The following is a 62,622-nucleotide window of genomic DNA, read 5'->3' on the forward strand; positions in this document are numbered from 1 at the left end:
GTTCAGGGAGGACACTAATAAGTCGAGGACGACTGCGGGAATTTCCATCAGAGCAAGACCATCGACGGACTCCCGAGCTACTTCGGTAGCTAGTGTGGGCAATAATCGTCTAGAGAAACCTGAATGTCCCCAATGTGGAAGACGACACATAGGTGAATGTTGGGGTAAGACTATTAACAGGGCCTGTTACGGATGCGGTTCGAAGGACCACTTCATTAGAGATTGCACGGAGCTTGATGAGAAGAATAAGATTCAAGGTGCAATACCTAGTGGAGTGACAACTAGAGGTAGACCACCGAGAATTTTAGGAGGTAGGGGTGGTAGTCAGAGAGGGACCTCTGATACGGCTGTTCGAGCCGAGAACCGTACTCCTGCTAGAGCATATGCCATTCGCGCACGAGAGGAGGCATCCTCCCCTGACGTCATCACTGGTACCTTTACTCTCTTTGACACTAATGTGATTGCATTGATTGACCCTGGCTCTACTCATTCATATGTATGTGAAACCTTAGCATCCAGTAAGACTCTACCTGTTGAGTCTACTGAGTTCGTAATTCGGGTGTCAAATCCCTTGGGTCGTTACGTGCTTGTCGACAAAGTGTGTAAGAGATGTCCCCTAGTAATTCGAGGTTCTTGTTTTCCGGCGGACTTGATGCTTTTGCCGTTTGATGAATTTGATGTTATTCTTGGTTTGGATTGGTTGACCGCGCATGATGCGGTTGTGAATTGCAAAAGTAAGACTATCGATTTGAGGTGCGCAAATAACGAGATAATCCGAGTTGAGTCTGCGGACTTAAGGGGGTTGCCAGCTGTAATATCAGCAATGTTGGCCCAGAAATATGTAAGAAAAGGGTGCGAAGCATACCTTGCGTATGTACTTGATGACAAAGAGTTAGAAAAGAAACCCGAATCTGTGCCGGTGGTTTGTGAATACCCGGATGTGTTTCCTGAAGAGTTACCGGGTTTGCCACCTGTTCGGGAGATAGAGTTTGGTATTGAGCTTGTACCCGGAACTACGCCAATTTCGATAGCTCCGTATCGTATAGCACTAACCGAGTTAAAAGAATTGAAAGCTCAATTGCAAGAGTTGACGGATAGAGGTTTCGCTCGACCGAGTTTCTCACCTTGGGGTGCACCAGTATTGTTCGTGAAAAAGAAGGACGGAACCATGAGGTTGTGCATTGACTATCGTCAACTGAATAAAGTGACGATAAAGAATAAGTATTCGTTACCGCGTATCGATGATTTGTTCGACCAACTGAAGGGAGCCTCAATGTTCTCAAAAATAGATCTGAGATCGGGCTATTATCAGTTGCGAATTCGAGAATCGGACATACCCAAAACTGCCTTCAGGACGAGATATGGTCACTACGAGTTCTTAGTGATGCCGTTTGGGCTCACTAATGCCCCTGCGGTATTTATGGATTTGATGAATCGGATCTTCAGACCATATTTGGATCGGTTCGTAGTTGTGTTCATTGATGACATCTTGGTCTATTCAAGAGATGAGATCGAACATGCTGAACACTTGAGATTAGTGTTGCAAGTTTTGCGGGATAAGAAGTTATATGCTAAGTTCAGTAAGTGTGAGTTCTGGTTAAGAGAGGTTAGCTTCTTGGGTCATGTGGTATCCGCATCGGGTATTCGAGTTGACCCGAACAAAATCTCAGCCATACTTAACTGGAAACCTCCGAGAAGTATTACTGAGGTTCGGAGCTTTTTGGGACTCGCCGGTTATTACCGACGATTTGTCAAAGGTTTCTCGATGATAGCCACACCAATGACGAAGCTACTTCAAAAGGATGCTAAGTTTGAATGGACGGAGAAATGTCAGAAAGGCTTCGATCTACTGAAAACTCATTTGACTGAAGCTCCAATTTTAGTGCAACCCGAATCAGGCAAAGAGTTTGTCATTTATAGTGACGCATCCCTACTCGGGTTGGGTTGCGTATTGATGCAAGAAGGTCGAGTTGTGGCCTATGCGTCGAGACAATTGAAGCCACACGAGAGAAATTATCCAACCCATGATCTCGAGCTAGCCGCCATCGTATTTGCTTTGAAAATATGGCGACATTAATTGTTTGGCGAAAAGTGCCATGTATTTTCGGATCACAAAAGTCTCAAATATTTGATGACTCAAAGAGACTTAAATCTGCGACAAAGACGTTGGCTTGAGTTGTTGAAAGATTACGAGCTTGTTATTGATTACCACCCGGGAAAGGCTAATGTGGTTGCGGACGCCTTAAGCCGAAAATCGCTGTTTGCTTTACGAGCGATGAATGTGCACTTGTCTGTTCTACCCGACAATGTGTTAGTAGCTGAATTAAAGGCCAAACCATCATTGATTCATCAAATTAGTGAAGCTCAGAAAGTCGACGATGAATTGGTTGCAAAACGGGCTGAATGTATTCCGAATATGGAATCCGAATTTCAAATTGATGATGACGATTGTTTGAGGTTCAGAAGTCGGTTGTGTGTTCCAAGAAATTCAGAACTCATTTCGATGATTCTGAACGAAGCTCATTGTAGCCGAATGTCAATTCACCCGGGGAGTACGAAAATGTACAACGATTTGAAACGACGGTTTTGGTGGCATGGTATGAAACGAGACATCTCCGACTTTGTTTCGAGATGTTTAATATGTCAACAAGTGAAAGCGGAACATCAAGTGCCTTCAGGATTACTTCAGCCGATCATGATACCCGAGTGGAAATGGGATCGAGTCACAATGGACTTTGTGTCCGGACTACCATTGTCAACAAGTAAAAAGGATGCGATTTGGGTTGTTGTTGATAGACTGACTAAGTCGGCTCACTTTACCCCTGTGCGTACGGATTTTTCATTGGATAAACTAGCCGAATTGTATGTTTCTCAGATTGTGAGATTACATGGAGTACCTATTTCTATCGTGTCGGATAGAGATCCGAGATTCACCTCGCGATTTTGGAAGAAATTGCAAGAAGCGTTGGGTACCAAGCTGCATTTTAGCACCGCTTTTCATCCACAAACCGATGGTCAATCCGAGCGGATGATTCAGATACTTGAGGATATGTTGAGATGTTGCATCCTCGAGTTTAGTGGTTCATGGGAACGGTAAATTCGCTTACAACAATAGTTTTCAATCAAGTATTAAGATGGCACCTTACGAGGCTTTGTACGGTCGTAAATACCGTACACCATTGTTTTGGACCGAGCTCGGTGAAAGTAAAATTTTCGGAGTTGATTTGATTAAAGATGCCGAGCAGAAAGTAAAGGTAATCCGTGAAAGTCTGAAGGCAGCCACAGATCGTCAGAAATCGTATGCGGACTTGAAACGAAAGGACATTGAATATCAGGTGGGAGATAAAGTGTTCCTTAAGGTTCGCCTTGGAAAAAGGTACTCAGGTTTGGCCGTAAGGGCAAGTTGAGCCCGAGATTCATTGGGCCGTACGAAATCTCCGAACGAGTTGGTCCGGTTGCATATAGATTGATTTTGCCCCCTGAACTTGAAAGGATACACGATGTCTTTCATGTTTCGATGCTTCGACGCTATAGATCTGATCCTTCGCACATAATTAGTCTGTCGAAGGTTGAAATTCAAGCCGATATGAGTTATGAAGAAGAGCCGATGTGTATCCTAGCTCGTGAAGTGAAGGAGTGGCGGAACAAAAGGGTTCCGTTAGTAAAGGTGTTATGGCCCAAACACGGGATCGAGGAAGCTACTTGGGAAACCGAGAGTTTGATGAAAGAACGATACCCAAACCTATTTACTGGTAAGCTTTTCGAGGACGAAAATTTCTTAAGTGGGGGAGAGTTGTGACAGCCCTAATGTGACCCTAGTCGGAAAGTGGTTTCGGGACCACAAGACCGAGTCGTAAAATAATTAATTGCTATATTCTATGCTTATTATGTGTGAACATGAGTATGTGGAAGTTTCATTCCCTAATTTTACCAATTGCATGAGAAATTGTTAATAGGGATCGATTTGAGACATGGTGAAAATATGATAGTCCAATTTAAAATGGTCTATTAGTGCATGTACCAAAAAGAGTGGACTTGCATGTCAAATAGACCATTTTTGAATGTGAATGGCCGGCCAACATACGCATGCATTATGGTGTTCCCTTGTCTTCATTTTTTTATATTTGGTGGGAATTATGTATAATAAATTTATATTAGTAAGTGGTGATAAAAACAAAGTTCCATCATCTTTTCTATCATCTTGCCGAAACCATAAGGAAAAGAAAAGAAAAATGGAAGCTAGGACATTCGGCCAAGTGAGTTTATAGATTAAGGTATGATATCATGTGGTTCTTTTGGCATTTTTTTTGTGAAGTTGAGTTGTTTTGATGCTCATAACATGACCCATGTGTTGATTTTTGAGTTGTGTTGCAAGAAACCTTTGGTTATGTTCTTATATGCCAAATTGATGATGTTTTGTAGTATGTGATTTGAAATGGTTATAGATGAATATGAACTAAGAAACATGTATTATTGAGTAAGTAGAAGATAGAATGGGGTTTAAATGGGAGGTTCATTTGATTTATTTTTGTCCTTGTATGAAAAGTGGTTCTTTGTTAAGGCCGAATGAGTCATGCTAGATTAGTTGAAAAGAATGTTCATGTTATGAGGTAATTTGAATAATTGACCGAAACATGGAAGGAAGGGCAAGATTTATAAATTATGTTTGAGGGTGAAAGGAATAATGAAAGTTGTATTAAGTTTAATGTGAATACTTTAGTCTAAGTGTTGAGGAGTATTCGGCTAAGATAGTTGAAATGTGGGTGTTGCCGATTTTTAAATTTAGATAATGGGAGTGGCTATAATGGGCATTAAGATGTTGAACTTAAGAAATTAGAAGTAAATGAACTTGATAGTATTTAAGAGATAGAGGTGATAGATTAATGTTGCACATTCGGCTATGGTTAGGCATGTTGATGATCTTATCTTGATTTAGATAATTAGGCATAAAAGGGTGGTAAAGGGGATGAAATTGTCGAATGATTAGTTGGGTAACAAAAGAAGCATTCGGCCATCACTTGAGAGCTTGTGTGATGTTGGGTTTAAAATTAGCAAAGGTAACTTACCTAATGCATGTGCATGTGTGATTAGATTTTTGATGATATGGTAGTTGCATGAGGTTATTAGCCGAATATACTAACATACATATACATGTGAAATTGGATTGTAAATATTTAGCAAGGTGGTTAAACTAGTTAAATTATTGATTAAGCTCAAGGAGTTGAAGGAGGTGAATCGAGCAAAGGCAAAGAAAAGGTCATCGAGTAGCCGAGTTGGAACCGTCTTACCCAACACGAGGTAAGTCATTAAGCATATAGTTGGTATTAATTCAAATGGTCATAACGTTTATGTAATGATGCTGAATGGAATGAATAAATATATATATGCATGTACGTATGTGATGATGAAAGTGTTGAATGAAAAGAAAAGAGGTGAGATGTATTGAGTTGTTGATCTCGGCACTAAATGTGCGAGTATAAACATTTATGACCACGAGATTGGCGCTACGTGTGCGGGTTTAAATTGTGCAGCACTAAGTGTGCGAATTGACTATGTAGCACTAAGTGTGCGAGTTTGACTATGTAGCACTAAGTGTGCGAATTGACTATGTAGCACTAAGTGTGCGAGTTTGACTATGTAGCACTAAGTGTGCGAGTTGACTATGTAGCACTAAGTGTGCGAGTTTGATTATGTAGCACTAAGTGTGCGAGTTGATTATATAGCACTGAGTGTGCGGACTTAATATATATTCTTGAATCATTATGGACACTAAGTGTGCGACGCTATTGAGTCGATCACGGACAGCGGATCGGGTAAGTGTCTTGAGTTCATGGCTAATAGGTGCTATGTCTATACTTGGTGTTGAGCTTGGTAAGTTTGAACCTATGTGACAAATATACTTGAAGTCACGTACATGAAATTTATCGTAGAATGGGTGAAAGGCCGTTTAGTTGTATGTTTGTAACGAAAATAAAATGATTTATGAAAATGCCTCGAATATCCTATTGATGAGTATGTGGATTGTGAATGCATAAATTGGTATGAAATTAAACCGATAGGTCGGAGGAACTATGGTATGGTTCGGAATGGATGGAGTAATTAGCCTCGTTCCATTTTGTTTTCTCTTGTGATAATGTTATTGATGGATGGTAGTGCATAGCTTATGACTTACTGAGTTATAAACTCACTCGGTGTTTCCTTGTCACCTATTCTAGGTTTCTTGGACACATCTCTTTTTGCGTGGTCGGGCCGTCATCGAAGTCATCACACCGGATAGCAAGTTTTGGTACTTTCTTCTTAGTCGGCTTAGGAGAATATTTCGGCATGTATAGGCTATTATGTTGTGTTTGAACTTTAGTATGTAAACTTTAAGCCATGCGAAAATGGCATGAATGTTCGATTGAGTTGGATCAAGGAGTAGGCATGAAATGGACCTAGTTACTTTCTTAACAGATGCTGGCAGCAGCAGTGACATGAGATTGAAAAATCACTAAAAAATAGTAGGAGTGGAATTAATTGATGAATAAATTATGTATTCGAAGCTCGATGAGTCTATTTTCATATAGAAGCAACGAAAAGATCATATGGACAGTATGTTAAGAGATATTCTGGTTCTCGTGAGACAGGGCCAGAACGGTTTCTGGATTCCCTGTTCCGACTTTGGAAATTCATTATAAATCAACCAGAGATAATTAGGAGTCATACCATATATGTATAGATTCCTCTCTGAGTCTAGTTTCTATAGAAACAAACGGCATCAGTGTTGAAACTCTGTGCAGGGAGATATCCAAGTCGTAATGCACAAAGGTCAATGTAGTCGATCCCTGTAACATGGGAGACTTTGACTAATAAACTGTAGTAATTGGTCCGACCAAAAATTCTAGAAAAAAATTTGTAGATGGGCATATGAGTCTATTTTCAGGGAAAATTTACGGAACTGGATTTCGAGTTTCAGAACTCGAGATATGATTTTTTTAGCGACTAGTACGCAGACTGGCAGCTTGTCTGGAAATTTTTTTTTTAAGTGGGTTGAAGTCTGTTAACACCTCGTGTTCGACTCCGGCGACGGCCTCGGGTTCGGGGTGTTACACGTGTGACTTGGCAGTGTGACCTGAGGCAGAGAGTTACATGGACACGGGCTGGGAGGCGGTGGTGTGTCCCTACTTCGAATGTCGATACGGCCTGAGACATGGGCGTGTGTTTCAGCCTTGTGAGTTACATGGCCGTGTGACCCCTGTAGTATGAATATTTTTCTATATTTTTCCATGAAGTTTTAAATGTTTTCAATTTAGTCCTGAACCGTTTCTAAAGTGTTTTTAAGGCCCCGAGGGCTCAAAAAATGGACGTTATGCGTATGTTTGAATGGAATATAATGTGTTTTATAAATGTTTTTAATTGAATGTTTTAAGATAAAAATTTTCAATAATGCTTCGTAACTCTATTCTAGCGATGGATACGGGTTAGGGGTGTTACAGTCTAAGTTCAAACTTATAAGAAATGGCATTGTAAGAATGTTTACATTGTGAGAAAGACAGCTTACTTCAGTAGATAGTCTAAAGGAGTCCATAATCCCATAAAAAAATCAAAGTGAACATTTAATTCAAATACTGAGAAGGATTACTATGTTGTCTACAATTCCAATTAAGGAGATTGCTAGTCTTGGCTATTAGAGCAATTTTTTGGAACACTGGTACGCCCCGTGGTGCATCGGAAAAAAATTTCGGCGATCATCAAGTTCCATGTACGATAAATGAATTGGGTTGAAACAAAGGTCGAAAATATACCTTTTCGAAATTGAATGAGCGATGAACAATGTTGTTGATAGGATCCCTTGTATGATTTATTTATCAAGTTAATTAGAAGTTAAGCAATTAATAATCTAGTTGAGTCGAAAATTATTAGTGCAACAAAAGAAAATAAGATTTGAGCTCTATCTAGATTAACAAATAAAAAAAACCAAACTAACTTTCTTTCTTTTTTTTATACTAAAAACAATGTAAATGGATTGAAATGATGGTAAATGAGTTATGGATTACTAACTAAGCTAATAAACCTATGATGATTATATTGTTTGTCACTCTTACTTAGGAATCTCCTATCGATCTCATTCAGAAAACAGAATCTGTGTACCAAATAATCTTGAACTCATTCAGAAAATTTTGCATAAACCACATAATGGTTGTCTATCTATTCACCCTGGAGTACCAAAATTTACAATGATTTGAAACAATTGTACTGTTGGTTGGGTATGAAACGAGACATTTCCAAATTCGTTTCGAAATATTTAGTATGTCAGCAAGTCGAAGCCGAACACCAAGTGCCTTCAGGATTACTACAGCTAGTGATGATACTGGAGTGGAAATGGGATAAAGTTACGATGGATTTTGTTTCGGGTTTGCCTCTATATTTGAAAAAGAAAGATGCTATCTAGGTTGTCGTAGATCGACTGACCAAATCAACACATTTCATTTCGGTAAGTACAGATTATTCGATTGATAAATTGGCTGAATTGTACATATCTGAGATTGTTAGATTACACGGGGTGCCAGTTTCGATTATTTCGGATAGAGATCCGAGGTTTACATTGCGGTTTTGGAAGAAACTACAAGAAGCACTTGGAGCGAGGTTAATTTTAGTACAGCTTTTCATTCGCAAACCGATGGTCAGTCTGAGAGAGTAATACAAATTCTCGAAGATATGCTTCGTTGTTGTGTGTTAGAGTTTGAAGGTAACTGGGAGAGATTTTTGCCGTTGATTGAATTTGCGTACAATAATAGCTTTCAATTGAGCATAAAGATGACACCGAACGAAGCTTTGTACGGTTGCAAATGCTGAACTCTATTGTATTGGACCGAGTTTAGTGAGAAAAAGATTCACGTGGTTGATTTGATCCGAGAGACAGAAGAAAAAGTGAAAGTAATTCACGACAGTTTAAAAACATCTTCAGATCGATAGAAATCGTACACAAATTTGAAACGAAACATTGAATTTTAGATCGGTGATAAAGTATTTTTGAAAGTATCTCCGTGGAAAAAAATCCTTAGATTTGGTCGTAAAGGCAAGATGAGTCCGTGATTCATCAAGCCATATGAGATCATTGAAAGAATATGGCCAGTGGTATATAGGTTAACTTTACTGTCAGAATTAGAAAAGATCCACAATGTGTTTCATGTGTCGATGTTACGTCGATATAGATCGGATCCTTCACATGTAATTTCTCCGGCAGAAATTAAAATTCAACCTGACAACAATGAAGAACTGATCAGAATTCTAGCTCGAGAGATTAAAGAATTGAGAAATAAGCGAATAGCGTTGGTGAAGGTTTTGTGGCAACGACACGGTGTTGAAGAAGCCATGTAGGAACCCGAGAAAGCTATGAGAAAACAGTACCTTAGCATATTCACTGGTAAGATTTTCGGGGACAAAAATCCCTAACGAGGAGAGTTATAACAACCCGTTTTTAGTCAAATTGGAACAGTGGTTTTGGGACCACAAATCTGAAGTCAAAATATTTATTTTATTATTATTTTAGTGTTCGTGGCATGATAATATTATTGTGTGAAAGTTTCGTTTAGAAATTTTATCATTTGATTTGTTAATTTGATAAAAAGGACTAAATCACGTAAAGTGTAAAAGTGGAGTTCTATTAGATAAAAGTATCTAATGGCTATGAAATTAAATAGTTAAAGTCCTTAAGTGGTAATTATACCATTATTAAAATAAATGGACAATTATGAACAACCATTAAGTGATTTTTTATGTTTTAATATTAATGTTAGTTTGGTAATTGGTAAATAATTGTTAATTACATTAAACAAACCAAAATTATAATGCTTCATCTCTTCTAGCCGAAAATATTGAATCAAAATCACATGGAAGTAGCTTGAAGCATTCAGCCATTTATCCTTGTGCATGTAAGTCAAATTTTGTCCCATTTTTAATGATTTTTATGTTTTTGAGATCATTGCAACTAAGTCTAGCTAGCCCAGGGACTAATTTGTAAAACTGTTAAATATTTTGAGTTTTTCCATTTATGAATTTGTGTTTGTTTCTATGTTTGACGAGAGAAAATACATGGTTGTTGTTAGATATACAAGTTTTGTTAAGTGATTTTTAATGAAAATGCAAATTAAGGGCTAAATTGTGAAATGTGTAAATTTAGTGGTTAAAATGTGAAATAAATGAAAATTTTGGGCTGCTATAAGCATGATAAATATTTTTCTAGGCTTGGGTTGTGATGAAATTGAATGAATTTTGTTTTACGAGCCTAGGGACTAAATTGTAAAAATGTTGAAATTTTAGGGGCAAAAGTGTAAATATGATTTAATGAGTGTTTTGGATTAAATTGAATAGAGAGATAATTAAATAAGCTGAATTCTATTACGTATAGATCAAGAAAAGTGAAATACAGACTTAGATCGGGGAAAGAACAAGGTTACGAAATAGTTGACTCGTTTAGCAGTTTTTGTATCCGAGGTAAGTTCGTATGTTATAAGTTTCATTACAAATGCATTTTATATGCTTGATATTGCATAAACTGTGAATAAGAGACTACGGATATGTTCGTTAGTGATTTGACGACAAATCGACATTCGAAATCCCTGTTGAACCTTAGGAATAGATTAGGATACTAGTGACATGTCATTACGGGATACATTGATTTGACTTCGGGCCATGATATTGGCACTTCCGGTGCGAGCTTCATTGATTTGGCTTCGGGCCATGATATTAGCACTTCGGGTGCAAGATATATATTAAGTTGGCTTCGAGCCATAATATTGGCACTTAGTGTGTGAGACTTTGGAGTATCCAACCTCTATTTCGAATGGTTCAACGGGTATATAGAAGATGTGAATCAGTGAGAAATAGATAAGTAATGGTACATGTATGTATTGAAAACTATACGAGCATTGAATCAATAAAAGTTGTGAGTTTATGATCAAGTATGTGGTTAAGTTTATGTAAGCTTGGGATTAATGCATTGTTTTATGTTATGTCAATTAATTTGATTGGTAATTGAGTAGTGAAACTTGTTTATTATTTCATACGAGCTTACTAAGCTATAAAACTTTCTTTGTTTATTTTTCTGTGTTTTATAGTGATTTCAAAGCTAGCTCAGACTTGGGGATCGTCAAAGACTTCATCACATTATCCAACTATCAATTTGTTACTTTTGAGCTTGTGTTTTGGTCATATGGCATGTATAAGATTATGGTCATTTTGATATGTATTTTGGTAGTGAATTTTGTCATTTGAGTTGGCTTTTGAATTGCTATGTTTTAGTTGTAAATATATTTTGTTTTGGATGTATATGTATATATGTGAGACTGGCCCATGATGTGGTTTATAATTGCTTGCAAATGGTTTGTGGTAGTTTAGCATTTAAGGCAGCTAATGGTTGGAAATGGCTATTGTATGTTTGAGATTTTAGGTAAGGTAAAATGTTTGGTTGAAATAATGCATATAAGTGTTTTGGAGATTAATATGTATAGATAATGTGAGTATTGAGTGTACACGAATTATGTTTGAATTGGTTGAATTGAAATGCCTATTTATACTATATGTTGGTGCCAATTTATGTGGTATAGGTACATGCAAGTTTGGGTGGCAAAATGGCTTGGTAAATAGCCTATTTTTGTCCACACGAACGTGTGTCTCAGTCATGTGTGATACATGGTTATGTTACACGGCTGTGTGTCTCCTGGTGTTGAAATTAAAATCAAGTCAGTATGCTCCATACAGCCTTACACACGAACGTGTGACTTGGTTGTGTGGCATAAGTCAGAATACCCTAAAGGTTTGGCACGGCCTGGTATACGAACTTGTATGGCCATTTTTATGGCACACGAGCTAGCCACATGGACGTGTGTGTTGGCTGTGTGACCCAAGTCAGATAGTTACACGGGTTCGGACACAGGCTGGGACACGGCCATGTGCTCTCATTTCGAATGTTCACACGGGCGTGTTTGCTGGCCTTGTGAGACACACGGCCGGGCCACATGGGCGTGTATCCCTTATTTTGAGAAAAATTTTCTAAGTGTTCTATGAGTTTTCAAAGTTGTCGGTTTAGTCTCGAACCACTTCTAAAACATGTTTGGGGCCTCGTATGCTCGTATTAGGGACATATTGATTGAGATTGAATGTTAATTGCATGAAATGTGAAAATGTATGTAAAGTGAATGTTTAATTGTTTTATAAGTCCAGTAATGCTCTGTAACCTCATTCCGACATTGAATACGGGTGAGGGGTGTTACACACATAGTAAGCATAAAATATAAAATATAAGGGTTGAGAAAATGCTAATTAATGGATAAACATCTGATGAAGCATAAACGCTTAATCATCTTTATCCACAAGATTCCAATAAAAATGAAGAAACAAAAATACTACAACAAAAACAAAAAGGAAAAGAAAAAGAAGAGAAGAGAAGAGAAAAATGAAAATCTAAGCTAAAAAAAAAGATTTTTCTACAGTATCATATCCACCCCAAATAGTTGATATAATGTGGTATTTATAGGCAAAAAGTGTTGGACCTAACATTGATAATTATGCCCTTTAAATGAAAAGTGACATAATCTTCTTTGGACACAAAATTGCCTTTAAAATTTTTCACATGTCAAGCTTCAGTGTCACAACACCTAGGCTTTGGTGGCGCGACACCCTCGTTAGTGGCCCTAGCTTCTTCATTTCGACCATCAATAGTGAAATCATGACCTTGAAGACTTAGAGCCGCGACCTTGAGCTTGGTGTCATGACATAGCACACTTAGTGTCGTGACATCCTCGGCAGACTGCTCCAGGTTGGTTTCTCGTTGAAGTCTTGCACCCCTAAGGTAATTGAGGCTCAGTGTCGTAACATCCTGGCATCAATGTCATGACACCCACGTTTCCTCAAGGTTTGACCATTTTTGTTTCCCTACGCAATCTCAAATCAATCATTAGACAATGCCATAGTTTAGCCAATTTGGGTCTCAAAATAGGTAAAATATAAGAAAAGCTATCATTGACACTAAAATATAAGTATTGAAAAAAAATTAAAAAGGCTCATAAACTACTTGAAAACAAGCTCATTATATCCTCGAGAGAGCCTAATTTGACGTATCAAATTATGACAAATCAGTAGGGACCTTATCAACTCAATAATCTTCAAGCTTTCCAGGTTTTTGGCCTTTTTAATAGCAGTCACTTTGATAGAAAACCTTTTAGGTGATAACCTCAAGACCTTTCTTACCAGTTTAGAGTTGGATTACTATTCACCGAAGGCAAATACCTGATTAGACATGTCACACAACTTAGTATAGGACTCGCCAATTGCCTCAAGACCTTGTATTCTCAGAGTCTCGAATTTGGTGGTCAAAATCAACATCTTGGATTGCTTGATAGTATTATGGACTTATATTTTGCGTTGGCAACTCTCTCTTCAAATAGTCCATTCAACCTCAGGCTTAGGAACCTTTCCAACATCTGAATCAACAGTAGGAGCTTGCTAGCCAATGAGAACAGAATGTTTTGCCTTATCATCAACATAATTAATATAGATTTTCATTCCAGCCTTCTAGCAGAGATAATTACCACTCTCAAGCATAGGGGAATGGGTAATTGACGAACTTTCCATAGTAAAAAAAAAAACAATAAGATTCACAACTAAATACGTTAAGTGTTCACTCTTATACTAATTGTTGCTACCTTAAGTTGCTTATTTGCTTAAAATGAAAACAACAATAGAAGTGCTCAATGAATAACAAATAACACCAAGGATTTGTTTTCGCAGTTAGATTTCCCTACGTTTGCGGAGCCTAGCTCAGTGAATAATTCAACTATCTTTATTCATAAATACAACAAGCGATTCACGCTCCATCACTCCCCAAGTATAGATATCTCACCTTTGTACCTAAAGACTAGAACACTCGCTTTCAAATCCTCCCCTTGAGAACTTGGGCAGTAAACACTTAACAATGTTTACAATAACAGTTTGCACTCTCTCACAAAAAAAAAAAAGGTTTCTCAATGAACATATTAAAATGCACTCAATAAGCTCTTATACATAACCTAAAAAAGCCTTAAAGCATATATCAATTTTGGCTTGCTAACATAGAATCTAAGTGATTACAAAGTAATTCCTTGAAAATAGTTATTGCAATTACAACTTTCAAAACACAACCAATCAAAGATATATTTCCAAAACAGGAACACAGTCTACATCGATCCTCCACATTCTAGGGGTTAATTTGATTTACTCAATTCCAATCCAATCTTCAAAAACTATGGATTGGTTTCCATAGATGGACCAAAGTATCTTCAATAAAACAGCACATAAACATGTCCACATATTTTCTTCATTAAATTGTCAATCTAAATACGGTAAGTAAAAAATACCTCAGTGGCAGTCTGCAGTTGGCATTACCAAGTGTCACTCAATAATAATCAGCTTACCTTGCCTTAACATATATCATATTATAAATATATTAATTAGATGTGTTAAAGTACAATAATATATTTTGTTATTTTGTTAATGTTACTATTTCAAGGTGCTTTTTAAGTTCTCAATATTTTATTTTAATGTGTTTTCAATGTGTTGGGAATATTTAATTCAACTATTTTAAGTGTATTTAAGGATTTTTTTTAAAAAATTCATACAAAAAAATAATAAATTAAAAATATAAATACGGGTAAGTTAGGTCAAGCTCAAACTTTTAGTTTTCTATTTGAGTAAAAAATAAAGTAAATTTTTAAGTCAAATTAAGCTTGGACAATAAAAATCAACATAAATACCATCTATAGACCTGACTCATGAACAAGTCTATGACTTGCATTCCAAAGCTAGATGAAAAACCAATTTGATATATCAACAACCTTAACGATAATAATAGTCAAGCTTTCCTTATATTGCTTAAGCAAGTACATATAAAAAACTCACATTATTTTTTTCTTGCAAAAATAGTTTGAGTTTAATGATAAAGATAATGTTTAACTATCCTTTCGGTCCTCGTACTTTTTGCACATTTAAAATGAAGTTCTTTTATTAAATCTCATGAATTTAAGAATTGAAGTCTAATAGATATAAATCGGTAAATTATTTTTTTGAAATTTTCAAAATAAAAACAATTTAGTCAAGTGATCAATTTAATGCCTAACGAAAGCCATTTAAGTAAAAAAAGAAAAATATTCCCAACACGAATGACATTTTCGTCATATCAAAGACATTCACTCCACGTATTCCGCAATAATTGTTAGATGGCAAGTTTAAAACATTAACATCATCTTACACAGAACTCCACCTATAAATACCCTCAAGAATAATAAAGAGGGGATCGACTCCCAAGCAAATAAAGCCTACACCCTGGCAGCTTATTCCCCGCACCGTCTCTACCTTCCCTTCACCTTCACTCTTTGTAACCTTCGGCTCTCCACCCCGATTGGGTGAATTGGCCTCCACACCCTTCTCCTATCTATCACATTGTTGTATCACTTTATCAAAAAATATATGATAAAATTATAATTTGACCCCAAAAATGTTAGAATTTTGATTTAATCATTTTGAAAATCATATAGATATAACCTGATACAATGATGAAATTGCATTTTAACTATCATAAAAATATACAACTTAATCTCGGCTCCCCCAAAAATATTTCTGGCTTCGCCCCTACTTTTGACGATGTTATCTGTTGGACTTAAATTATAAAACCAAAAGAGTAGTGAATCTAAATTTCAAATATACCAAAAGTACAGGGACTAAGAGAAAATTAGTCCAATTCAATCACGCAAATATAGCTTCTGCGAGACTCTTAACAGCCAGCAAGACAAGAAAGCAGTAAAATAGGGTCAACCAAGGGCATTTTAGTAACTTGATAAATTTCGACGATTCCAATTTTATTTTTTTTTCCTGTCATAAATAAAAATCACGGAAAGGAAAAATCCCCCCCAAATTTCACACTTTTTCCCCGCCATTTATTTTATCTCTTTTAATTTTTTTTTCTTTCTTCCCAAATCTGTTCTCTTTTTTCTTAGGGCTTAAAACCTCTTCTGTTCTTGGTTTTTTCAAATGAAACCCTAATTCCTTTTAAATTACCCTTAGATTCCTACAATATTTACTAAAAGAACCACTCATTTTCAACTCTCTTCATGCTCTCTATCTGCACCAAATCCCTCACGGATCGATGAGCAATCCAAGTAGCTCGTCCTGGGTCTCGGATCAACCGGGGCAGAGGTTAATGGACATGGCCCACTGTGGCATCGGCTTGACCAACACCATCCACTCTGAGGTGGCGCAGTGCTTGCCGCTTCCTTCGTTGCCTGTTTTCTGTGGTGCTTCGGATCTGGAGCTCCGGCTGTTTGACGACCCGGCTGTTGGAGCTTCCAGGTCTTTGAACCGACCGCAAATTATAGCTCAGGCTGGTCGAATTGCTGATCTGCTTCGCGAAACTGACGTTTCATATCTGTAAGTGTTTAAAATTCTAGTGAATTTGAAATTTTAGCTCAATTTTTTAGTGTTTTCTCAATGCAGTGAAATCTGAAAGAAAATATTTGGACTTCTAAGTCTTTGATATTGTTATTGATTATATAAGCTTTATCTCTTCTTCTTTTTTTGAATAATTTGAATTTATTGGTTAAAGCTCCCACATAGTTGCTATTTGATTTAATTGCTGTTCTGTGTTCGCTATTTTCTATATTTTCTGTTCGAAGTTGTTAAAAGGTGAAATTATACTCGTTTGAAAGAACGATTTATATAGAGAGAGCATATATAATTCTATCATTTATGAAAAAGATGAAAGTAAAATTATGCGTTTTATGTTAAATAACTGTAATTTAGATTTTTCAGAAAATTTTTATTTTTTTCCCATAAACAAAAGCCAAATATTAAAAAAGTAACAAACAACGGAATATTAAATGATTAATTATGGATTTGAGATGCCAGTCTTAGGTGTAAGCAAGTGATTATATTTCTTTTTTTGGTGCAGGAATCTTAGGGATGAGGCAGGTTCAGTTTCGCATGACCATTTGGAGCCCTTGGAACTTCATGCACAAGTTCTCCAATACAACCCTGCAGCATTTGAGTATGTTACCCCTGGTAAACAAAGTATTCTCGTTTCTCTTGTTCATCTTATCTGATGCCCTTAATAAATGGAAGTACTAAAGGAATTGAGCCAATGCATGATAGTTCTTTCTGATATATGTAGATGGGGAAGTCCCTTTACAAAATTAGTGTGTGATTTCTAGAGAGATCACTGAATTATTTCATTAGCTTATTGAAGCCTTCGTAAAATTGTACTTAGTTACCTACAAGAGAACTGTTGTGATGAATCCCACTTAGCTCTATGACATGACGAAACACTGATATGCTGCTACTTTAGAATTCAATATCCTTCTATTCTGCATCAGAGTTGCTATTAAATGAAAAATCTCAACTACGATAGTGTAGCCCTTAACTTAGATGATTTGCATTGTGGATGAAATAGTCGGCATATATATATATATGAAAAGTGGTGTAGATTCTTTTGGTTATATGCTTTTGTTCCATATTAGAAATAGGGCATATTAGCTTATGGTTTGTTGCATGAAAGTTAGTAGAAGTAAGAGTAATGCAGAGAAATTGTGGATGGGATGTGTTGGTAGGAAGATTATGATGCATGCGTGTTTCTGGAAATTGTACATGCATGAATGCACTTAAGCTACAGCTCCTCTCGTATGCTGCTTTGCCACTTTTACAATGAATTGGTTAAGCAAAAGTGTATGTCTAAATTCCAAGTCAATTTTTTATTTTTCCCTTTTGGGTATACTTTATCATCCTGCTCTTCATACCACTGATGCTTTTCCACTTTCCACAGCATTTTAAAGCATGTTTTGGGAGTGCTTGATATAATAAAGTCGTTTCTGTTTTGTTACTGTCCATTGACTTTGTATGTTTGCAATCTTCTGTGTTGTATTCTTTCCCACATTCTTGGACGTTGTTATCTGGGCTTATTGTTCATTGCATTTCTTCAAGTCTCTCAGGTCTTGTCAAGGGAAAAAACTCTGGTGGTGCTATGTTTGAAAGGAAGCCATCTGAGTCAAGTGCTCCTCTTATTGGTCAATTCCAAAGAGAGACTCGCAGCAATCGCAATAAGCAGACTGATGTTGTTGCTAATGTATGGATGGGTTTCAATTTAGTTATTAAAGCCTGAGTATTTTAACATGCTTAATTTTATAGTATAATTGCAGGATATGCCAAAATCGTCTTCCAAGAAGCCAAAAATCAAGAAAAAGGCTGATGACACTGGGTCATCAGTTCTACCTGATCCTACAGAGCTTCAAGGTTGCCTTGGTTTTTCCCTACTCCTCCGCTCCCTCCTCTCATTTGTATTAACACATTTATTTTGCCTCTAATGTTTTTCTTTAGATGCTATAATTGGGAACTTCCGTGAGCTGCTAGAAGACTTCTGCAGCAGAGCTCAAATTCCTACTGATGATAGGGATGAGATGGAGTGGTTATCATTGCCAGTTAATGATGTTAGAATGCTTGTAAATGAAATTATGTCAGTACGTGCAAAGAGACTTCTACATTTGGTTCCTGTAGATATTCTTGTGAAATTGTTACGGGTTCTAGATCATCAGATACATCGGGCAGAAGGCTTGTCCATTGATGAATGTGAACATGTAAGTGATGATTATCTGGCTTTAGGTATGCATAGTGTTGCAACTATTATTTTGTTCTCATCTGTTATCATGCTTGGAAACAGGAAAAGTTGGGATAGTTCTTAGGTTCAAACTTAAGCAATATCATTTTGCCTTTGGGTATGGATGGTTTAGCAGCATCTTGTTTCAGGTTTTGCATTGGCACTTGATGGTTCTTGATTAATCAGAACTGATACTTTGTGCCTATTTCCCCTTCTTTTGTTATAAATTAGTTTTAATGTTTGTCTTATTTTTCAAGGATTCCTCTACTTTGCTGAAGGATTCTTATTAATTTATATGTAACAATGCAAGAGGAGTTTGAAAGCAAAAATGAAAAATGTGCTTACTGTTAACAGATAACAGAATATGAATTAAACAAATCTGTGTGGTGTTCCTATTAAGTCTATTAAAAATTTCTGATCTTTTTCATTTTTCCTGGTGTGTTGGATTTATAGCAGGAGCATATTGTGGTTCATAAGCCTTAACTCATTTTTGTTCAAATGTTTCAGCAAGACTCAGATGTATTCTCATTAGTATTCTGTGCCCTGGAGTCCATTCATGCTTCTTTGGCAATAATGGCACATAATGACATGCCAAAGCAATTATACCATGAAGAGGTATGTGCCTCGTTTGGGTAGCTCTTAACCTTGACCTTCTGGTGCAGTTGCATTTTGTCCTTATGCGTTCAGTTGTTCCATACAAAGTCCAAACCATTTAAATTGTTCCAATAATTCCTGACTGCTAAAAATCTGTTAAAATAAATGGTTTCATGTAAGCACTTTCTGTATTTTTCAATTGAATTTACTATGGGTAGGACTAAATAATAACACTAAAAAAGGTTTGGAATTTAAAGGGGTCAAAATGAAACTTTTTGAAGGCTATGGCTGGTGCTTTTTGCTCACATCATATCTTTTGTTAAATGATGATCCCTGCTGCTGTACCTTGCATTCAGGTTTTATGTTGCTTGTCTGTTTCTGCTGTTGTAACACGGATTATTCATTCTCTCTTTTCTCACCAGATTATTGAAAGGATTTTAGAGTTCTCTAGGCACCAGATAACAGATGTTATGTCAGCTTATGACCCATCATATCGTGCCTTGCATAAACCAAGTGAAAATGGAGCAGTTGAAGGTTAGCCATCTGATTTATGCAAAATGTGCTGGATCATTTTTTGCTGTGCTTCTTGCCAATAACAGAATTGTCTTCATTTGCATCAATAATCGTGACAGTGTGTCAAAAGTTCATATTGTCTTCATTTTTTTTTAATAAAACTGTATCTTTTTTTCTAGTCTGTTCTCTAGATTTCATGGTCAGTCAAATGTTAGTGGGTTTATTATGTTAGTTTTCTTGTACTGAACAGCTTAATTTTACGTTTTTTCCTCTAGATGATGATGATGAGGAGCCTGATGCTGAACTGGGGTCTGCTAGCAAGAAAAGACGGAGTACCAAGACTGCTAAAGCAAAGAAATCAGCGTTAAATAAGTGTGTTTATTCATTAGTATTATGGTAAATAATTTAGCGCAGCAGAAGTTAGGTGTCTTCTTATTGTTTAACTTCTTCCTTGATAGGGTCTCTGGTGCTGTGAATGCTATACTACAAAAGCTCTGCACAATTCTTGGTTTACTCAAAGACTTGTTGTTGATTGAGAAGTTATCTGATAGTTGTGTTCTACAACTATTAAAGACAAGCTTCACTACTTTTTTGGTGGACAACATTCAGCTCTTGCAACTCAAAGCAATTGGCTTGCTAACTGGGGTATGAATCCAGATGTTCAATTTGCAGTTAAAAGGATAGACATGATTAAATGCTTACATCAAGGTAAATTATGGCAATTATATGTTGTTCTTTAATCTGAGTGTTTTTTTTTTGATACAGATATTCTACTCATATACCCAACATAGAACATATATAATAGATGAAATGGTTCAGCTTCTCTGGAAGTTGCCTGTTTCAAAGCGAGCATTAAGAGCGTATCACCTACCTGATGAAGAACAGAGGCAGATCCAGATGATTACAGCTTTGCTGATTCAGTTGGTTCATAGCAGTGCTAACCTTCCTGAAGCTTTAAAGCAAACATCAATTGGAAGTCCCATCTTGGAAGTGTCAGTTGATGCTGGTTATTTAACTAAATGCCATGAATCTGTTCAGGATACATGTTGTCATTTCTGGACTCGTGTCCTTCAACGTCTTGCTTCTGTAAAGACTCAAGAGGCCTCTGAGTTGAAACTGATGATTGAGAATCTTGTCACTGATTTACTGACAACATTAAATCTACCTGAATACCCTGCTGCTGCTCCTATTTTAGAGGTGAAAAAAGATTTATTATATTTATTTCATCATTATTATTTGGATAAAGATGGTAGTGGTTCAAAACTAAGGAGCTATTGTTTGCAGGTTCTTTGTGTTTTACTGCTCCAAAATGCAGGTCTGAAATCTAAGGATACCTCTGTTCGTGCAATGGCAATTGATCTTCTGGGCACAATAGCAGCAAGGTTGAAGCATGATGCTCTCCTCAATAGGAAGGACAAGTTCTGGATATCGGAAGAATTGCTTAGTGGGGATGATACTGATCGTAGTTACCCAAAAGGTGCATGTTCCATTTGTTTTGATGGAAAGGAAGAGAAAGTGTTATATAGGTGTCAAGGTTGTCAAAGATTTTTCCACAGTGATTGTATGGGGGTAAGAGAACAAGAAGGTCCTAACCGTAGTTGGTACTGCCAGTTTTGCATGTGTAAGAAGCAGCTTCTTGTATTGCAATCATACTGTGAATCGCAGTACAAGGATAATGAGAAACCGAAACGTGGTCGCTCAGAAAGTTCTAAATCTTCTGATCCAATTACGAAAGTTGAAATTGTTCAGCAGATGCTTTTGAATCATCTTCAAGATACTGCTTCTGCTGATGATGTCCATCTTTTTGTTCGATGGTATATACTTTTAAGAAATCTCTTTCCTGGTTGTTATGCATGTGAAAATTGAAAACTCAAAGTAGCTCTTCCTAATTGGTTTTTTGTTTAAACTTGTGTTCTTGGATGCAGGTGTTATCTTTGCTTATGGTATAAAGATGGCCCGAAATCTCAACAAAATTTCAAGTACTATGTTTCTAGACTGAGATCAAAAGCAATAGTGCGTGATTCGGGGACTGTTTCTTCACTGTTTTTAAGGGATTCAGTCAAGAAAATTGCTTTAGCACTGGGACAAAATAATTCTTTCTCTAGAGGATTTGACAAGATTCTTTACTTGCTTCTGGTTAGTAAAATATTTTGCAAGTCCCTGATTTAGTAGGTAAGGCAGGTCTGGTTCTTATTACATGTTTTCTTTCCAGGTTAGCTTAAGAGAAAACTCCCCTGTGATTAGGGCCAAGGCTTTACGAGCAGTAAGTGAAAGTTTCTTGCAACTTGTCATTACTGTTTTTTGGATTTAGCATATTCATTTTTCATTTATGTTGACAAAACAAGTTTCTGCATGTGTATGATGATGGCAGGTTAGTATTATTGTAGAAGTTGATCCAGAGGTATTAGGTGACAAACGTGTTCAAGTGGCTGTTGAGGGAAGGTTTTGTGACTCTGCAATATCTGTCAGGGAAGCTGCATTGGAACTAGTTGGCAGGCACATTGCTTCACATCCAGATGTTAGTTTAAAGGTACTTCTACTTGAACTCGACTAGTCCATCTTATTAAAGCTGGGCATCTTTTATTGACAACACTTGTTTCTGGTTCATCCCCCGCCCTTCTTTTCTCTTTTCCAAAAATATGGGGATAATTAGTACTTTGAGAAGGTAGCAGAGAGGATTAAAGATACTGGAGTCAGCGTACGGAAACGAGCAATCAAAATTATTCGAGATATGTGCAATGCGGATCCTAACTTCTCAGGGTTTACAAATGCTTGCATTGAGATTATTTCTCGTGTTAGTGATGATGAATCAAGTATTCAGGTAATTCTGAAACAATAACAATGTATTTCATGTCAAAGACTGAGGCACTAATGCCAGTACCTTTGTGGTGTTAAGAGTTACTTTTTTCTTCTTTTCAAATATTAGACTGAGGCATCAGCAAAATTGTTGTGCAAATAATCCTTTTCTTGTATATTAAAAACCATTTTGGGGCGTTTTTGTTCTACGAAGGGCATTACCGTGGTACCTAGAACCTGGTGATGCAAACTATCAGTCCTGTTTTTCTTTTGTTCTAGCTTAATGAAGTGACATTGGACATTTTTGTATTATATATTTTCACATCAAAACTATTGCTCTGTTGGTATTCTTTCTTAATCTCTTCTTTTTCATCTTCAGGATCTTGTTTGTAAGACATTTTATGAGTTCTGGTTTGAAGAACCTTCTGGAATGCAGACTCAGTATCCTGGAGATGGTAGTTCCATTCCTTTGGAGGTGGCTAAGAAGACTGAACAGATTGTTGAAACACTGAGGCAGTTGCCTAATCATCAGTTTCTTGTAACTGTCATTAAGCGTAACTTGGTCCTTGATTTTTTCCCTCAATCAGCGAAAGCTGCTGGAATCAACCCTGTCTCCCTTGCTGCGGTACGCAGGCGATGTGAAGTGATGTGCAAGTGCTTATTGGAAAGAATATTGCAGACAGAAGAAACAAGTAATGTGGAAGCAGAAGTTCCTACACTCCCCTATGTTTTGGCCTTGCACGCATTTTGTGTTGTGGACCCATCACTTTGCATGCCAGCTTCAGATCCTTCCCAATTTGTTATCACGCTACAGCCTTACCTTAAGAGTCAGGTTATTTTATACTTTCTTTTAATGACATTGACGGAATCAGGTGTCTTTTGGATCTATTAGCTTTCTTGTCTGCATTCATATTTTAAGTCATGATCTTTGTGTTTACAGTCTAGCTATCTTCATTTGAATAACCAACCATTCTGCGCTACCTGCTTTTTTAGTAGCTTTAATTTCCAGAAAGCCAATAATGTTAGTTTTGAAATAACAGACTAGTTTTATTTTTGTTGGATTACATCAAATATGATATTCTTCGTCTCTGGACTGCACTGAAGTTTTGCTCCTTTCCACTAATCTTTGGGCATGTCAATCTTATGGTTCTTGTTATTGGACCAGTTTTTTGTTGTTTCAGGTTTTAGGCTAATTCCTTCAATTTTCTCTATTGTCATTGATTATTTTCTAAATTTTGCTTCCTGTAATTTTTCTTCACTGCTGTAATCCAATGGTTTATAGGCTGTGGGGGTTTTACCTTAATTGCTTTTTCACTTCTTGTGTTCAGGTTGATAACAGAGTTGGTGCACAGTTACTGGAGAGTATAATCTTTGTAATTGATGCCGTTGTGCCGTTGATGCGAAAGTTGCCTCCTAGTGTTGGTGATGAACTAAAACAAGATCTGAAGCACATGATCGTCCGGCATTCCTTTTTGACTGTTGTCCACGCTTGCATCAAGTATCTTCAGCTTCCCTTTCTTACTGTCTTCAACTTTTGTGTAATTCCAGTTGTTTGTTAAATTTGTAATCTTCATATTAAATTCTATTTCCGCCAGAGGTCTAAATTTATTGTTTGTTCGAGTTTTTGTATGCTTGGAATGTGATTCTATGCTACATTTGTGAGTAAAAAGGCAGGTGTTTCTACTCAAAAGGTATTCTGTTTCTGCTTTCAGTTCCATCATTTATTTTTATTTCTCATTGCAGGTGTCTTTGTTCAGTGAGTAGAAAGGCAGGGAATACTGGTGATGTTGTTGAGTATCTCATTCAGTTATTTTTCAAACTATTGGATTCCCGAGCAACTGATAACAAGCAGGTTCATTGCTAGAAATAATATTGTTATTTCCACCTGCAATCTTTTTGGCTAGTTTGGTTCATATGTACAGATCTTCTTTTTGATTATGAAAATAGGTTTGGTTCGGTTGTCTTTTCTTTCTATGAAAAACTTTATATGTGAATCATAAAGTTGAAGTCAGCTCCTTTTATATTTTATTATTATCTTTTGCAGCAAGTGGGGCGCTCTCTCTTCTGTCTTGGATTACTTATCCGCTATGGAAATTCTTTGTTTGGTGGTTCTAGTAGCAAAAATATTGATGTTGCTAGCAGTATTAGTTTGTTTAAAAAGTATCTTCAAATGGATGATTTTAGCATAAAGGTTAGATCTTTGCAGGTATGACCCATTTTTTCCTACTTATCTCGGAGTTTGCTTCATCTCCGTGTGAACATATTTTAATATTATGACATATTCTTTTGTTCCTATGGCTTATTATTTTAGGCATTAGGTTTCGCTCTAATTGCTAGGCCTGAATATATGTTGGAAAAGGACATTGGAAAGATTTTAGAGGCAGCATTAGCAGCGAGTTCTAATGTTCGTCTTAAGGTAAAATTGTCATCACTTAATTTCTTTATTACAATTATCTTTCTATGTACAAGATGCATGCTAAGCAACTCTCTCCACCAGATGCAAATGTTACAAAATTTGTTGGAATATCTTCTTGATGCGGAAAGTCAAATGGAAACGGATAAAGTGAGTGATGATCAAGTTCAGTATACTGTAGAAGGTGGCCACAGTGTCCCTGTAGCTGCGGGTGCTGGCGATACTAACATTTGTGGGGGTATAGTCCAGCTGTATTGGGATAATATTCTGGGGAGATGCCTGGACTTTAACGAAGAAGTTCGCCAATCCGCCCTAAAGGTGAGAAATTGTTTACCTTGTCTTATTTCTTTGGGACGAAGCAATTTTGGGACTGTGAATCTGAAAGTGAATATATGTAAGACTTGAACAAAATTATGGGTGGCAGTTTGTCCAGATTAAGAAATTTATAAAAATTTACCTACAATTTGTTCATTTGGATAGAAAGTAGACTTTGAAAAGGGGAAAAAGGAAAAGAAAAATTGGCGCGTTGAAAGCCTTACATGATTCAAATTCTAGTATCGAACTATCACCAGATGCTGCATGTATGATTCTCTATTAATCAGTAAAATCGTTGACTTTCTTGATTTTGACTTTACAAGGTCTGTTTGGACTCTGAATTTTTGTGATATTTTACCGATGCAGATAGTGGAAGTAGTTCTTCGACAAGGACTTGTTCATCCTATTACTTGTGTCCCATACCTTATAGCCCTAGAAACAGATCCTCTGGACGTCAACCAAAAGTTGGCTCATCATTTGCTAATGAATATGAATGAGAAGTACTTCCCTTGTGCTATTGAAATCATTTTGTGTCCTTACATTTGCTTATTGTAATTAATTAATAAAAGCTTTAATTTTCAGATATCCTGCTTTTTTCGAGAGCCGACTGGGGGATGGGCTTCAGCTGTCATTTATCTTCATGCGCTCAATTAGTGGCAATGCACATGAAAATCCAAATGAAAAATCCCAATCAAAGCTTCCTGGAAATTTGAAAGGGAAATCTGATGCTGGTTCTTTAACACAAGCAAGGCTGGGAGTTTCTAGAATTTACAAGCTAATTCGTGGAAATCGGGTTGCTAGGAACAAATTCATGTCCTCAATTGTGCGCAAATTTGATAATCCTAGCTGGAACGATTCTGTTATACCTTTCTTGATGTGAGTTACTCATTGCCTAATCTAAACTTTCTTCCTCGATTAATTATGCTGAGAAGTTGATTTCCCGTTTACAGGTATTGTACGGAAACTCTTGCTTTGTTACCATTTTCATCTCCTGATGAACCACTTTATTTGATCTACGCCATAAATCGAGTGATACAAGTCAGAGCAGGGGCTCTTGAGGCAAATTTGAAAATCTTGAGTTCAAATTTGCTGCAAACAGATGCTCAGATGATGACTAGTAATAACGGGATAGTTCAGCCGGATTATAGTCAAGCTGCTTATAATCATATGGCTACGCTAGATTTGAACGGAACATTTCAGGAGCCGCCTGTGGTTCAGCCTCCTTTCTTTCACATGACATCAATCGATTTGAATGGTACAATCCAGCAAAACTTCAGTTATCAGTCTATTTCAGATTATCCTCCTGCAATTGAGACAACAATGCATAAGATGGCCCCTTCTGAACCTCGTTCTCTTTCCAAAGATGAAATTCAAAAAATCCAGGTACTTTTGAACCCTGCAAACCCTAATTTTCTATGGCCTGCATTGACTGGTTTTGAATTTCATGGATGAAGACCATTTTTTTCTATTTTCAGGCTGACGTTCTTGCTGCTACTGCATTACAGCTTCTTATGAAGCTAAAAAGACATCTAAAAATTGTTTATAGCCTGAATGATCAAAGATGCCAGGTTGAACTTACGCTTATGCCATTTCTTTTTTTTTTCCGAAACATTTTACCATGAATCACAGATACGAAACTGACCTCATCGATGAATCTAATTTGTACAAATTAGGCCTTTTCTCCAACTGAACCCATAAAACCGGGGGATGTTCTAACGAGGCAGAACGTTCCCTTTGACATCGGTGAAACACAGACAACCTTGCCTAGCACCTATCAAGAATTGGTGCAGAGATATCAGGTAATTTGAACAAACTAGGAAGTCAGGTTTAGAAGTTTGAACTTCATTGTCGACTGTTCTTACACAGCTTTTATACAGGAATACAAAAACGCGTTGAGGGAAGATGCAATTGATTACTCAACATACACAGCCAACATCAAAAGGAAGCGACCAACTCCGAGGAAAGGAGGAAAAGCGGTGCGAACGACCGGTGGTGGGGATGAAGACGATGATTACGATGAAGAGTGGACAGGTGGGAGTGGTGTTCGTCGGATGAGTAACAGCGGACGGAAAAGTTACAACATAAGAAGCAGCAGTCGGCAGCGATAGTAGAGATGTAAATATAAAAATGACAGGTACGCTAACATGTACATTAGAATGAAGGAAAAAAAGAAATGAGATAGGGAGGTTTAGGTTGATGAGGACTGCTTGGGTTTTTATTCATTTTAGATGGTTTCCATTTTGTAGTGTTTTTAATTCAAATCCACTTTTGATATTTTAAGAATTGGATGTTTGGGTCATTGCTGCTGCTGCCACCATTTGTAACTTTTGTGGTCTTTTTATAAGATGGAAAAAAATTAATGAAATCTATTTGTCTGAATTCATTTACTATTAATGTAGGTTTTCTTCTGGGTTGATTATTGATTTATATGCATCCTGTGAAGGTATATTTTATCTTTCAAATGTAGGTAGTGTTTTTATTGTTATTTTATTGTAAAATTAAATTTAGTTACACTGAAACTTTGATTATTTTAATTATCCAAATATTGAATGGATATTTTAATAACTTGATTTTTAAATTTGATAATATAATTGATATTTGATCTTTTGACATTCTTGATTTATAACATAGAACATACAAATAAATATAGAACAACTAAAATATTCATTTATATTTCCACTAAAAGAATGAATACCAATCCTTTTCCATTGTTAATGAGACAGTTTAAAAGATAAAATCAAATCGAATTAAAAATATTAGTTGAAACTGTAGTTTATAATAATTAAAAAAAGTAGCAATATAATGAACATAATTTTGATGGAACAACTACTTAAAAAGGAGATTTTTTATGTGTAAATGAGCATACAAAATTAATACTAAATAAAAGCTCTCTACAATAATAATAATAATTCTTCTGCCTTTATATCAAAAACATAAACAGTAGTGTTAATCATTCTCAGAACCACAAACACAACCTTAATTATTAGTTTAAAAATTACAGATTAAACCAACACCAATGCTTCTTTGTCACCTAACCTTCAAACTGCTCCTTTCATGGTACAATCACAAATAGAGGCTGCAATTTCCCAAATATGACCGTAGATTCAGACTATATATATAGACATAACAAAAAGAAAATATAGAATAGGAAAAAATAAAAAGAAAGGTTACCATGTCCACACTAACTGGTTTTCCATCCTCAGCTAGTATCTCAGTTATGGTTCCGGATTGGTCAGCCTGATTTGGAACCAAAAATTATGAATCAGAAATGAATATATAGACATAATGATCGGTCTAAACACTTTCAAGAGTATGAACATACTTCGATTTCGTTCATCAGTTTCATTGCCTCAATGATGCAGATTACTTGGCCTTTCTGTACTTTATCTCCCACCTGAAAAACCATTTGAAATGAGTATCCAAATCTTCTTCCATGTATCACTGTATGAAAATTTCCGACTAAATTATAAGTCAGCTACAAGCAATTACCTTGACAAATGGCGGTTCACCTGGTGCCGGACTCTGGTAGAAGGTTCCAGCCATGGGGCATTTGAGTGGAGGATGAGATGAGCTGCTAGTTTTAGCCGGGGATGCAGCTGAGGGCAGTGCTAGTGGTGGAGGGGCTGGGTTTGAAGGTGCCGGTGGTGCTGTTGGGGCTGCTGCCGGAAATGGGGTTTGAAACATTGCATGATGAGGCATGTATTGTGGCATGAAAACTGGGGGTGCTTGTTCCGGTGGCTGCAAAGCTTCCTTTTTTCTTATTATAAGTTCACAATCCGATTGCTTCAGTTGCAACTCCGTAATATCTCTCGAATCAACAAGCCTATTCACAATAACACCAACATCATCGATTACGAAACTGATGCTTCGCACATACAACACATTTTATGTAAATGAACCAACTTACTTAACAAGGTCCGATACTTGTGTCATGAAAGCCGAGATTGCTGCAACATCCGGTATCTTATTGCCAGTAGATTTATCATCTTCCTTTGGCAATGCAGCTTTAGACTTCATGTCAACTACCGGTACAGAATTCGAAGATTTCTCTGCTGCAACCTTAAAGTTCATAAAGTTTTATTTAGTAGTAGAACATTGATATATATCTCTCATTTTAAATACAAAAAACAATTAACTTCTCGGTCATAAAACCCACCTCATTAAGCTTTGCACGTGCTTTGAAGGCCATAGTTTTCTTCTCATTATGCCACTGCAAATCACAGCCAGATCAAGAAACAATATCACCAAGATGTTGAACCGATGACTCGTATCCAGGCATTTTTCGATTGCTAAAAAAGGACATTTATGTATCATATATGTCGAGATTGTCTCAAAAAACAAATATGTTTGATAGAAACCTTCAATGTTCTGTCACTAAAAACCAAAGCAGAAAAAACTAAGATATTCATCTAGAATTGATTTCTCATATGGGGAATACTAAAAACATAGTAATTGTCAAACCATGTTGCTTGAGCTCGAGTACGAATGTTAGACACGGATATGTGGCCCCTATACGAAGAGTCAAATTGCATTGATTGCATTTTGCCCCCTCTATTCAAAAAATAAGTAAATTAGTTATTGCAAACCGATCCTTGTGCTAAAGATTTCAGCTATTTATACTCTTAAAAGCAGTCTCTGTCAAACATGCTAGTTTTTAATTGTACAAATGGATGAAATTCAGGCAAAAAGCAATCTAACTGACCTCCATAGTACTTTTACCCAAGTATTTTGGTATTGATCTATAATACATGGATTTATATTTAATGCAATTCTGTGCATCATTGCTAAATAAAACACAAAGTAACTTCATTTTCTTTTTGCGGTGCTCAACCATGGTTTCATAAGGTTCTAAGAACAAATTAATCACATTTAAGTACTTGAAATACAAATGATAAACAAGTCATTCATGAACTATTGCAAACTAAAATCCTCAAAAAAAAAAGTTCTCCAAATACAATCATTAATCATATAATCAACTTAAGCCCCATATCTATTCAAAACATACCAAAAGAAAAGAAGAGAAAAAAAAAAAGCAACCTGGCATCCAGAAAATGCAGGGACCTTAATTGAAGATCCAAATGAGAAACAAGACTTGGAAGAAGGAGGAAGAGCAAAAGAGATCTTTTGGGTTTGCTTTGGTTTAACAAAAGAAGAGACCTTAGGGCATGGAACAGAGATTGAAGAAGCCATTTTAATGGAGGTTTAAAGCAAAACCCAGGCTTAGTTTTCAGCGTTATATATAAAAGGAAATGACGGCGATGAGATTTAAGAAATGGGGAGAGAAATCTTCGGAAAAACAAAAGAAAAGAAACCCCAAAATAGCAAAAAGCGTAAAAAGCAAAGGGCTTTTAAAGTGAAAGAAGAATTTTTTTTCAAATGAATTTTTGTTTATTTATTTATTTATATTTGAAGTTCGATAGTTACGATGAACACTGTTTCGTGGTTTTAACTAACCTCAACTACATGTCGTCTGTTTATTTATTTATTCATTTATTTTCATAATTTTTATATATTTTTATTTATAACTCATTCACTATTATTTTATTTTATTTAATAATAAAATATTATTATTATTCACTGAAAATGCCATCAAATATTGTTTCCTTGAAAAGTTACAATATCATAATCTAAATTTTAGATTTTTTTGTTCAATGAGGAAAAATTTACATACCATCTCAGCATTTAAATGATATAAAATTCGAGTCTTATTTATGTATGAATTTTTAATTTAGATCTTATCTTAATTTAAATTTAATATTTTAAAATTCTAAATATATTTTAATTATCAAATTAAATTGCTTTGTAATGATATTTGTAGACACATGAATTATTTTTAATAATTAAAAAGAATAGAATTTTATTTTATGTAAAACTATAATCCCTAACTCAATATAACATCAAGATTAAGCATATAAAACTAAAATTAAGTAATTTTGGGATTACTTTTATAGTCCTAAAAACATTATTATGACATTTTTTAGTAAATTAAAATATTCCCAATAATAAAACCCAAATGAAAAATCTATTTTACATTTTATGCACTGAAAAAAAACATCAAGTTCAAAATTAAGATCCTTATTTGCATCATCTGATATAAATTAAAGGCATTAATTAAATTGGACCATAAAATAAAAAAAAAAGCTAAACTCTGTCATTAAAACCTATATTTCCTAGAATTTAAAAACTTAATTAATATTCTTTCACGTTAACCAAATTTAAAATTCTAATCCAATAATGTGTATAATTACGAATTTTATGGATATTTTATTATTTTAAATCTCGTTATTTTTAAAATTTTAAATTTCAATCTCAATGTAAATTATAATCATTAATCTATTCATTAATTTTTTAGTAAGTGTAAAGACTACCATGAATTTTAATATGTTTGACGCATCAAATTAATAAATTTAACAGTTATAATTAGGCAAGAATTAAAATTTTAAAAATAAAAAAATACAGAACTAAAAATACCAATTAAAATAGAAGGATTAAATTCACAAATCTCACTAAGTATAGGGACCAATAGCAAAATTTAACCAGCTAATGCAAAATATAAATGATGGGTAGCAATTAGCAAACTGGCAGTTGGACTGCCAACGGTGACACCCAATATTTTCTGCTCAAAAATAAATGACATTTAGTGCTGCCATCCCCCAATCACAAATGCAGCTCAACATTCCAACCTATGTTACTTGGCAAGCAAATGAATATATGCATCCAACAGGGGTATATCCAAATTATTTGAAATATCCTTCATATTCCTCTCAATGTGTTGGACATGAATACTTCAAATAAAATTAAATAGAAAAACATACATTACGGCCATTTCTGATTCTCTCAGCTCAAACACTAAAGACAGCCATACTTATTACAGAACCATGAAGACTACAAAATGAATATAAAATTTACCCTTGAGTGTTTGTTTCCCTGGAAACTTTGCTTGTATATAAAAGTGCCAAAATGTCTTTTTTTCTTGTGATTCCCCCCAAGAAGGTGATCCCATTGATAAAGAAAAAAGCAAATTAATCTAATACCGGTTCCAGTAAGTACGGCGTCTGAACCAGTTGTAGTCACGCAAATCTTGGATAGGACCCATGGCAGCAATGGCGATATCCTGTATAAACCAAACACAAACATTATATCATAAAATTTGGTAAAAAGTACCATCAATATCATGTAGTCAGATTGCATTTTGCGCTCTATTCGAAGTGTAAATTGACCTTTTCTAGAAAAACATTTCATCCATTTGCACTATTAAAAACCAGCTTAGCTAACAAAATAACTAGCACATGAATGTTTAATAGGAGGATCAGTTTTGAACAGAAAGACCAATTTGCTCTTTGATTTAACGTGCAATAACTAATTTACCATTTTTTAAGTAAAGAGGGCAAAAAGCAATTTGGTTCTTAGTACAAGAACCTCTATGATATTTTTTTCTCATAGAATTTCAATTTCTCATCCCATAAATATTCATTAGCTCGACCCGTAAGGTGGCACGGGTAGTTAAGGGCTAGGTTTAGTTGCAGTTCATACCCTGTCATAAATAAATCGGTTTGCCACACGTTTAACAGTGCTGGGGTCAACAGCGTCGATCCTAGCAAATAATTCAGCAAATGGGATTCTCCGACCGTATGTAAGTAGCTGCAAGGATGGGAGGCCAAAGGCAAATAAGTACTCGAAATAAGTAATAAACAAGGTACACAAAGTGTTTTGCCACAACTATTTAAGATCATACAATTCTGTATGAGCAAAACAAAATCTTTGTTTCCAGTCTATTGAGATTTGTCCTTGAATCATTTAGAACTTTATTTGGATAAAACAGCTTTTGTGCTGATTCAAATTATGTGATTGCTTGAATTCCATGCACCATTGGAATTAAAACCCTTAATAGTTTTGGAAAAAAACTGTACCTGGCGTCCAATGTCTTCAGCTACAGGACTGGTTCCATCTATGTGAAGCATCAAGGATGACTTTAACTGCAAAAAATAAACAGTAGTAGTTAAGCAACTGGCAAGTTCGATAGGCAAGTTAATTACAGGAGAAACAAAACATTCACCGTTGCTTAAACTTTGCTAGTAGTCCCTATACTTCGCAAAGGTTGTGGATTTAGCATTTATACTTTAGTTTGATCAATTAGATCCCTATGCCTTTCAAATTGGTCAATATTAGTCACTAAACTTTTCAAAATTTGAAATTTAGTCTTAACCAAAACAGTAGCAATTAAATTCATTTGATTAAATTAAAGTACTAGTCATGTACTACGCGTACACTTGTAGACTTGATCCATATACTCTAATTGAATTATTTTATGTCCCTATACTTCCGAATCTTGAAATTTCAGCCTTGAGGTAAATGATAGTCATTAATCCATTAATTGAACTTTTAGTGAGTAATATGTGGAAAAAATATGCTGAAATAACATTAGATTTATGATAATATGTTTGGCACATAGCATTTTATAAATAAAAGAACTTAATGAATTTAATAGTTATCATTTGGTAAGGACAGAAGTTTTAAGATTTGAAAACTATAGGGACCAAAAATGACCAAATTAAAGTATAGGGATTAAATCCACAACTTTCAGAAAATACAAGGACTAATAGCAGAATTTAACCTTCACTATTCATAGGGTACAGGCATTGATTTGGAATACAGATGTCTCTGTCTGTTAATCAAAGGATGATAAACTCAGTCTGGTATCAGTTCATCAGTACTTTAATTTTTTTAAAAAGAAAAACTTTTTTAATAGTAATTTTTCATCCTTTCAACAATTTAGAAAAACAATATTTATTTTTATACTATAAAAGTAAAAACTAAGAAATAGAATTTGGCTTGAATAAACGAAATCAAACAAAGTTTCAAAGTTAGCATGTATCAAACAATAATAAAAGATGGCAGCATTTGTAGTTACCTGATTACGAGCACGAATGACATCAGCTTCCGAAACACGATAGGCTAGCTTGGTTGTCTCGTACATAATAGCATAAGCCAAATCATCCAAACAATCAGGCTGAAACCATAACACAGAAATTATTTCCCAAAATAAAATAAAAAGAACAAAAATATACAAATAGCCAACTACTGGTGAACAAAACAATTTTTTTACACCCTATGTTCTTCAGACTCAGGTGTATCGGTTACTGGTGAGTGTCCAACATTTGTATGCTAAACTTTTTAAGATTTTTCATGCATTTGGTGGGTCCTTGGAAGACCAGATCTTATACCCGTATCCAAAAAAGTGTTTGGCTACTTTAAGAAAAAAGAAGAGTTGGAGCAACATAGATTAAACCACCGTCATAGGAAGATGCAGCAAAAAGGTAATGTTAAGGCATTGAGAAGATGAATTAAAATTATTCAGATGGTATCAAGTAATATTACGATCTTTTATCTAAATAATTGTCAATCAAACTTGTAGGATTTGATCCTCCTTTTTTTCAGCAAAACTTTTGTTTCGATCATAACATAGTACAGAAAAACAGCAACCTCACCTTGGCAACAGCATAGACACCGAAAAGACCAGTATCTTTATAGTTGGTGTTGAAAGCCATCATGCTTTCTGCAATTTCATTAATGCCGACTCTTTGTACCAGCTCAGAGCTGTTTAAAGGATTTGAAAGCTAATCAAAACATTGTTGCAACGTAAGAGTTTCATTGTGAGACTTGAACATAGTTTAGTGTAAAATGTTATTCAAGATTCAGCATAAGAATAAAGCTCACCCCATGTGTTTTCCACCCCCAGCATTTTTGCTCCATGAACCCAACATTGCCTGCATAACCATGAGCGCAATGGAATCTGGATCTGTCCAAGAAGCTCCCTCAAAAGCAACAGCAAATTGCGCCAGAGGAACATCATCATTGATCATTCTAACCTGATTTCAGAGGGTATATCGCATCGAAAGTGAATGTTACTGAATAAAACAGTTCAAAATTTACGAAAGAAATGATACCCCACCTCAGAACCAGTAAAAGTTGCTGGTTCGTTCATAACTAACTGAGAACCAGTGGTTGGATCAGACGATAACTTGGTAAACAACTTCTTCACTTGGTCAACAATTTCCTCATGCTTAACAGCACCGGATGCAGCAATGACCTGTAGTAGTTACCAAATAACACAAATTTTATAAGAACCTATCAACAACCATTGGACAAAGTATTTACATAATATGCTTGGGGACCAACAGAATAACAAGGTATTCCTTAGTTTAGACTTTAAAGCGCTTAGCCATGTCGTGTTAAATGAACAACAAGAGAAGATGATTAGTTCTTTGCATACCATTCTAGGAGCAGTATAGTGTGTCTGAATATAGTTTTGCAGATGCTCTTTGGTGATCGTCCTAATATTATCAGCAGGTCCGAGAATAGTTCTACCAAGAGGAGTGTACTGGAAAGCAGTTGAATGCAAATGGTCAAAAATAACCTCCTCCGTTTGACCCTCAACCTACAAAATTCCCCAGAAGATAGCTTTCGTTATGGATAATCAACATAGAACCAAAACAAGTGCATTCGGCATTATCTATAAAGAAAAGAATGATAATAAACATCTTTATGAGACTTGACAAAAGCTTATTTGACACCAAATAGGCGCACCTGGGGAAACAAATGAGACACCTGTGCTTGCAAACTACTCGAATTACAGACTTTGACTTGATCATTGACAATTTGAGCTTGAGCAACTTGAAATATCATACAAGCCATTTCAAATATCTTATGTTTGACTTGAGTAGCTTTTTAACCTAATTGAGCTTTTTCACTTTCAATTAGCATTGGAAACTTTCAATTTGAGCTTGAGCTTGAACAGTTCAATCTTAATTCGAATATCTGAATTAAGCTCATTTTTTACTAAGTAAATAAGCCTAATCAAACAAGTTCAAACAATTTGGTCTTTATCTCGAATTGAGCTTCAGCTTTAAAAGTGAAACTCGATCCAGCCAAGCCTCAACCAAATAGTCCATCTAAAGCAGCTACTTGGAAACTAAGGACTTCCATCATATATTAGTAAAAAAACACAAGAAAATTATTTTAAACAAATAAATTTAATATCTTTACTGTAAAAACCCTGAAGCCAATAATAATTTGTATTGATCTAACAATCCAATTACCTCCTTTGCCCCTAAAAGTAAATAGTCAACATCCTAAATCAACCACTAAAACACAAACCATTCAAAAACACATTAATAACCATACCAAAATCAGGCAAAACACAGGCCCAAACACAATTTTTACCTCCCAACACACATTAAGCCAAAACCAATTTTAAAAAAAATCCATTTTTAGCAAATCACATCCTTCTCCCTGCTAATTATATTTCCTTAACATTATACTCTACATTTCCTAAAGATCATATATATATAAGCACATAACTTATTCAGCTCCTAATGGCAAGCAAAAACACAAACAACCCAAATATATTCCCTTCTATAATACCTGAAAACAATACATTCTAGAAATATAAAAACATATATTATAAAAAGAAACCTTACTTAGAAACCCCAAATATCAATGATTTTTAATTACCTCTTCCATTTCCCTTAGAATCACATCCCTTTCCCTACTAATTCTGTGTTCCTCAAACTTCGAATTCTGCAAAATATCGGCCAATATATCCAACGCTTTAAAGACATCTTTGTCCATAACTTTAGCGTAATAAGTCGTCTGTTCCCTGGAAGTATAAGCATTCAAATGGCCTCCCATATTCTCAATCTCTTCCTCCAGTTCCCTCGCAGACCTCTTCTCTGTCCCTTTAAATATCATATGTTCCAAGAAATGCGCTGTCCCATTCGTCTCCTCGGTCTCAAATCTCGATCCTGCATCGATCCAGACCCCAACCGTGGCTGTGCGGGAAGACAGGGTAGATTCGGTTGCCACACGAAGGCCATTGGGCAAAGTTGTGATTTTGGTTTCGGGGGAAGATAAGATGTGGGTGTGGGATGTTAGGGTTGGGTGAGGGGAACCGTATTTGAGGAAACGAGGATCTGGGTTTTCGAGCTTTTGGAGCTTTGATTTAACGGCGAGGGCTAATCGATCGTAGATCATGGCGGTTGGTGGAGGAGGGGAGATTTCTTTAGATTCGGCGGCGGCGAGCGGAGAGGCGGCCGAAGAAGATGATCTAGCGGCGGTGAAAGAATATGATGGCTTGCGGGACCGGCGAGCAAGAGAAAGCAGCTGCTTGGTCGCCATGTTTGATGATTCTTTTTCCCCACTCTGTAATTTTTAGGGTTTGAGAGAATTAGGAAGAGACGATGGGTGTGATTGTTTATTAGGGATACTGCAGTCGTTTTTAAGTTTAAAGAAGAAGGGTAAACTACACTTGTAGTCATCCAACTATAATAAATTTCTTTTTTGATCATCAACTATAAAAAGTTATAAAATAGTCACTCAATTATTCAATTTCCTTTTTTCTGGTCACCCAACTATTGATTTTGGGTGTTTTCATTTTTATGTTAACCAATTAGTCCCCAAAAACAAAAAAATTGAATTTTTAGGTGACCATTTTGTAACTTTTCATAGTTAGGTGATTAAAAAAATTTACTGACAATTGAGTGACTATTTTATCAACTTTTCATAATTAGGTCATTAAAAAAATACCAATAATTGAATGACTACTAATGTAGTCTCTTTACCCCTCTTACAAGCTTGATTAATAATTTTTGTTTTGGTAAGCCTCCGATACACCAATAATTGTATACAAGTATCATAAACATAACTCTCGAGTGTTTAAGTAAATTCTTACATAAATATTATATATTTGAAATTTTCAAAAACTAACATCAGCTTCTTATTGTTGACCTAACAATAAATAGGATATCTTCGAGCTCGTCTGATATACCCATATGACTCACGTCATTGTTCCACCTATTTAAATAATATGTTGTTTTAAAATTATAATAATGGAAAAATATTATGATAACTGTATTATTAAATGAATTTTACCTTATTACGAGTGAGAATTCATAAGGGACGTTTACTCGGGGAAGTAAAAATGGTAGGCAGTACCATGCCCATTATTGAAGAAGGAGTATGCAACTACCAATTTTAATTTTTTATACTTCCATTGCCCGATACATCTCTCAGTACAATGCTGTCAACACAACTGATCCTCAACTGAGTCACCTTGCTTCTTTTAAGTCGACTAGTTGTAGGAGCCACCTTAAATGTACTAAATTTCAAGATTTATCTAGCATTAGAAAACCTTCGATTAACCTCAGTACGGGTGCTCACATGTATTGTTGTCTTTCAATGGCATTAACGGAGTTGTCGGTATATGAGTAATTGTCTTCTAACCATTTCATCTTTATCCGACTGCCACTAAACTTGTCTGGAACCTTGCCTAATAGTTGGTCACAAATTACGCTCCAATTGCCAACGCCCACTACCCTTGTAATGACTACCCCATCAATCGATAAATTGAGTAGTAATGCTGCATCCTCGAGTGTAATTGTACTTTGTGTGTCTCGAGTCTCCATCTTTCCACCAAAGCACTGATAAGTGAGGGCTCTAATTTAGTCCCCCAACGTATGAGACACGTGCAAGAATCCTTTCTCTCGCAAGTGTTGTTCAATAACACGCGGTGCCCTTACACTTAAATTGTGTATATATATCTTGATAATTCGATCTTCGGTCTGATTACATAAACATAAAAAATATATAAAATTAATAATGTTAACAACTTAATAACTATATCAATTAAAATAAAAATAGTAATAATATTTTCTAACTATTTGTAATTGGATGCTAGAAATGTGGTTGGTCATCCAAACGAATAAGATACATTGACATTTTTAAAATTATAAAAATCAAATAAAATTAAAGAAATTACGAAATATAAAATTAAGACAAGAAGAATTCGAGAGAAATTGAATGAAAAAATTGAGAATAAAATAGTAGAGAGAATTGAGAGAATAAGATTGAATGAAGAAAAAAATAAAATAAGTAGGGTTTATACGAAAAATGAAATAGTCGTTGGAGGGTAAAAATGTAATTAGCTGTGTAAAAATTTAACCGTTGGAAAAAAAATTACTGTTGGATAAAATGATTATTGGACAAAAACACCTTTTAGAGGAGACATTTTCTATTTCTCTCTCCAAAATCAACCTATTTCTCTAATTTTTTTTTGTCTTTTTCTATGTATTTTTTTAAATGTATAGACAAATTAACAAATAGAAAGTTGGTTTCATCACTGAATTAAGAGTAAATTCACCGGATTTTTACTAAATTATAGAGGTGTGTAGATTTATTGGATTAAAACAATTACTAACAAAGTTAAGATTTGCAACATGTAAAGAGATTTGCTTCGGTCAAAATACATATGAGTTTTGACATTGTTGGCAAAAGTTGAGACTCTAATCTTAAAATATTTAAGTTCAAGTTCTCCTATGCTCGCAGTTGCGATTAATATATTAGAGATTAAGTTTCAATTTCTTAATTTATACATAACAAGATGTGGTTTATAGGATGCTAAACATTTTCACTTCAATATTTATGTTGAAATTAAGATAGGCTTTTTGCACTTTAAATTTATGAGTAATTTAAAGTAAACAAGCAGCACACTTATCATTTCATTGATCCCATTGTTTTCCACACTTAAGAAAGAAAAAAAGGGCACAAAATTGCAACTAAATTAGTTGCTCTCATGTACAAAAGAATCAAATCTTCCTTCAGAGAGGGAAAACCTATATATCTCTCACTTCATTGCCTTGGAAAGTGTATGAACTCATGTCACTCCATGATATGCAGCATTTTATCTTCTTATGTTGTGAAATGTGGAACTTTGGCTCCTTTGGTATTGTTGGATTCTTTGTTGACCTTAAAAACATAAAAACCACACACATTACCATAAAAAAAAAAGCAAAATGAAGAACTAGAGTGACATAGATCAGTAAGCATTCAAATGATGTTCTAAGAAGTTTGAAGCTAAAAACCAAAGGCAAAAAAATTCGGTGAATGTATCTGAGAGGTCTCTCTATTATAGTGGCATAGATCAGTAAGCATTCAAATGATGTTCTAAGAAGTTTGAAGCTAAAAACCAAAGGCAAAAAAATTCGGTGAATGTATCTGAGAGGTCTCTCTATTATAGTGGCCTCAACAATTTAACTAGAATAGAGTTAACATTATTGTTAAAAGAACATCATTTACTGTTTAACAGAGTTAATACTTTTAAAATTTATATGGTTCTATAAATAAAATCTTTTGTTTAAAATTGAACTGCAATTGAAAAAAAATAAGTTTCAAGTCTTCTTTTATATGGTAAATGTTACTTCTGTTACGATTTAGATTTATTTGACTCTTTTTAATAGTATAGGGGCTAAATTGATCCATTTAATAATTGAGGGACTAATTTGATCTGTTTGTATAATATAGGGACCTCCTAGGTACTTTAACCGCAAAAATCTTTACCTTTTGGGAACAAATGGCCTGTCAAAGTAGGGCATAGGTTGTGCTTTTGGAATGAGCTCTTTTCTCAGCTTCTTTATCTCTTCTTCTTCTTCCATCTACAAAGGGCAAAACACTAATTTAGATAGAGCCTGAAACAAGCAAACAACTTTATATCATATGCATTTTTCTCATCTTTTTACCTTTTGCTGTCTCATCCTTTCCATTTTATATTGCTCTATTAGACTCATCTTCTCAGCTACCTGTGACACACACGTAAAAACTATGTTAAAATTTTCAATGTATTTGAAGAGTCTTTGGAGCGTCACATCCGATACCGATACTCTTATCCAAATATGCATCAAACATAATGATTTAAGAAAGATGAAAAGTTGGAGCAACATAGCGCCAAAAACATGATTAAAGTTCCACATTTTAATGCCTTGAACCTCAACCTATATGTACTACCAATCAAATCCATATAAATAAACATATGAACATAAGTACTTCAAAAAATATAAACGAAATTTGAGCAGTCTAGCACAAAAACATGAGCAAGGTTCCTTTAATGCCTCAAACCTCAATCTATGTGTACTACCAGTCTATATGTTTGATACACAATAAAACACTTCAAGAATACCAATGAACACCAACGTATGTATGCATATACATAGGTCTTTTTTGGTGGGTCACATCTCAAGTAGACTACCTTTATTTGATTATGTGTCGGACATAAGCACTTCCAAGGGAAGAAAAATTGGGACAACATAGCACAAAAACATGAATTAGGTTCTACATTTTAGTGCCTCAAACCTAAATCTATATGTACTACCAACCAAATACACATTAAAGTACTTCAAAATACGAAACACCAACGTATTAAAATGAACCTGATGATCAAACTCAGCACGCTCCACTGCTCGCACATCACTGTGTAGTCTCAGGTCTACTGGTATTGTGTTCTCTTTAACAGGAGGTTTGATGGGAACCTGCATTAACAAGACAGTTAAATAGATGATAAAGTATACTTTACAGTTCATTTAAATGATTAAATGTCTCTTTGTGGCTTACTACCTCCGGTTCATCAGTTGTCCATGGGAGGCCTTGAGCAATGGGGATCCGTTGCTTCTCTTCTTCCACCATCATTTCTTGGATCTTTTTCACGAATTCTTCTTCCTTCATTTTTCCTCTTTGCTGTAATAAATAATAACCAGTAATTGAAAAGCTTATAAAAAAAGAATACAGCAAAACAAATAACATATGTGGTCCTAGTCTAACTAGGTAGGTTCGTCTAATTCAGTCATGATATTACGTTGGTCGTCGGATACCAATCGTCTTTTTTCAATTATTTTTAATTGAACCAACCAATTGCACCCTCACAGAATCGGCGCCAAGGGGGCAGGCAGGGGCCTTGGCCCCCAAAATGAAAACTTTTCAGTTTAATCCCTTTAAAATTCTAAAATAACAAGCATATACAAAGAAAGATTCAAAATTTTATAATTTATTCCCCCCCCCCCCAAAGATAAACTTCTGGCTTCTTCCCTACACACTCAGGTCCAATAACTGAGACTTTAAGTCAAAAGATGTACCTCAGTTCTTAGCTTGAATGGCTTCTGAGAAGTAGGTTTGAGCTGCTTTTTCCATCTCCTCCCACCAATTCTCCCAGTAGATTCAGAGCTCTAAAATCCACATATAAATTAAAAGAAAAGACATAATATCTATAGGAGAAATATGAAAATAGCTAGCCTGAGAGATTACTTAATAAAACAAGTACCTATAAGATATTAGACCAAAGCTTAACAATGCAAAAGCCTCATTTAACATTCAATAAATTAGCAGAAAGTGATTGGTTACTTACATTTCTTCGGTCTCTTCCACCCCCATTAGAATCCCTGCTTGAAGCACTGCAGATAAACACAGGAACATTAGTACAAAAAGCAAATATATATGTACTGTAGTGGGGTAACTAATCAAACAGTTGGTGTGCCTAACCTTCTTTGGCTATCCCACGAAGAAGAAACCGAGAAACGCCGATCCAAACCAAGACTCTCAGCAGTCAAAACAAACTCCGATGGAAGGAACGAATCCCTAGTCTCAGTAGTCACCTTTGGTGGCTCTAATCCAGGTAATCCCCACTTCATTGGCTTCGTCTTTTGATCTTCTTTTGGCTTCTCTTCCTCATCGTCTTCCTTCTCTGGTTCTTCTTTTTTAGGTATCGAAAGAAGCTTTTCAAAGGCCTTAACCAAATGCATAACTTTCCCAGAATCAGGTACACTATTCCTTGCTTCTTCCATCAACTTATCCCTCCTTCTCTTGATTGTAGAACTACCTGCTTGGCTTGAGTTCTCGATTTCATCATCAATCTCTTGATTATCATCTGATCCATACCCTTCTCTAAGATTCTCAATCAGATCAGCCTCTTCTTGTGTCTCTGCTTCAGTTTCAGTTTTTTTCTTAATGAACTCTTCTTGTGATGCTCTTAGATTCTCATAAGCAACACACAAACACTTCTTTGAATTCCCACCAAAGTTGTTGTCTTTACATTTGCAATCTATCACGGCCGTTGGATTCGAATCGGACCTTTCTTTCTTCTTCTTGGCTACCACGAACTTTCTTTCCCTGAGCTTGTTTCTTGGTGAATATAATACAACTGGGTTCTTAGAAGAACATTTCTGGGATTTTGAAGATTTCGTTAATGGAGAACTTGTATTAGAGATGTTGGGATCTGAATTCTCGGAGAGTTTAGAAATCTTTTGGGTTTTTGATCGAGAACAACTTTCTGGGTCTTTCACAGGAGTCCTCTGTTTTGAAATCTTAGCAACCTCCATTGAAAAGAAAAAAAAAAAGAAATCTTTCAATAAATTGGAAAATAAAATCTGGGTTTTGGTTTATGAATGATTGGGAAAATGGAGAATTCCGAGAAAGTGAGAGAAAATTTGGAGTCTTTGATGGAAAGAATTGAATGAGAAGGAACCAAGAAATCAAAGAAAAATGGAAAAGAAAAAAGGAACGTTAAGAGGGTTTTGGCCTTTTGGGACGCTCTAACGGCTAGTTTTGTGTTGTCCGTGAGCCGTAGGATTACTTGCTTAAAAATGTTGGGTTTTATTTATTGACCGTTGGATTAAGGGCTTTAAAACCGTTATGAATTGAGAAGATCAGATCATGTGGATATTGAAATACCCTTCGTTAATTAGAAAATTACAATGGAGCCATTTTGGCTTGGGTAATAATAGGGTTATAGTTTAGCGTAATTTGGGCCCATTTTTGCTAGTAGGGTTTTTTTTTTAAAGTGCTATAATGGGTTAATTTTGGTAATGTATTTTCAATTTTTTATATTTTTTAATTATATTTTTATTTTTTATTATTGTTTTTGTTAAAATGGTACCTAATTTTCCAACTAGTTATTAATATTGTGATGAGTGATTTATCTACATTATTGCATCATAAATCAATTAGACATCAATTTGATTATGAAATTTACTTTGATATCCTTTTGCATTTAAAATAAGTTATATTATTTGAGGGTATTTTAGTATTTTCATTTTTTAAATAAAAATATGCAAAATATAATACCCTATACCTGACCTGATTGTCGAATTCGAGATACAATATGTCACACTCGTTGCCAAAGCAACTACAATAAAATTATATTTAATTAATACCAATTAACATAAAAATACAAATAATATAAGCACATGATATGACATATAATCATTTTTTATTTTTATACGAGCTTACAAAAGCTCTAATGCTAACTCGAGGTCGAATTAGGATTAAATTGTAATGTTGAAAAAACTTAAACTTGACGTCACGATGTAAGAAGTTCCTCATTGCGATATGACATCCTATTTTAGCCTCGTCCAAGTGACCAAATTCGACATCGCACCGTAGCCTGAGGCTCTGATCTCATCGCGACGATACTCGTTTGATGTTGGGATGTTACATACTGTTTCTGTAAATTCTAAATGAATATCAACTTGTAACTTTTCAAATCAACTACCAAACATAAGCAATTCATATCCAACCAATATATGTCATTCCGCAGCATTAGCTCATGCACTCTAATACCAACATTACACTAATGCATCATCACCTATAAGCCAACCATTTAGGGCAATTTATTTAAAACTTATACATTCATACCTAAATTCACTAATTTCATTAGCATTTATAGCCTTTCATATCATTTAAATCATATGTACACAAAATTTATAAACATGTGACAATTATTTAACCAAATTTACTCCTTTAAGCCATACCTCTAAAGGATGTATGAACTTAAAAGCAAACCAAAATTGATTCCACTTAGGTACATGCCAAACTTAGGATAAAATTTGGATTTATACAAAATTTTCTAAGTTGAGCATCGATTGCTAGTTACTGAATCAACTGCTCGAACTACCAAGATCTACTTTACCTGTGCATGGAGAAAAATAAATCGTACGTTGAGCAAATAGCTCATTGGTAAATCTATGATTCAAGGTAATGAAATACAAGTTAAAAACAATATGCATTTACTCATTTCAACTCCAATTCATTGGCATTTCTTATGCAAGTCCACGCCAACAACTATCAAAACAATGTATATTCCATGTCATACTTATTCGGCCTTTAAGGCTCAATTTTGATTCTTTTCGCATTCTATTGTATATTCCATTGCAATTCCATGTCATATACCATTTATTCGATTTGTATGTTTATAACCTTATTAATCAGACATGGACTAAGAATGGATAGACGGATCTGTCACCCTAGGTTGTCCGGCAACGATGACGCGAAACATATACATAATACCACCCTGGATTGCCTAGCAATGATTGCTATCTCAATATGATAATTTTTCACCTTGGGTTGCTCGGTAATGATGGTTTCCAATCAATAATTTGACTCTATGGCATGTCAACTATATCTTACTCGCTCCGAATAGATAATGGGTAACTAATTTTCCAATTTATTATAAACACCATTCAAATAATATTTAATCATGTCCAAATAACCCATCAATTTATCGAATCATCATACAAGCAGCATAAATCAACTCAATTTCATACCAATTATCACACATCAATAAATTCATACAACTTCTATTTTAGTCTATTCAATTTAGTCTTTATCTCGATATTCAATCTAAATTGTATCAATTCAATTCAGTAATCCAATAATGACTCACCTCAATAGTATATGATGTAAAATAACATGAATATGCAATAATTAAATTGGTCTTGAGTCATAGAAATACAAAGTGGAATTCTGAGCTACTTGTCAATGACTTTCGACTTTCCTTTCCCTCTCAAAGGATTCAGATTCTACACTAGCTATGAATTGCCACAAAACATACAACACTATTAATTTCAAACCAATTCACATTCAATTACCAATTCACAAAAACTTTGTGATTTATTCAAATTAGTCCTTAAAATTAGGATAAACATAACTTTCAATCTAGACCTTTAGATTAAAATCCGATTTCACATTTACTCATTAGGGACACTCTAATTTATATTTATACCAAATTTCCAATACAGTTTTACATTTTATTCAATTAGGTCATTAATGTACGAAACTAACAATTAAGCTTTACAATTTAGTCCTTTTCTTAAATTAAGTTTAATTTCCATAAATTTAACACCTAAATCATTTAATTCTCAATAATGACATCTCATCAAAACTTTACCAATTGATCAAATTAATCTTTGGGCTAGCTTGATTAAGCTTTACAATTTAGTCATTTTCTTATTCTCTATGCTCTTCATGCATTTAAAATTTAGTCCTTCACTTTTTATCCAAGGAATTTAATCTCTCAATTCTTTTGATTTAATAATTAAAGTTTATTTTATTTAAAAAATAAATAAAGTTTGATAGATAACATCGTCAAGTATAATTTTTTTTGTTAAACTAAATTATGTGACATTTTTAAATAAAAATTTTGTTCACATGACTAATATTACACACATGGAAGATCATATAAACAAATAAAAATGATGTATTCAGGGTTTTAAATTTTTCGATTTTGAACTTGGGGTTATAAGATTTTAAAATTTGAGTACATCATTGTAAAATTCTTTGACAATATAAAAGAATAATATAGATTTTTTAATTAAAATAATATGAAAAATAAAATTAATTAAAAGAATGATATATAATATAAATTATTTACTAAAATGGTATCATAGCTATAATAATCTTGGATGTAGCATATACCATGGGCAATACTACCTTAAATAATTATTAAAATAACAAAATAAAAAGATGAGTATCACACAAATAACATCGTGCAAACTTTTCAATTCACAAGGGTCGGAGGGAAGTAAAGTTTTCCATGGTTTGGATCGGGTTCGGGTCGGGCCAAGTAAAAAATTTAGGCCCGTTTTTTAGGCTCGGGCCCGACTCACAAAAATTAGTCTAAAATTTAGTCTAAGCTCAGCCCTGAATAAAAATGTTAAAACCTGAGCCCGACCTGCCCATATTAAAACTTTTATATTATTATTTTTATATAAAAATAAATTTAAAAAATATAATATATCAAATACACTAAAAACATTAAATTAAATGTTTCTCAACAAATGAAAAAAACAAAAAAAACACTTAAATAACACTAAGATAAGTACAACTTAGTAAGCAAATATCTCCAAGTAATAACAACAAAATAATAGCAATATAATAGCAAAATGATAAAAAAACAATGAAGAATAGTGGTAAAACAATAAAAAAATAGCAGCAAATTTTATTTTATTTTTTGCAAATTCAGACCAAACTTAAGTCAAAAAAGCTTATTGAGGCTCGACCCGTCTAGAAAATGGATCTTATTTTTTTGTCTAAGCCTATTTTTTAGGTTTATATTTTTACTCAAACTCTCTTACTTTTCGAGCGGACTCAACCCAACCTATGAACAATTCTAGAGGGAGACATGTGAATAGTGACAACTAAAATTATTACAGGATAAATTGAATCTTGACCACATACATACAAACGCATTGATAATTTAAAAAAAATCATTTAAAATGTAAATTAAATTAAAAAATATTAAAAGTTAGAACTAAATAAAAAAGATTAAAACTACGAATTAAGGTTGGAATTAAAAATAAAATTAAAAATTAAAAATAAAATTTAAAATTAAGGGATCTAATAATAAATATCCCGAAACACAATAGTTACTTCCCTCCTACCCTTGTGAATTAAAAGGTGTCGCGTGTTATTTGTGCAATACTACCTTTTTATTTTATTTTATTATTTCAATAATTATTTGATAATGATTAATTGGTTTTTGATGTTATGACTTTTCATACCATTTTTGTAAATAATTTATAATGTATATAATTTTTTAAATTAATTTTAATTTTCATATTATTTTAATAAAAACCCCAGAAACTCATTTTTTTTCATGGCTTTCGCATTGCTTTAGATTTTTTATTTTAAAAATATCATATAACCCAATTTAATGAAATTCGATTGAGGATTAATTTGTAAAAATGTGAAGGGTACAGGGACTTGGATCATGAAATTTTCAATTCTCACGTTCGAATTACTGTTTGAAAATATAATCAATAAATGTAAACCCTATCAAAACCTCTCTCCCTTAGCCAACCGAAACAGAGCAATTTATCACTGGGATTTGTGCGCTGTTAATGGTGGTTTCCTTTCAAGCTCATCTCTTTTTCTTCCATTTTGCTTAATTTCAAGATATGGGTAAGCTTTATTCTTCATTGTTTCTTCGTTCAATTGTTAATGTTCGAAGTAATCTTTCTCCTTTTTCTTCTTCTTTAAACACCATTGTTACCCACATTCAAGCTTTAAGAAAAAAGTCAACGTCTTCAAGGGGAAATGTTGATGATGCTTTGACTAAGTTTAATATGATGATTGTGAAGTACCCAAAGCCCTCAATTGTGGAATTCACTAAATTATTAGCATCCATTGTTAGATCAAAACGTTATGCCATTGTTGTTCCTATGTGTAGCCAAATGGAATTATTAGGAGTTCCCCATAACGTTTATTCATTGAGCATCTTGATAAATTGCTTTTGTCAATTAGGTCAAGTTGAATTAGGGTTATCTGTGCTGGGGAAAATGTTGAAGTTAAATGTTGAACCTGATGTGGTAACTTTTTCTACTTTGATTAATGGACTTTGTAAACAAATGAAGATTTCTCAAGCTGTGAGTTTGTTTGATGAAATGACTGAAAAATGTTATAAACCCGATTTAGTTTCTTACAATACTATACTCAAGGGATTGTGTAAGATTAGGAATGCTAATAAAGCAGTTCGACTTCTAAGGATGATGGAAGAAAAAGGTTTTGAACCGAATATTGTAGCGTATAGTACTGTTATTGATTGTCTTTGTAAGAACAAGTTGTTGAAGGAGGCTCTCGATCTTTTCTCTGAAATGAAAGTTAAGGGTATTAGACCGGATATCGTTATTTATAGTTGCTTAATTCATGGAATGTGTATTTCGGGCCAGTTGAAGGAGGCAACGAGGTTTTTGAATGAAATTGTGGATGACAATATTTCACTTGATGTTATCATGTATAACATATTGATCGATGCACTTTGTAAGGAGATGATGATTTCTGAAGCTGAAGGTATTGTTGGTACAATGATAAAGCACAATATTGAACCTGATGTTGTCACGTATAATATATTGGTTGATGCGTATTGTAAGGCTGGGATTGTTTCTAAAGCTGTAAATACCGTTGACACAATGAGAAATCAAGGCATTGAGCCTAATGTTGTTACGTATAGTATATTGGTTGATACTTATGGCAAGGAGGGGACGATTTTCCAAGCTGTAAATACTGTTGATACAATGAGAAAGCTTGGCATTGAACCTGATGTTGTTATGTATAGTGCGTTAATAAACGGTTATTGCTTAAGAAACAAAATGGATAAAGCTAGAAGAGTATTTCAGTTGATGATTAAGAAGGGTTGTGTACCTGATATACATAGTTACAACATCATGATCAACGGATATTGTAAAGCTAAAATGTTAGACGAAGCAATGGAACTCTTTCATGAAATATCTCGAACAGGACCAATCCCGAATACTGTCACATACAGCACTCTTATGCAAGGTATGTGTCAATTAGGAAGAGTTTCAACTGCCTGTGAACTTTTGAGAACAATGCTTGCTTCTGGACAAGTTCCGGACTTAGTGACTTGTTCGATTTTATTGGATGGTTTTTGCAAAAATGGTAAACCCAAAGAGGCATTGAATTTTTTTCAAGCAATGCGAAGTAACGGGTTGAAACTAGATATTGTATCTTACAATATACTAATTGATGGTTTGTACAAAGTTGGGCAAATCGAAGTTGCGAAGGAATTATTTCATGAACTCTTGGTTAATGGTTTAAAACCGAGTGTTTACACATATGCTATAATGATCAATGGATCTTGTAAAAAGGGATTACTAAATGAAGCATACTGGTTGTTTAGGAGCATGGGAGATAATGATTGTTTGCCGGATAGCTGCTGTTATAATGTAATGGTCCAAGGGTTTCTTCGAGACGGCTATACCTCAAAGGCAACACAACTTCTCACGGAAATGGTTGGTAAGGGCTTTTCTGCAGATTTATGCACTGCTACCTTATTTGTTGATCTCATCTTACAATCTAGTAAATCAATTTTGATCTAAAATGTTTCGTAGATGGTGTAAATATAATCACTTGCAAGTTTGAATCAATCTTTTATTTTTCTAATTTGTAGATAAGTTAAAAGTTTTTGGAAACCAGAATGAATGTTGTTAAGGTCTATGTTTTGTTTAGTTGATGAAACAAATAAGTGTTATGCACAATGAGGATTTTTATGGGCTCAATTCATGTTTGGCTGGGAATGATTTTAAGAGTGGGGCTTTAGTGTTGCTAACCGAGTCCAAAATTTTGGTAAAATTAACATGTAATCTTTTGTACTAGGATTCAGATTGTATTTTACTTCCGTTACTAAAAAAAAAAAAACAAATTAGTTTCTTATGTTAAATCAAAGAGCAAATTAGTCTTGTTTATTAAAAATTGATATGATTAACAGAACAAACAGACAGTTATATATGACGTGCTACGTGTACCTTATGCTAACATTTAATAGAGGGAGCAAAATATAATCTAACTTTCAGAACAAGGCATTCATGGTATCTTGGGGTTCAAGATATCAAGCGCATGGGTTTCTATGGCTTTTTTTTCATCAGGTTCCATATTGTGAAGATTTTCTTTTACTCCCTATTGAAACATAGAACAATGAATGGAAATGGGATTTTGTTTGGAGTTCCCATACCATCAGGTTTGAGAATTGAGATTGGTATGAAAAAAAAGTTCATCTGTCATGTGTAGGATGTTGGTCTCGAAATAATGCCAAAAGGCATCTGATAAGTAATGAATTTTTTATTATTTATTGTTGTTTAAGTTTTTCTTCTAGATATGTAATAAACAATGAACAAAATTAGTATATATATATTTACAATCAACAATTGTATATAATTATATAAAATATATTATGTGGATTGAGAAATTATTCTATTTAAAGAATATAAACAAACAAAAATAATAAATTAATTTTATTCTAAAAGCGATTCTTATTCAAAATTTTATTGCATTTATAGAGGCTTGACTTGTTACAATATGCATGTTTTCCTTGCATTACAACAAAGAGAGCAGTTATTAACAGGCAAAAGGGCAGTCCCCATGGTTGAAAAAGTCTAACCAAAATTATGGTAATTCAACAGGCTTTATGTTCCATATTTCTCGAGCATATTCATGAATTGTTCTGTCACTGCTGAAATTGTAAGAACCTGCTGTATTCATGATCGACATTCTTGTCCATACCTACCACACACACAGTTACAACATTTAGGTAACAGATCAACATATATCAATATACTCATATTTTGGTGTGAGTGTTAGATATTGGTATATTACTATACTCAAATTTGAAGTGAAAGGGATGTTGTAAAATAATGTAAAGTAAACTACATTAGTAATCACTCAACTATTAGTAAATGTTTTTTTTAGTGGCACCAGCTAACCAACATTGACAGCTTTGAATATTAACAAAATAGCAACTTTAACCCCCAACACTTTTAAATTATGTCAATTTGATCTTAATTCTGAAAAAAATTACCTTTCAGCATTTACATATTGTGTAACTCGAGACTTTTTTCAGTAGTGTCTTTGAAAGTCAATTTTAAAAGAATGAGAAAAGACAATTTATTATCTTGGATTTGTGGGTGTTCCTATTTTTTTTTCAAACAATTTTAGCTGATAAACTTGTTTTTTTAGCTTTTTAGGTGAAAATATCACAAAAAAGGACCAAATTACATAACATTTAAATGTTACGGGTTAGATTTTTTAAAAATCAAGATCAAATTGACAAAATATATAAATGTTGAGAGTTAAAAATGCCAATTTTAAAAATTATCACCATCAGTCCGCTAGTGACCAAAAAAGAAAAAAATTAATAATTGAGTGATCATTTTGTAACTTTTCTTAATTGGGTGACTAATAATTAATATTACCCAACAATATAAGAGCTTATCCCTCAAGGGAAACATGCACGAGAGTGTAAAATATAACTATATGCAGAGAAAAAGGTTACTCACCTTTTGGTCCTTATATGTTTCGTCGACCTTTTCTTGGCATTCTATGTAACTTGGGAAGTCTTTGCCAACAAGGAAATAGTCTGCACGACCGAAACCTTCATTTCCCTCTAATGATCCCAGGAGTTCATTATAGTTGGAAGATCCGAATACGCCACTTTTGATAAACTTCTTAACTTCTTCGAACTGAGGATCCGGAACGAACTGTGGTAAGATGTTAACTACGTCAATGAGGTGACAAAAACCCAAGGGTGAAAGGAAAACCAGTAATCAGACCACATACCTTCCCCTCAGCTCTTTCTTTCCGAAGCCCAGCAATTTCGTGAGCTTTAGCCCCGAAGAGGAAAAAGTTTTCTTCTCCAACCTCTTCTCGTATTTCAACATTGGCACCATCCAAGGTCCCGATTAAAATGCAACCATTCATCGCGAACTTCATATTGCTGGTTCCACTTGCCTCCATTCCAGCAGTACTGCATAAAGGGAAAACGACAGAAAAGAACAGAAAGAAATTCAGATGCCCTGGTGTCAACTTAGCGATAAAATCGAGATAGAAGGCTCCTATAAAGGTATATACCGAGCTCATTGCAAATCTGAGTAAATATGGAATTCATTTTTTATGTCAACACCACAACAGCTTGAGCTCGATAATGTTTCATGCATTGAAGTTGAGTCAATTTAAGGTAAAAGTATCATGAAGGCCCCTGTATTAAGAGTTGGATTGTATTTTGCCGCCTCTACTTAAAAAAATGAGCAAATTAGTCCCCGTACATTAGATCAAAGAGCAAACTGGTTTATCTGTTAAAATTTCATCCATTTCTACTATTAAAGACTGGTTACCGTACGTCAGCATGAGGTACACGTGGCATGACACATGTCACTATCTAGTTATTCTGTCAGTTATTTCGGTTTTTAACAGTACAAATGGATGAAACTTTTAACAAGAAGGACCAATTTGCTCTTTGGTCTAATGTATAGGGACTAATTTATCTATTTTTTTAATAGAGAGGACAAAATGTAATCTTATTCCTAGTACAGGAGCCTCTATGGTACTTTTACCATCAATAATATAAAATAACTAATGTATAATGCTTCATCAAACTGATTGAGTATAGGCTTTCCCAAGTTATAAAGAAGATTACATCCTTTTACAAGTAGGAGTTTTAGCGTAAGCTAGGAAACTTTCCTGCTTCTATGCTACTCGGACTCAGACTTGCTGGACACTATGTGTCCACGACAGCTATACTCAATATTTTGAAGTATTTCCATGAATCTAAGGGTCATATCCTCACTGTCTGAATATGCATCAAACATGGATAATTTTTAAGAAAAAAGGAGAGTCAAAGCAACATAGCATGTTTACCGTTTAAGCAAAAAGCAAATTATGTGAAGAATTATCCATATAATGTATAAAATTGAAATACCTGATATGTTGTGATAATTCACTTGCAGGGATAAGCAATTCAGCCACATTCACATTGTAGTCAGGAACAAAAATAACCTAAAATTAGAACATAACAAGACATTATGTCTGCTTAGTGATCTCAGGAAAGCACCGTATTAGGTCCGTTAATGATATTCTGCAGTCAAGACATACCTTCAGTAAATCACCTATATCAGGATCATGATTAACTGTAGCTCCAACATCGGTAATGAATTTCACAATTCTCTTGGCTTGAACATAAGTGGCAAATGCTTTTCCCCCGAATATACAAACACGTGGAACGAACTTTTTCTTTCTTTCTGAAGCACTCATTTCTTTCATCTTCTTGTAACGGTAAACAATACCCAAAATATTCAGCAGCTGACGCTTGTATTCATGGATGCGCTTCACCTGAAATTCAATATAGAATACATTTTGACAAAGCATTCAGATCTAACTGTCTTGAGATTACTATCTGAAATAGCTACAATGGTCTGAAAGCATTCATAATATTTATCACATACAAATACTGAATGACGGACAATATTATGTCGACAATATGAGCTAAAAACATAAGGTTTGAGGAAAGCTTAGTTGACAAGAGAAATTACCTGGATGTCGAACATTGAATCAGGGCTTACTATATAGCCTGTCCTTTCTTTAATGAGGGATGCAACTTTTAACTTGTTGCTCCTTTTTGCTGCCCTCCATTGGATCTGAAGATCCTCGTTATCTGCAAACTATGAACATATGCCATAACACTGATTAGGTTCTTTCATAATAACTTGAAGATCCAGATGCTTCCTTGTACATACAGTCATTCAAATTAACCATAAAAAATGCTCATCTAGTATTTTTATAGACAAAGACACAAACACAAAAGCTTGTATATCAGAATCCTAGAAGGTAACTTTTATGAAATATCACTGCTTGAATTTCAAAAGCAATGCCTAACCTGGAAATAAAAATATTAGAATGGTAAAAGTACCATAGAGGCCCCTGTACTAGGAGTCAGATTACATTTTGTCCTCTCTACTCAAGAAATGGACAAATTAGTCCTTATACATTGGAAAAACGCGGAAATTGATCTTCCTGTTAACAATTCCATCCATTTTTGCTGTTAAGAACTGGTCTTGGTACGTCAGCATAAGGTACACATGACATGCCAAGTGTCACTGTCTAGTTATTCTATTAGTCACGCTAGTTTTTAATAGTAAAAAAGAATGAAATTTTAAACAAAAAGGATCAACTTGCCCATTTTGAGTAAAATGGGCAAAATGCAATCTGACTTCTAGTATAGGAGCCTCCATGGTACTTTTACCACCTGTATATTTAATCAGCAGGACAAATAGGACAAAATGCTACAAAAGGCAATCTGGTAGTTTTTCTTGTGAAAGAAGCATTTTAAAAGGTTTATCCGACATTGCTAGTTTATTGTTTCATAAAATTTTCCAAGTCATATCATCACTGGTCATTCACAAACCTAACAGAGAATGCAAATAAACTTCATTTCAATTAAAAGACTAAGAGCACATTGTAAATATATGTTTAGAAACATAAAAATAATTGTACAAGAAGTTTTACAAGAAAAAGAAGAGCCACGGATATGGCAGATTACCTTTCTAAGTTCAGACAACTTTTCAGTATTTAAAACCCAGTCTTCTGAGCCTGTCCAGCTCGTTATAATGTTACTCAACTCTGGATTGCAGAAACGGATCCATCTTCTTGGTGTGACCCCATTTGTTTTATTTTGAAATTTCTCAGGCCACAACTGCCAAAATTTGAGCTCAGAGATCAATAATAGAATCATTTTCCTAGTAGATACAAACTGAAGAAACTCAATTTTGATCATCAAGTTGAATGAGGTTTTATAAATTGCATTTACCTGAAAAAAATCATTAAACACTTCGTCTTTTACTATCTCACTATGTATGGCAGCAACTCCATTCACTGCATGACCACCTACGACACATAGGTTAGCCATACGAACCAGCTTTGGGGGCTCCGGTACTGGTTCTGGGATCTTCTTTTTCTTCCCCTGAGTGCCTTCCTTTATAGATTTAATTTTTCCACCAGCAGGCTTAAGTTTTTCTTCTTCCTCTTCTTCTTCTGCTTCTGCTTCTGCTTCTTCTTCTTCCTCTTCCTCTTCCTCTTCCTCTTCCTCTTCGGATTCTCCAAGTTCATCACTGGGAACAGCAACAAGACTTTTCTTGGGTTTAACTAGTAAATCAGAAAATGCAGCCGGCAGCTCAACATTTTCTAAAATTCTCATCTGCTTCAGTTTTTTCTCCAGTAAGTTAGAATCTGCATTACCATGTTCTGAAACTATGGTACGAATTAGCTGAAAACAGTATAAAGAGGGATGAAAATTGAGTTAGAATAGGAAATCCAAAAAATTGGAAGGTTTTGTTTGATGTATGTGTTCCATCTGACCTCCTCATCAATCATTTCTATAATCTCCATGTGTCGAGGCAACAGTTTCTGCATAAGTTCTAAACTCCATTTCTCCAAAGCCTCAGGTAGGACAGTGTGGTTTGTGTATGCCACGGTTCTAAAAAACAGCATTACAAGGTATACAAGTTACCACATTATAGGGAAAGAAAAAGAAGAAATTAGAAAGGGAAAATCTATTTTAGTTTTTACTTACTAAAACCACAACATAAACAAGGTCAATTTGAGAAAAAAATAAGCAATTGAGAAAAGTGCAAATGTCCAATATGCACAAGCACTCGTACCAAGCAAAAATTCAGAATTGAACGTAACACAAATAACTTATATTACACTAAAGCATGTGTTTAAAACTGCAGAGATGTAGATTTGATGACGAGAGTATACAGAGTATGGCTTGAGCTTCTCAATAACCTCACAGCATATATGTTATAAAAGGAAAAAAAAAAAAAAAAAGGGATTTCTCATGCATAGTGTATACCTTTGGGTGATATTCCAGGCCTCCTTCCAGCTTAAACCTTTCACATCAATCAAAATTCTCATCAGCTCTGGAATGCAAAGAGTTGGGTGAGTATCATTCATTTGCACAGCAACCTTGTCAGGAAATTCGTCCCATTTGACCTTTGCTCCTGATCTTCTCTCGAAACGTGCAATGATATCTTGTAGAGAGGCTGAGCACAGGGTGTATTGTTGCTTTAAACGAAGGATTTTTCCTTCAAGTGATTCATCCCCAGGATACAGTACATAGCAAATCTGATATTCAAATATGTATATTATGAGTCATCCTCACCCGACCACTTGGATCAACATTGTGCATGAAAAATCAACACAAAAATTGAAAAACGTGAACTAGATGTGATTAGGGGCATAAATGATGCAGAGTGCAGTTAAAATTCTTGATATTTCTGAAAGAAGACAACCGCAGAACAATTGCCCAAAACTATAGACATATATACTCCATTTTAAGACCAATAACCATTTCAGAAATTTTGTTGTATTACTTTAGTGTAAAGAACCTTGGTTCAGATTCTCCTCCAGATTTAGCCCGATAGTCTGATGAAACTGTGAAGAGATGTGCCAACAAATAGCTTGACTTACGAAGAGCTAACAGATATATTGCCACAAGCAAAAACACATAACGAACAAAAAAAGACTGACCTTCTCAGCAGTATATAGGGCCTCAGCTGCTTGGGTATGTTTTCCAGAATTAAATACAGATAGATCAAAGTCTCCTGATGGAGCTTTTGTTGACCAGAGTCTTAGGTTAATCGTGGTTTTAGTTTCATATCCTGGTATTGGGACATCATAAGCAACAGCCTGTATATCCTCTCCTCCAGTCCAGTGTTTCTTTCCATCTGAATCTGTAAGAACTTTGCCATAAAACTTGATAGGATATACAACATCATTTCTCACAATTTCCCAAGGATTGCTCATCTGAAAAGAGAAGCCATAATCAAGATAAAGATAAAGAAGTTGGTCAGTTCAGAGAGGGAAAAAAGCATTAGCATTCATTATGCAGATGTTATATAGACATGTGTACATTTATTTCTACAATGATTGCTTAGAAAGAGAGATAACAAACAGAGAGCAAGTATACCTCAAGCCAATTTTCAGCAACTTCTTCTTGCCCATCCTTTGTAATACGCTGTTTAAATAAGCCATACCTATATCTAAGCCCATAACCCCATGCTGGATAATTCAATGTTGCCAAAGAATCCAGAAAACAGGAGGCAAGTCGACCAAGGCCTCCATTCCCTAGGGCAGCATCAGGCTCCTATAAATCAATTGAAGAATTTAGATATCGCCAAAGAACAATGTGAATGCCAGCATATAGACACCCTCCCTGTTTTTCTTTTTGACAAATACACGAAATAAATCAGAAAGGGCAGATTTTTAGAAAGAACCAAATGAAAAAGTTCTATATTTCTAGAGAGTGGCGCATTAGGGTAGCTGGTAAAGGATCCAAATGAATTTTTGTCTTATATGTCCTGTTGCTTTGATAAAACAGAGAAGTTATTAATAACTAAGTCAATTAATATAGTTCAATTCAAGATAAACACCTATAGTAATTCTATAGCAGTCTGGAGAGTCTTTTATCCTCTCAAATCATTCTCTACCATCAGAATGTGTTGGTAAAGTTAGGTGCACTAATAAAAAATTTACATGCACCAACCAACCTGGGAAGCTATATTTTCTAGGTTGTGTCCAAGCTTGCTCAAGGCCTCTGCATAAGCTCCAGTAAGCCCTAAATTTCCAATTGCGTTCAACAGTGCCCGACCCTATATAAGAAATAAAAAAAAAAGGCTGAAATAGTAACATCTTCAAAGGAAGTTACAGAAATGTCAAAGTGCAGACCTGTAGAAATTCCATTGACAAATAGTAAGCCTGCTTTACATTCAATCTTTCATAATAATCATACGTGGCATTCCAGTTTATAATGAGAGCGTCACGAATACTTTGTGCAGTTGCAAAGAAAGCCTTTGGAGGATCGAACTTCTCAGGGGAGAACAATGGGGTGAACTCTGAATGGTATTTGATACTAGAGGCAATAGATGAAGCATCTGGAGGGAAAGGATTATAACTGCCTGGAGATTCTAAATCAAAGGAAACAGAACATAAGTTAAAATGAAAAGGAAAAAGTGGAAAGTGAAGGACAAAAGAAAATTTGACCTTTTTTCCAGTGCAATACAAGTGCAAATTGTACTGGAAAAAATCAACTAATCTGTGGATATTTTGCCTCAGCCTAAGACTATAAAGGACTAGACAAGGTATAACCTTTAAGTTACAGTTTGTTTTTAGATATGTCACGGTGCTTTATCCATATTATTTTGCACTTAATTAGCTAATTATGAAATGACAAAAGAATATTCCTCATTTTGAGACACTTCATCTATGATTCTTTATTTCAAAGCCATCTTCCATATGAAAAAAAGAAAAGAAAAGAAAAACCAACTTTCATTCATGATGCCATGTCAGCACTGACTTAGATAACTTCAAAATATATATATGTTATATGTATGAGTATGAGTTATTTAGCTAATCAGCAAAATAAGAACATAGCTTAATCTCAACCATCAAAGAAGCAAGCATTTTTCCCTTTACTTTTCACCAATAAGCTGTTGAAGGCTTCAAAATTCTTTAATCACTCATTGGAAGTAAGATAGGTAATATAAACTGGTCGCGTGACTCATGATCCGCTTCATGTCTTAATAACCAACCAGATAATAAGTCCCAATCCCTTTGCGATGTTAACAAGGTAAAGTGAGACTTGTTACCATCCTAGCACATCAACAGATCCAAAAAGTTCAATTATTTTCTGCTGAAACTCATTTTTTTACAACCGTCAATCAAACAACAGCATCAACTAATATCAGAGATTCAAAGTTTTAACTTCAAATCAGCAGATTCTATATGTGAGATAAAGATGATACTAAAAGTATCAAACAAGAGATAGGATAGCAACAAAAGGTAACAAACAACAGTAAGAACTCCGCACCAAAACCACGATCAATCTCTCAAATATAACATAGTGAGAGAAGTGGGATCCACTTATGTTAGTGTAAGTAAAATTAAAATAGTTTTATATACTTCCATACTTTTTTGCATAATTAATATTCTAACAGTCCAGCCGTCAGATCACGTTATTCGAGTTTTGAGCAAGTTATGTAAAAAAAATTTCGACCTTTAAAAGTATACTGATAATATGGATGAGATAAAAATATCAAATCAATTCAAAGCTTTGATTTGCATGAGCATGATTATATTAAAATTTTCGATAGTTAAAGTATTAATAATATAAAATGTTTTATTACTGTCTAAATAAATCCTCCTCCAATATAATATATAATGTTTCTCACTCATGATCATTCAACTACAAACCTCATAATGATTAATTAATGTCTGAAAAAGAAAATAAGAAAAAAAATCTAACACACACAAAATCAGAAGTTTCTAAGTATCAAACATTAACACACACAAACAAAATCCACAAGTTTCCAATTCAGCAAGCAAAAAAGTACATAAAAAGAAAAAGAAAACTGAAAGATAAAAGTAAAAAACAGAGTTTCTGCATTTGTATAAAGAAATTAGAGAAGGAGATCGAACCTTGTTGCTGAGTTACTAGATCTTGCACCTTCTGTTGCTGCTCACTCGACACATTCCTCACCGAAAACGATCTCTTCACCGGCCTAAGCTGCCACTTCCTAATCAACATCAGCTGATCCGGTTTGATCCCTCTTCTACCTCCACCACCACCGTGGCTGAAGTCGACGAATCTACCCACCGCATTGCGACTCGAAACTGCCTCCGCTCCACCCGGCATCGTTGAATATCGCCACGTAGCCATCTCTCTTCGAACTTTATGTAAACCGAAAGAGATCGAAAGTTGCCAATTTCAAGTGTCATGTAAGTAGAAAAATGAAACGATTCACGAGATTTATAATATGCCTGGAGTTCCAATCACCTGTGATCCGATTTAACTTCTCATTTCCCTTGATTTCCACCTGGCAAAATTTCATTGGCCCACGCGAACTATAGTTTACCGTTACTATCACAACTTATGGTATTCGGATTAATTAAAAGGTTAAAATATGCCTATAGTCCCTGTACTTTTTGAAAAAAAGGAAATTAGTCCCTGTACTTGTAATTCCATTATTTAATCCTTTACCTTTCATATTTCAAAATTCATTTCTAACTGCTAATACTGTTAAAATTTTATGTTAAATTCAAGTTAATTACAATATCTTTTTTAAATTACATGATTATCAAGTGAGTACTTCTTTTATTTTAAATGTCACACTAACAACAACAAAAAAAAAACAATGCTAATAGTTAAATCTGAATTTCAAAATTTGAAAAGTATAGAGACTAAATTTTTAAAAATACAAATACACTAATACAGGGACTAGATTCCTAATTTTTTAAAAATACAAAGACTATAGCCACATTTTAACCTAAGTAAAATCATGCTGCCTTCGATTGAGATTGAAATCTGGTTTTGGTGACGCGGCGTCATCTAAACGGTGAGGGGTTTAAGTTTATATTTTGGTAACGGAAGGAGGAGATTTTAATTTGAAGAGAGATATTTTAAACCTTTCCTGCCATGGGAAAAGGACAAAAGGGCGAGTGAGAAGGGAAATATGGGGAGCCATGTAGGTCTGCTCCGTCCACTTGTAAGTATTTGATTGGATAGGGTGGATCCTATCGAGATAGTCATACAGTAAATTATGTGTATTATGTTTATGTAAGACCCCCGCAAAAATGGACGGTGGTGATTTAAAGTGTATAACGACAAGAGGCATTTTTCTTGTCAATCTAATCATATCTCCTTTAGTTGGGATTATAAAATGAATTTTTTTCGCATTTTATTTTTATTAAATTGTTTACTTAAGTAGTGTTGAATCTATTTTGAGCGATCCCAATTATTCTACGACTTATTTTCTAATTATTTTAATGCCTGATATATTAGTAAATTAAAGTTTATTCGAGATTTTTTTAATGATGAATTATAATTTTTGTTTGTTTCGTATTACATTTAATCACTTATATTTAAAATATTACGTTTTAGTCACTTATATTATTATTTTGTTACGAGATAGTTACTCTACCGTTAAACTTTGTTACCTCCCTAACGACAGTCCTACGTGACAGTCGGGATGAAAATAGATTTTAAATTAAATAAATTTAATTTGAACTACCACGTAAGACATCTAAGTTGGTATTTAAAACTCATCTGGATTGCCACGTAGGACTATCGTTAGGAAGGTAATAGAGCTTAACAGTAAAGTGATCACTTCTTAACAAAACGATAATGTAAGTGATTAAAACGTAACATTTCAAACCTATTTTATTAAAGTAATTAGATTGTAAATATTTTTATATTTTAATAATTTTTTTATATATGTTTTAGGATTTTATAATCTTTCTAATAATTTTTATATAAAATTATAGTCAATTTGGTAAAAAAAATTAAGGACTACATTTATTATTATATTAATTGAAAAGTTTAATGTCATCATTTCATTAATCACTTAACGTTCACGAAATTTTTTTAAAAATGTTATTGACCAAATTATATTTTTTAAATTGAGTGAGAAAAACAAAAATTACACATCATTTAGTAACAATTGGTAGAGTTTAACCTAAATTTTAAATGTATAAAAAATAATACACGATAAATCTATATTGTAACACCGACAAGTGTTCTGTTAAAAAAAATGTTAAGTGCAATGATAAAACATATTGTACTCTCAAAAAAGAACGTTTGTTCGAAATTTAAAAATAACATTATCAATAATAACTCCAAACTTCGAACATAAATCGTACCACCAACTTGAAGGATAAAAACTAATAGTTGATACTTTCACAATCCTTAATGCTTATATTAGGGTATAGATATGAGTAAATCAAATATTTCTTAAATATGTAAACTGAAATAGATTGGTATGTATTAATACTAATAAAAATTGATAAATTATATTTATAGTCTCCTTATAATTAAAAAATTCATTTTATGACTCCTTTTTTA

The 62,622-nt window shown here is 34.5% G+C and overlaps 6 protein-coding genes across 10 annotated transcripts; 2 read left to right on the forward strand and 4 right to left on the reverse strand.

Moving 5' to 3' along the window:
* The first annotated feature begins 15,908 nt into the window (after nt 1-15,908).
* On the forward strand, nt 15,909-27,651 carry LOC107888544 (sister chromatid cohesion protein SCC2). Of its 4 annotated transcripts, none has more exons than XM_016812690.2 (27): nt 15,909-16,440; nt 16,961-17,070; nt 17,994-18,127; nt 18,201-18,294; nt 18,379-18,635; nt 19,163-19,270; nt 19,672-19,783; nt 20,038-20,134; nt 20,221-20,407; nt 20,528-20,959; nt 21,047-21,576; nt 21,688-21,898; nt 21,975-22,025; nt 22,134-22,292; nt 22,416-22,583; nt 22,938-23,390; nt 23,887-24,056; nt 24,302-24,410; nt 24,603-24,764; nt 24,870-24,974; nt 25,056-25,289; nt 25,653-25,786; nt 25,869-26,162; nt 26,237-26,669; nt 26,762-26,854; nt 26,960-27,085; nt 27,164-27,651. In XM_016812690.2, exons 1-27 carry the CDS (start codon nt 16,160-16,162, stop codon nt 27,392-27,394), a joined length of 5,475 nt encoding a protein of 1,824 aa, XP_016668179.1. In that variant the 5' UTR covers nt 15,909-16,159; the 3' UTR covers nt 27,395-27,651. The 4 variants fall into 4 exon arrangements, with proteins under 4 accessions (XP_016668179.1, XP_016668180.1, XP_016668182.1 ...); XM_016812691.2 differs by having other exon boundaries at nt 16,961-17,056; nt 17,986-18,127; XM_016812693.2 differs by lacking the exon at nt 15,909-16,440 and having other exon boundaries at nt 17,986-18,127.
* Nucleotides 27,652-28,183: 532 nt separating this feature from the next.
* Nucleotides 28,184-30,738, reverse strand: LOC107888545 (biotin carboxyl carrier protein of acetyl-CoA carboxylase 2, chloroplastic). Its single transcript, XM_016812694.2, has 7 exons — nt 30,324-30,738; nt 29,443-29,496; nt 29,194-29,345; nt 28,776-29,109; nt 28,609-28,680; nt 28,458-28,523; nt 28,184-28,362 (listed from the first exon to the last, which is right to left on the reverse strand). The coding sequence occupies exons 1-7, from the start codon at nt 30,474-30,476 to the stop codon at nt 28,339-28,341; spliced, it is 855 nt and encodes a 284-aa protein (XP_016668183.1). The 5' UTR covers nt 30,477-30,738; the 3' UTR covers nt 28,184-28,338.
* A 1,277-nt stretch (nt 30,739-32,015) lies between these two features.
* LOC107888546 (probable mitochondrial-processing peptidase subunit beta, mitochondrial) lies at nt 32,016-37,540 on the reverse strand. The gene is made up of 9 exons (XM_016812695.2): nt 36,801-37,540; nt 35,560-35,724; nt 35,239-35,376; nt 35,004-35,155; nt 34,775-34,883; nt 34,198-34,296; nt 33,197-33,262; nt 32,820-32,927; nt 32,016-32,400 (listed from the first exon to the last, which is right to left on the reverse strand). The coding sequence occupies exons 1-9, from the start codon at nt 37,461-37,463 to the stop codon at nt 32,314-32,316; spliced, it is 1,587 nt and encodes a 528-aa protein (XP_016668184.2). The 5' UTR covers nt 37,464-37,540; the 3' UTR covers nt 32,016-32,313.
* A 2,270-nt stretch (nt 37,541-39,810) lies between these two features.
* On the reverse strand, nt 39,811-43,704 carry LOC107888548 (uncharacterized). The gene is made up of 8 exons (XM_016812696.2): nt 42,648-43,704; nt 42,514-42,559; nt 42,245-42,334; nt 41,730-41,849; nt 41,546-41,644; nt 40,859-40,918; nt 40,680-40,774; nt 39,811-40,088 (listed from the first exon to the last, which is right to left on the reverse strand). Exons 1-8 carry the CDS (start codon nt 43,481-43,483, stop codon nt 39,956-39,958), a joined length of 1,479 nt encoding a protein of 492 aa, XP_016668185.1. The 5' UTR covers nt 43,484-43,704; the 3' UTR covers nt 39,811-39,955.
* A 4,532-nt stretch (nt 43,705-48,236) lies between these two features.
* On the forward strand, nt 48,237-51,038 carry LOC121206603 (pentatricopeptide repeat-containing protein At1g63330). The gene has a single exon (XM_041077619.1). The coding sequence runs from the start codon at nt 48,338-48,340 to the stop codon at nt 50,276-50,278; it is 1,941 nt and encodes a 646-aa protein (XP_040933553.1). The 5' UTR covers nt 48,237-48,337; the 3' UTR covers nt 50,279-51,038.
* Nucleotides 51,039-51,208: 170 nt separating this feature from the next.
* On the reverse strand, nt 51,209-60,539 carry LOC107888550 (alpha-glucan phosphorylase 1). Of its 2 annotated transcripts, none has more exons than XM_016812698.2 (15): nt 60,201-60,539; nt 58,452-58,690; nt 58,274-58,375; nt 57,694-57,870; nt 57,255-57,530; nt 56,578-56,849; nt 56,082-56,199; nt 55,534-55,989; nt 55,267-55,419; nt 54,260-54,388; nt 53,823-54,059; nt 53,650-53,726; nt 52,512-52,698; nt 52,232-52,432; nt 51,209-51,458 (listed from the first exon to the last, which is right to left on the reverse strand). In XM_016812698.2, exons 1-15 carry the CDS (start codon nt 60,439-60,441, stop codon nt 51,342-51,344), a joined length of 2,982 nt encoding a protein of 993 aa, XP_016668187.1. In that variant the 5' UTR covers nt 60,442-60,539; the 3' UTR covers nt 51,209-51,341. The 2 variants fall into 2 exon arrangements, with proteins under 2 accessions (XP_016668187.1, XP_016668189.1); XM_016812700.2 differs by having other exon boundaries at nt 58,452-58,681; nt 60,201-60,511.
* Nucleotides 60,540-62,622: the final 2,083 nt, after the last annotated feature.

Source organism: Gossypium hirsutum, chromosome A09, assembly GCF_007990345.1.
Source record: "Gossypium hirsutum isolate 1008001.06 chromosome A09, Gossypium_hirsutum_v2.1, whole genome shotgun sequence".
In the NCBI taxonomy this organism is placed as follows: Eukaryota; Viridiplantae; Streptophyta; class Magnoliopsida; order Malvales; family Malvaceae; genus Gossypium; species Gossypium hirsutum.

Bases quoted from the DNA above. Each gene is read 5' to 3' on its own strand.
- LOC107888545 (XM_016812694.2), bottom strand. From the start codon at position 30,476: ATGGCTTCTTCAATCTCTGTTCCATGCCCTAAGGTCTCTTCTTTTGTT. The intron at 29,497-30,323 runs GTTGCTTTTTTT...TGTGATTTGCAG, and splicing joins CTGCATTTTCTGGATGCCAG to TGGCATAATGAGAAGAAAAC. The intron at 28,524-28,608 runs GTATGTTCATAC...GTTCCAAATCAG, and splicing joins AACTGATGAACGAAATCGAA to GCTGACCAATCCGGAACCAT.
- LOC107888548 (XM_016812696.2), bottom strand. From the start codon at position 43,483: ATGGAGGTTGCTAAGATTTCAAAACAGAGGACTCCTGTGAAAGACCCA. The intron at 41,850-42,244 runs GTACATCTTTTG...TATTTATTACAG, and splicing joins CATTCAAGCTAAGAACTGAG to CAAAGAGGAAAAATGAAGGA. The intron at 40,775-40,858 runs GTAAAAAGATGA...TGCCCTTTGTAG, and splicing joins AAAGGATGAGACAGCAAAAG to ATGGAAGAAGAAGAAGAGAT.
- LOC107888550 (XM_016812698.2), bottom strand. From the start codon at position 60,441: ATGGCTACGTGGCGATATTCAACGATGCCGGGTGGAGCGGAGGCAGTT. The intron at 55,990-56,081 runs GTCAGATGGAAC...TACTGTTTTCAG, and splicing joins TAGAAATGATTGATGAGGAG to CTAATTCGTACCATAGTTTC. The intron at 51,459-52,231 runs GTGAGTAACCTT...TGTGTGTGGTAG, and splicing joins AAACATATAAGGACCAAAAG to GTATGGACAAGAATGTCGAT.
- LOC121206603 (XM_041077619.1), top strand. From the start codon at position 48,338: ATGGGTAAGCTTTATTCTTCATTGTTTCTTCGTTCAATTGTTAATGTT.
- LOC107888544 (XM_016812690.2), top strand. From the start codon at position 16,160: ATGAGCAATCCAAGTAGCTCGTCCTGGGTCTCGGATCAACCGGGGCAG. The intron at 21,899-21,974 runs GTTAGTAAAATA...TTTTCTTTCCAG, and splicing joins AGATTCTTTACTTGCTTCTG to GTTAGCTTAAGAGAAAACTC. The intron at 26,855-26,959 runs GTTGAACTTACG...TGTACAAATTAG, and splicing joins TGAATGATCAAAGATGCCAG to GCCTTTTCTCCAACTGAACC.
- LOC107888546 (XM_016812695.2), bottom strand. From the start codon at position 37,463: ATGGCGACCAAGCAGCTGCTTTCTCTTGCTCGCCGGTCCCGCAAGCCA. The intron at 35,377-35,559 runs GTATGCAAAGAA...TAACTACTACAG, and splicing joins ACTATACTGCTCCTAGAATG to GTCATTGCTGCATCCGGTGC. The intron at 33,263-34,197 runs GTAACTACAAAT...TATTTTTTGCAG, and splicing joins TCATTCGTGCTCGTAATCAG to TTAAAGTCATCCTTGATGCT.